Source organism: Acinonyx jubatus, chromosome A1 (assembly GCF_027475565.1).
Source record: "Acinonyx jubatus isolate Ajub_Pintada_27869175 chromosome A1, VMU_Ajub_asm_v1.0, whole genome shotgun sequence".
Lineage (NCBI taxonomy): Eukaryota > Metazoa > Chordata > Mammalia > Carnivora > Felidae > Acinonyx > Acinonyx jubatus.
This window is the reverse complement of record NC_069380.1, coordinates 9,484,475-9,555,314: the sequence shown is the minus strand read 5'-3', so window position 1 is coordinate 9,555,314 and position 70,840 is coordinate 9,484,475. Positions and strand designations below refer to the sequence as shown.

The 70,840-nt window shown below is 47.5% G+C and overlaps 1 protein-coding gene and 1 long non-coding RNA gene across 3 annotated transcripts; both read left to right on the top strand.

Moving 5' to 3' along the window:
- The first annotated feature begins 45,160 nt into the window (after positions 1-45,160).
- LOC113600888 (uncharacterized) lies at positions 45,161-54,879 on the top strand. 2 transcript variants are annotated; one of them, XR_008294566.1, is made up of 2 exons: positions 45,161-46,509; positions 49,509-54,879. It is a non-coding gene; the product is annotated as an uncharacterized LOC113600888 (long non-coding RNA). The 2 variants fall into 2 exon arrangements; XR_008294569.1 differs by lacking the exon at positions 45,161-46,509 and adding an exon at positions 47,558-48,838.
- Positions 54,880-57,941: 3,062 nt separating this feature from the next.
- LOC113601150 (uncharacterized) lies at positions 57,942-65,969 on the top strand. Its single transcript, XM_053201034.1, has 4 exons — positions 57,942-57,983; positions 58,889-58,971; positions 60,424-61,085; positions 65,659-65,969. Exons 1-4 carry the CDS (start codon positions 57,942-57,944, stop codon positions 65,676-65,678), a joined length of 807 nt encoding a protein of 268 aa, XP_053057009.1. The 3' UTR covers positions 65,679-65,969.
- Positions 65,970-70,840: the final 4,871 nt, after the last annotated feature.

The following is a 70,840-nucleotide window of genomic DNA, read 5'->3' as shown; positions in this document are numbered from 1 at the left end:
CCACCCAACTCTGGTCCTCCGTACATTTGTCCTCCGGGGATGGAAAGCTGGGGGAAATATTTCCTAATCTATACATTTGCCTTCTGGGGAGGAAAAGCTGGAGAAAATATTTGCTAATCTAGTTGGCCTCGGACGGAAAGCAGTTTTTGCCCGATGCAAGCCCTCAGAGAGGAAATGCATATTTAGGACCCACAGCGGTCTCCAGGATCTTTTACTGGACCCGATAGAGAGGGAAATTGTCTCCACATCAGGTCTCTCTGTGCAGTCAGCTTTCCCTTCTCCATGGGCCGGGCCGCCAGCCCCAGGGCAAGACACCCCCTTAACAACTACCACATCTACCTCTTCTCTAGGGAAGAGATTCTGGCCCAGGACGGAAAGTGTGAAGGGTCCAGCCTGGGTCAGGTGCACAGCCCGATCGAAGTCAGGGTGGCCACAGGTGGGATCCCCTACCGCGTGACTGGCTGCCACGCGGGTCTTCCAGACAGAAGAAGGAAACGCGATGGGCAGACGTTTATAAAGCATGACTATCCTGGGCTTCAATCAAATTCGTTATTGACATAGAAAACGTGGAATGGTGCAGGTGGGAGTGTTGAGGAACGATTCAGACACTGGAGCCTAATTTCCGGAGTGATAAATTGTCTCTCTTCGAGCTGTGTCTTTTTAGGTAGCAGTTTCCTTATGATGCAACGCCTATCCTCTGGGCACTATTAAGAAAGCCCATCAAACAGACATCTTAATCTTTTTTTGTGTTTTCAATGTTTATTTATTTATTTTTGAGAGAGAGAAAGAGTGAGCACAGAAAGAGAGGGAGACACAGAATCGGGAGCAGGCTCCGGGCTCCCAGCTGTCAGCGCAGAGCCCAACCTGGGGCTTGGACTCACGAACTGTGAGATCATGACCTGAGCCAAGGTCAGATGCTTAACCGACTGGAGCCCCAGACATCTTAATGTTTTATGTGACTGTCGTATATCTTTTCATCCTGTTGATGGTGTGCTAGCTTAGACAGATATGAAAATGAAATAAAAGTGTAATTTGAAACTTATGGGTGCTGAAATACATATACGCACACACACATATGTTTTTAAAAACCCCACCTATTTCCAAAAAGGATTGGAAGCAACTTCTAATAAAAACACAGAAGAAATGTGACCAAAAGCCATTAACACTAAAAAAAAAAAAAAAAAAAAGTAAAAGGCGTGCCTGGGTGGCTCAGTCAGTTGAGCGTCTGACTTCGGCTCAGGTCATGATCTCGTGGTCCGTGAGTTCGAGCCCCATGTTGGGCTCTGTGCTGACAGCTCAGAGCCTGGAACCCGCTTCCGATCCTGTGTCTCCCTCTCTCGCTGCCCTTCCCCCACTCATACTTCGTCTCACTCTCTCTCAAAAATAAATAAATGTAAAAAAAAAATTTAATAAAAAAAAAAGTAAAAGCCATGTAGCAAACAGGTTGCAGATGAGTGGAGTGACAGAGGCTGGACAGGCTCGAGTTCCCGGCCTGAACTGATTCGTAAACCTCGTTCTGAACTTTCTAATATTCAAGGCAAAGAAGAAAATGTTATGAATGACATTGCTCTTATTATTTAAACAGTGTCAACCTCTCAAAATATAGTCCAGGGACTGTTGTCATCCTGAAAACCCCTTCGGGGGGGTCCGCAGATCAAAACTGTTTTCGTAATGATACAAAGGCATCGTTTGCTTCTTTCGCTCCCATTGCGTGGTGCGTGTCCAGTGGAGTTTTTAGGAGCCACGTGTCATGTAATAACACCACAGAATGCAGAAGCAAATACGCGAATCCAGCTCCTACCAAGCCAGACATTCAAGAGATTAGCAAAACTTTAAAACAATGTCACTCTTCTCACTAATTTATTTTTACTTTTTTCAAAATGTTCATTGTATTTTTGAGAGAGGGAGAGAATGCGCTAGCCAGGGAGGAGCAGAGAGAGAGGGGGACAGAAGATCCAAAGCAGGCCCTGCGCTGACCGCAGTGAGCCCACCCCCGACGTGGGGCTCAAACCCAGGAACCGTGAGATCACGACCTGAGCTGAAGTGGGACGCTTAACCAAATGAGCCACCCAGGCACCCCATCGCTAATTTATTCCTGTTTTGGAAATTTATTTTCATAAAACATTAATTACGTTGGTGTATTATGGGTTTATTGCTATTATTTTAAATGAATTAGTAAAGAGTTAATTTTTGTGTTAATTTCTAATATGGCAAATACCTTGGATATAGCCTAGATACATAAAAACTCTTTAGGATTCTTAATAACTTTTTAAGAGCGTAAAGGGATCCTGTGACCAAAAGGTTCGAGAACCGCTGATCAAGACTATTACTATTATTTATGCATCTGGGATGGTCATTTTTGCCCCAAAAGTTCCTTTCTAGAAGGCAGTGGTCACGGCTACATTTGCTCCCCTGCCAAATTAAAATCATTTTATGAACAGATGAAGTATCTTTTTTGTACACATACATTCACATACGTTTATTCCTCATTATATCTGTTCAAGAAATACTTTTTGAGCACCCGGTGCATATATTCCAGGTTTATGCCTGACTCTGTGAAGATAGTGAAAGGTAAGAGAAACATGACCCGTCCTCACGCAGACCTGTGATCTAATTTGCAAAGGAGAAACAATGAGGACTTGAAAATAATTCAGGATCAATATAAAACCAGATGGAAATTGCTTTTGTTTATATTCACATAAAGTACCAATTAAAAATATATATATATATATATATATGCTAGGGGTGACTGGTGGCTTAGTAGGTTGAGTGTCCAACTTCAGGTCAGGTCATGATCTCAAGGTTTGTGAGTTCAAGCCCCACATCCGGCTTGCTGTTGTCAGTGCAGAACCCGCTTCAGATCTTCTGTCTTCCTCACTCTCTGCCCCTCCCCCGCTCATGCTCTTGCGCACTCGCGCGCTCTCTCTCTCCCTCTCTCTATTTCAAAAATGAATAAACATTCTGGGGCACCTGGGTAGCTCAGTCAGTTGGGCGTCCCACTTTGGCTCAGGTCATGATCTCACGGTTCGTGGGTTTGAGCCCCGTGTCTGGCTCTGTGCGGACAGCTCAGAGCCTGGAGCCTGCTTCGGATTCTGTGTCTCCCTCTCTCTCTGCCCCTCCCCTGCTTGTCCTCTGTCTATCTCTATCTCAAAAATAAGTAAAAATTAAAAAAAATTTTTTAATTTTATTTATTTATTTATTTATTTCATTTATTTCATTTATTTATTTTTGAGAAACAGAGTGAGACAAAGTGTGAGCAGGGGAGGGGCAGAGAGAGAAGGAGACACAGAATCTGAAGCAGGCTCCAGGCTCTGAGCAAGTGGTCAGCACAGAGCCTGACGCGGGGCTCGAACCCACGAACTGTGAGATCATGACCTGAGCCGAAGTCGGATGCTCAACCGACTGAGCCACCCGGGCACCCCTAAAAAAATTTTTTTAATGAATAAGCATTCATTTATATATGTGTGTGCGTGTGTGTGTGTGTGTGTGTGTGTATATACACACTATTTATACATTTATATATAAAATATATATATACTATTTATACATATATATAAAATATATATACTATTTATACTGAGTCCGAAAATTTGAGGTTAAAGAGTTTCCTGACAGGAGTACATCTTTGACAGGTATTAGATTTACTGGTGATTCAAGTTATAGCAGCCCTGTTCTGTTATTATTGTGTTTAAAAGTATGATGTGTTTTGAGAAAATTCAGTGTAGGTAAACAGAAACCTACATTAGAAAGTACTGTACTTGCATTACAAAAGGGTTTTTCATTTTGGAAATACTATAGTGGACTTCCACAAAGCATGATCAATAACCTTATTGAACAGTTCATTGTATACTTAAAATACAATTCGCATTATCACAATTGATTCACAACTTTTCAGTTACGTGCATCATACATTTAGGAAGGTAAAATTGTACTGTACGGTTACAGTAAAAAAGCAGGAAGAGAGTTTCTAGTTGTGGCCAGTGACTAATGTCAGTGGGGCCTTAGGACAGGAGGCAAAGTGGAGAATTGGTAAAAGAGAGGGGCCAGAGGAAATATGACCTGTGAGGTGTTCTACTTGAACTTCATTTCTTTGTTTGACAGTATGGTGGGGCTGGAAGGTGAAGGCAGGGCATGTAAATTTCAGTATGGCATCAGACAAAATTCTCTTAGAGTGTCTTTGTTGATTCTTGGAGAGACGTAGGGTAGAGGTAGGGCAAATTAGATTGGTTCGTAGCTGGTTGCACAATCAACTTCCCAAAAGTCTTGAAATGGATCCATTTCAATATTGATGGAGGTCCCTAGTGACTTGCCACGGGACTCTGCCTTCAGCCCCACTCGGTACAATATTGTTATAAGTGATATCCTGAAGACATCTGTGGGTGACCCATATGGGAGGAACAGCTTACACATTAAGATGCTAGAGCCAGGGTCCAAAAATATTTTCAAAGTTGGAACCAAGTGTCACGTCTCATAAGATAGAATTTAATAGGGAAGCATCCCACAGTTCTGTACCTAAAAGCCATCCAGACAAGTTGAGGATGATTGGAAGCTGGCATGTTTAAGTGGAACCAGGATAAGGCACGTACAAAAATGAACCTGTAAAGACTTTGTTAGGAGTCGGCCACCACCTGGCATCTAGGATGTTTCCCGAAGCTCCCTGGTATTGGTAGATGTTATTCCAGGGAACAGGAGGCTGAGGGGAGAGAAGAAACTCAAGTGGGGAGTGTGGTTTAAGAGGGCAATATGCAAATGAAAAAATAAAACCTTTTTTTTTTTTTAAGGCTGAACTCCTCTGTTTTAATGTTTTATTTATTTTTGAGAGAGAGAGAGAGAGAGAGAGAGAGAGAGGCAGAGTATGAGCTGGGCAGGGGCAGAGACAGAGGGAGGCAGAATCCACAAAGCAGACTCCAGGCTCTGAGCTGTCAGCGCAGAGCCCGACGCAGGGCTCGAACCTGTGAACCACGAGATCATGACCTGAGCCGAAGTCAGACTTCCGACTGACTGGGCTACCCAGGCGCCCCCAAAATAAAAGCCTTCTTAAAATGGTCCACGAGAGGCTTTAGATTGTATCATTCGAAATCGTATGTCTAGAATAAAGGAGGGGATTGGCCTGCTCTGCTCCGCAAGTTAGCCCTCTCCCGAAATGTTGGGGGCGATTCTGGCTTACTGCCTCTTACGGACACTTTGACCAGCTAGAATCTCGCAACTAATATGGAAGAAGTCTTGAAATTATGTCATGTCTCTCTGTCGTGCCGCTCTCAACAGGGCAAAGTATGGCCCTAGACCTTCAAGGCCACCTGACTCCTGCTACCTGTCAAACCTCCCTTCTCTCCCTTCTCCATTTCAGCCTGGCTCGCCTCCTGGCTCTTTCTCAAACGTCGAGCATTTATCCTTGTGGGGTCTTTGCTCTTCCCCTCACATAGTCACATGGCTCACCCCTCAGTTCGGTCACATCTTCGCCCCTGTGTTACCTCCTCATTTGGACCTCCCTTAACCTCCCAATCTAAACACTCCCAGTCTCTTCACCTTGCTTTTCCTTCAGTGTATTTATCATTCCCTGACATTATATTATAAGTTTACTTAACTGTTTATTTTCTGTCTTTGTCCATAGAATGCAGGTCCCAGGAGGGCTGGGGCTTCATTTGGTTCCCCTAGCCATTCCCTTGCTGCTGATACACCTTAGGTGCTCCCTGAGCGCTTTTTGACGAACTCGAAGGCCACACTGCAAACCCACAGAAGGGAGGCCTCCGAGAGCTACAGCAAACATTGAAGGAACTACTTTGTGGAAGAGGCCTCTCCCACATGGCCAGGCCACAACGATGAGTGGGCGCTCAAGGCCAAGGAGCTCTGGGACCGACTCTCAAACATTTCTCAGAGTTAGAAAGGCTGGGCGGGCCGCCTGGACCATCCCCGCCACAGGTCATGGTTCCTCAGAGGTGAGAAAGTTACCCGGCAGAGGCATTGTTTGGGACTTGAATTCAATGACACTTAAGACTTTTTTCTGTTCTAAGGGTGCCTGGGTGGCTTAGTCGGTTAAGCATCCAAACTTTGGCTCAGATCGTGATCTCGAGGCCTGGGAGTTCGAGCCCCGCATCAGGCTCTGTGCTGACAGCTTAGAGCCTGGAGCCTGCTTGGCATTCTGTGTCTCCCTCTCTCTTTCTCTGCCCCTCCCCCGATCACATTCTGTCTCTCTCTCTCAAAAATAAATAAACATTAAACAAAAAACCACTTTAAATAATAATTAAAAAAAAAAGACTTTTTTCTATTCCAAATTTTATGAGATTGTCACAGGTCAGACCACCTCTTTCTTGTGAAAACATTTCTGAATTTGGTCTGCTGGAATAGTTTTTCCCAGCCTTGTAAATAATTGCAAATGTTGCCTTCTCAGTATCTTTCTAGATAAGATATGGCATCTGTCCCAAGGAGAATGATTTCAGCACTCAATAGCTGAGAAAGGAAATGAATTCTCCATTGTGGCTCCTAGGGCGACTTAGGTAGTCAGGCATTATCCCGGGATGGACAGACAGACAAAAGGGTAAACCAGATTTTGGTATGCTTTTTGTTTTTTTTTTTAGAAATTCTTTTTTTTTTTTTTTAACGTTTATTTATTTTTGAGACAGAGAGAGACAGAGCATGAATAGGGGAGGGGCAGAGAGAGAGGGAGACACAGAATCTGAAACAGGCTCCAGGCTCTGAGCTGTCCGCACAGAGCCCGATGCGGGGCTCGAACTCACAGACCGCAAGATCACGACCTGAGCCGAAGTCGGCCGCTTAACCGACTGAGCCACCCAGGCGCCCCTTTGGTATGCTTTTTGAACGAGGCAAAGTTTTCTTTCTGAAAATCGCACTAACCATTTAACCCAGAGCTCAGAGAACACCGAACACAGAAGCCTGTGTATTTTTATAAATTAAAACAAACAAGAACTCTTAACAGTGCTTGCAGAGGACTCTGTGTTTCTCACTTGGGGAAAAAGGGACAGAATATCAGTGTGGAGGGACTCCAGGCGCCTTCCAGTTAATATCTCCAGCACTGACTTACTCCCACAGTCCTGAAGCAGGCCAAGAACAGAGATACGCTTGAAAGTGTGCCATGGGAATTTATGACTGCTTCTCTGGCTGTGTGATGAGATTTTAGCTGCCTGTAAATGTCTGAGGTTGGAACCCCATGGCTAGTGTTCCGTTAACCTAAAAAGTAGGAGGGAAAAAAAAAAAGCCCTTCCCGAAATTCTAAATTTATAAAACGTATTTCAAAAAGCAAACAAAAAGCCCAAACATCATGTCAGCACGTTAAAACAACCACTACTGAGCGAGATAAAGGCAGACACTTCTTTCTCTCCCAACAGTCAGATTCTAGAACGTGATTTCAGGAGATGGGGAGGGAATATATGGATGTGTGGTACTAGTTTGTAGGGACGTCCCAGGAAATGAATTTGGACAGAAAGGGAACCAGTGAAGCCAGATCAGACCCAAGACGAGAAATGGGGGTCTTCTATTACACCTAGGACATCCTGGGTGTCCTAGGACATGGGACAACTGATGTACTTCCCTGGACACCAGCACCTCATGGTGACTTTCCTAGGGGACTCTACGTTGTTTGGGTTGGCCTTCGGGTCCTACCCGGTGCTGCTGACTGGGCCTCCCTTTCCTGGGTCCTCTTGTACCCTACAGAGTAAATCAGTGGAATCAAGACAGCTAACCAGGGTGGGCCCCGGGGGTCCGAGATGCATCGCAATTGTTCTTTATGTTTTACTGGCCTACTGCACGCTGGGCAGCCAGTTCCTTAAGGACAGGGACGATATTGTCACCATTGTCTCCCCCGCACCTAGCACAGCCCCAGCCCCAAAGTCAGCCCTCCATACAGGTGTTTTTGTTATTGTTAAATGACAGTGAAAAGGTCCAAAGAAATGCAAGCCCGCCTTAACCTTCTTCTAACCAATGGCACAGATTACATATTTTTTATGAGCGCATGGTTTTCTTCCTCCATGTTGTTTTGGACTCTCAAGTAATGGGCATCACATACATCTTGTCACCTGATGGATTTCTCTGGTGGTCTGGGTAGTGAGCACAGCCTCTGAGTCCTTGCTCACCACTGAATCTCCCATACGGTGGCCGGCACCCCATCGATGATCAAAAAACGTTCGTTAAATAAGTAAAAAAAAAAATTAAATTAAATTAAATTAAGTTTAAAAAAATAAAAGTAATCGCTACCGGCCTCACTTGCACCTACCCAGCTGCTGACATTACCCAATGAAGGGGCCTCTTTCAAAACTCGACGGGTTAGGAAACTGAATTTCCCTAAAGGGAAAAGCTGTGAGGACAGCAGGCCCTTTTTCCTACTGCTTTCTGGGAAGGTGAGGAGAAACAGGGGACAAAGGTTCCCAGGGTCCTGGTCCTGCACTGCCCGATGGCCTTTCAGAGGTGACCGGGAGCCCCGGCCTCGCTCATCAGACCATAAAAGCCCCAGAAAGGAGAGCGGTCAGGTTCGCAGGCCAGGAAGGCATTTCCTCCCCCGCGCGACGAGGTAACTCCTCTCCCGCGCGGCCACCAAGTGTTCCAAAGGCGAGGACGGGGAGAAATGTGGTGGGGGGGACAGAGGGCGACGCGGCTCTCCGCTGCCCCCGCCTCCCGGGGCCTCCATTTGGTGAGTTCACCGTGGGCCCCAGAGCCAGGAGAGAGACACCTGCCGGTGGCTTGCGGCAGTGCGTGTCCCCGCGAGTCCTTGGGACGCGCACGCAGGGCCCTGGGAGGCCGGCGCGGGCGGGGAGGGGGCCGCGCAGCACGGATCCCCCCCCCTTCCTCGGCGCACGACTTCTTGATTTCGCTTCCAAGGACCCGGCATGATCTCTTCTTTGGATGTTCTTCGGATTTTTTATTTTTTTAAACACACACATGTTTACGTATAGGGGAGACCAAGTGTCCCCGTGCCTGGGCCCTTCTGGACATCTTGAGCCAGCGAGACTCCCCACGCCAGCTTCTCTGGCAGTTGCTAGGCTAAGGCAGTACAAGAACAGGCTCAGCGGTCCTTGAAAGAGAGGGCAAAGTCTCACTAGGTTTCTTTTCTCTTTCTCTCTTTCTCTCTTTCTCTCTTTCTTTCTCTCTTTTTCTTTCTTTCTTTCTTTCTTTCTTTCTTTCTTTCTTTCTTTCTTTCTTTCTTTCTTTCTTTCCCTTCCTTCCTTCCTTCCTCTCTCTCTTTCTTTCCTTTCAGTTATTTATTTGTTTGTAAATAGTAATCTCTGCACCCAAGGTGGGGCTCGAACTCAGGATCCCCAGACCAAGACTGAGTCAATCCAGCGCCCCCCACTAGGTTTCTTTAACGTTATCGGTTAGCCGGATTGCTTTCTGGGAAACAGTCACCCTCACCGGTATCCGGCTTCAGGCGGAGTCCCAAACGGGTGCTTGCCCCCGCGCCCTGGGTTTCTGCCCGTGCATGGGAGGATGTGCAAGGCAAAAACTGCGTGTGAAGCCATAATGAAAAACGCGAGTTAAGTGCCCTGAGAACAAATACCTCACTATGAATGAGGCTGGGCCCTTGGGAGTACAGGCTGGTGGGAACCTGGCAATTCTTATTCATCGTTTGCCACGAACCAGAAGAAAGAACCCCATGAAGACTGAAGAAGTAAAAAGTCTTCTTGGGGCTGCTGGTCTGGAGCGAATCCCTGCAGAAAGAGGGGAATTGGAGTCCTTGGAAGGCAAGGGACGAACAGGGCATTCTATTTCAGGAAAACAGTGGCTTAAGGTGAGATGCTACTGGCCAGGCAGGGTCTGTGGACCACGTGACCCACAGGGACCCGCAGCTGGTCCTCCTCAGTCCGGGAAGTGCATGGAACCTCTGGAAATTCCTCTGTGAAAGCAGCCAGTCTCAAAGCTGCTCTGGCCTCCGGGGAACTTCTTAGAAATGCAAATTTGAGGTCCCGCCCTAGACTTACTGAATCATAATCTCTGGGGGTGGGCCTCAGTCTTTAAGAAGCCCTGTGGGTGATTCTGATGTTCTTTAAAGTTTGGGAAGCCCTGGATTAGGAAATGGAGAAGAAAGGAGCTGACTGGATGGCAGTCCAAGTGTGGGGCAGTGAGAGCTGAGCTCCCCGTGTATAAGTACGGGGGACTATAGGTGTACCACCGACGGGTGTAGGATATGCGGAAGGGGATTCAGTTTGGGAGGGGGAGAGCGCCAGATAAAGGTCATTTTGGGCCTGTTGAGTTTAGTGTGAGGGCCGGGCACCCATATCAAAATGCCTCGAGACAGTTGGAAGTCAGGGCCTGACACACATTGGGGAGAGCGGGGATGGGGTCACGTCACCTGCGTGGAGTGGAAATGAAAGAGGGGGTCTGCTCACTGTGATCAGACAGAGACGGGAGGACAGAGAGTCCAAAAGCCTGCAGGGAAAAGCTGGTCAGAGAGGAAGGAAGAAGCACAAACAGTGTGGTGCCACTGAGGCAGAGAAAGGAAAGAGATCTCAGGGTTGGTGAGTTTGAGCTCTGTGCTGACAGTGGGAACCCGCTTGGGATTCTCTCTCTCCCTCTCTCTCTCTGCCTCTCCCCTGCTCACACAGGACTCTCTCTCAAAATAAATAAACTTTAAGAACATAGGTATATATATTTGGGTGTCAACTATACTTTGATTTTTAAAAAGATGTATTTTGGGACCCCTGGGTGGCTCAGTCGGTTGAGTGTCCGACTTTGGCTCAGGTCACGATCTCACGGTTTGTGGGTTCAAGCCCCAGATGGGGTTCTGGGGCTCTGAGCTGACAGTTCAGAGCCTCGAGCGTCCTTTAGATTCTGTATCTTCCTCTCTCTCTGCCCCTCCCCTGCTTGCATTCTGTCTCTGTCTCTCAAAAATGAATAAATGTTTAAAAAATTTTTTTAAAAGATATATTTTGAGTGGGGGGGCTACATCATTTCTGTGGCATTCTTGCCAAAAATGTCTAACTTCGGTACAATCATGAAAAAACATTAGACCAACTGAAAGGGAGGGACATTTGACAAAATAATTGATCAATACTCTTCAGAAGTGTCAAGGTCATAAAATTCAAGGCCGATGAACTCTCATAGATTCAGGAGACCAAGGAGAAATAATGAAATGCCGCGTGAGACACTGAATGGGGTCCTGGAACCAGAAAAGGGACATTAGCAGAAAACGGGAGTCCCTAGTTCAGTTGATAGTACAGCACCAATGTTAATTTCCTGGTTTTGACCATTACACTGGGGGAAGCTGGATGAGGACGAGGGTTCCTGCTGCTGTAACAAAATGGCACAGATTGGGTGGCATTTAAATGGAGATTTATTTCTCAGCCTCTTGGTTGGAAGTACAAGATCGTGGTGCCGGCAGATTCCATGTCTGGTGAGGGCCTGCTTCTCCACTTACAGATGGTGCCTTCTTGCTACGTTCCTCATAAGGTGAAAAGGCCTTGAGAGCTCTACGGAGCCTCCTTTGTAAGAGCACTAATTCCATCCCCGAGGGCTCCCTCCTCATGGCCTCCGCACCTCCCAACGCCCCAGCTCCTAATACCATCACTTTGCTCGTTAGGATTCCCACCTATGAATTTTGAGGGGGCACATGCTTTCGGACCACAGCAGGGGCTGTACGGAAATTCTGTGCCGTCTTCCTGCAACTTTTCGGAAAGTCCAAAATGAGTTCAGAACACAGCTTAAAAACAACACGTATTTTTTGTCTGTGTGAACCGGGCGGGGGAGGGGACACGAAACAAAATGCGGTGAGTGGTGGTGAAAGAAGTTTGGGAGCCACACTTCCCCGGGGTGTGGAGGGCCTGTGCACCGGGCAGTGAGGGTGAACTCCTGCCGCTGAGGTCCTGGGAGACTTTGTGCGTGTTTGTCGGGGAGGGCGAGAAGCTGCAGGTAAAGGTAAGGGGTCATGGTTGGAGGGGGGGCCGGGCTTGTCCCAGCGCGTGCAGGCTAATAGAGGCAAGCCTCCAGTTCTGCTGTTCGACAGATGCTGTGGATTCCAGAAGGAGAGGAATTCTGACCCCAGGAAATCTGCGAGGTGGGCAGGCAATGTGGATGTTAAAGCTGTCACGGTGATATCCTGTTACAACCTACAGCAGCCACTTGGGGAGAAGTTACAGGCCAGAAACGGATCCCCTGCTCCCCAGGGGAGAGTGGCATTTGTTAGCTAGGGGTGTGTCCTTTCTTTGATTTTTGCTTTTTGGGGTGGGAGGAGGAAGAGGACCTAATTTCATAATCTAAGTTTTGCAATCAAAGTTATGATTGAAGACTTATTTTATAATTGAAGCCTCTCTGAAACCCAAAGCCCTAGGCAGATAACTGTCCCTCCTTCATGAGGAATCCTTCAAGCAACCTGGAGGAATGGAAGATTCTGGTAATTCATTAGCTTCTAATTTCGCAAACGTTTTGAGTTAGAGCCTAGAGCCGTGGTTCTCAACTGAGGGCGATTTTGCGCCCTCCCCGCTCCCCGTCCCCCCGCCCCAAGACGTTTGGCATTGTCTGGAGACATTTTCGATTGTCATGACTGGGTGTGCACAAGACAGCGCTTTACCCCTCAACAGAAAATTATCCAGCCCAGAATGTCCATAGTGCCGAAGTTGAGAAACCCTGAATTAGAGGAGATGAAAACCTGAGGTCTGTTTATGGTTAGGAACGTTGCCTGGGTGCCTCTCACAAAAGAAGGGTATTAAACTTCATTTCTTGGCTTCGTTTCAAGTGGATAATTATAACCTGCCTACCTAAAATTTACACTTTAATTTTCAATGGGTATCTTTCTTCAGTTCATGCTTAAACAGGCTTGGTGTGGCTGTATTCTTGACAACAGGGCGATACTCTGTGCCTGAGTCGGTTACAGGTCAATAGCAGGTGAAACCATTGGTCTTGAAGTGATTTGAAATCTTTGGGCGGTAAGCACGAAAACCAGAAAGCTAGGACATTATCATCATTAGTAATTATTAGTAATATTACAGCACTCATTCCGCCACTCTCGGGATCCCCACAGGATTGCCATCAGTACTCAGGTCAAAAGCAGATTCCTGACCTTCGGTCGAATGAGACACCGCCCAGAATTAATAGATCAGCAGTTAAAAGCAGGAGCTGTCGCTCTGCTCGGCAGGGCCGCCGATCTCAGCGTCTGAGAGGCTCCGAATTGGCAACACTGAGCTTCAAAGCAAATCTTCAATCTTCTATTTGTACTGGCTGTTCCCATATTTAGAACAGAGCGGCACATACTTGTCCATTGCTTCAAGGCAAGAGCAAACTCTGAAGGCATTAAATAGAGGCTTACTTCAAGCCAACAAGAGAGCCCCGGAAAAGTTAAGGGCAAGGCTTTACATCTCTCTCTCCTTACATTTTCAAGCTTTGTAATAATTCAGGGTGGCAAAACTTAAAATCACAAGCCAGGCTGCCAATTAATTGACAAATCGAACGATTACCTTTTTACGAGCCACACCGATCAGTTTATGCAACCCGTTTTGGCTTTTTGCAAAAAAAAAAAAAACAAAAAAACCCCACAGTATTTTAATGTGAAACAAGCCTAGACAGCTACATATCAGTATACAAGGAGCAGGCTGGGTTTTCTTTCTTTAGTTTGTAGAGGTTTTTTTTGTTTGTTTTTGTTTTTTTGTTTTTCGGTTTTTTTTTTTTAAGTTTTGTTTACTTTCCCCTAGGATTTCTGTCTTTAAAAGCTTGCGGCAACCTCACCCTTAGAGACGTGAGCTTTGGCAAAGTATGATTTGGGGATTTTAAATAGTGATGTATGGTGCTTCTTTGCTTGACATGTCTTTATTTAAGTAGGTTTGGAATGGAGACTCTCCTGGCACGGTTCTTCCTTAAAAATCCATATTATTTCATAGTACAAGTGCTTTCTTTCATAAATGGGTAACATGCCACTGACTTTAATTTGATTTTTTTTTAAGTTTTTTAAAATGTTTATTTTTAAAAAAAATTTTTTTTATTTTATTTATTTTTTTTTTGAGAGAGAGAGACAGACAGACAGAGCACGAGTGGGAGAGGGGCAGGAGACACAGAATCCAAACCAGGCTCCAGGCTCTGAGCTGTCAGCACAGAGCCTGACGCTGGGCTCGAACTCACGGACTGTGAGATCATGACCTGAGCCGAAGTCGGACGCTTAACCGACTGAGCCACCCAGGCGCCCCAAGAGTTAATATTTACTGGCTATTTAGTATGTGCCAGCCTGAGTCCCAAGATTTTCTGTGCAGTGACTCACTTAAGCCTTGTCACTGGCCCCTTGACGAAGCTGTTACCTGTTGCCACTATTTCACAGCTGAGGAAACTGAGGCTCGCAGAGGTCAGGTACTTTAACCCAAGGTCATGGAGCAGAAAGACTCTCTAGAATTTGTAACAAGCCATCTGTCTCTAGAGCCCTTGCTCTTGACTCTTCCCAGCAAACATATTTAAAACCTGAGTAAGATTAGCATGTGAAGGGCGCCTGGGCAGCTCATTAGGTTAAGCCTCAGACTCTTGATTTCCCCTGAGGTCATGATCTCAGGGTTGGGGAGTTTGAGCCCGCAACCAGCCCCGGGGTTTTAGCAGGGAGCCTGTTTGGGATTCTCTCTCTCTGCCCCTCCCCCACGCTCTCTGTTTCTCTCTCTAAAAGTAAATAAATAAACGTAAAAAAAAAAAAAGATTGGCATGTGATAATTATATAGTTTGCTTTTTAAATGTTCCAAGCTGTTTTGACACTCAGTGCCCCTTTTTTGCCCAGGAGGCATGATGGTAACTAGAATCCTGGAAGGAGTCTTTTCACAAAGATTAGAGTTGAAGATGGCTAGACGCGGGCACACACGCTCCCTTTTCCGATACAACTCGAACGGGAGGCCTGCTCGCACACACTGGGTGTCCCAAGAGAGCACATCAGTTTTATTTTCCTTCTCCCGAAGATGAATTTAGCTGGTTGGGTGTTTTAGGTTGCCTTTCAGCAATACTTTTCTTTTTCCACGCTTTTCCTGAATGGGATGCAATTGATATCCCTTTGAAGTTTAATTACACCTCTGGCCTCGAGTTGCACGGAGCATTCACCCACGGCTGTGTTTTTGGAAGCGAAGCGTATGGCAGGAATGACGTATTTATCTTGGAATTGGGACTTGAGGAGCAAGTTCCTCTCTTGACCGTGGCCTAAGATATATCACCTCCCCACCTGGGATTCCAACCTCAGGTACAGAAGGGAGCCAGCAGTAAATTTGAACAGTAAAGAGAGTAGGAAGACATTTGCCATGAATTTAGCTGAAAGCGGATGCAGGAAAAGTACAGCCATCTAACATTTCTGTGGGCTTTTCGAACTGGCATGTTCAGTGCACCTCCCCACCTTCCCACTCACCATCCTGCAGTGAGAAAGACAAGAATGGCTGGCAAATCACCACTTTCAACAAAGTCTGCCCTGGCTTAAATATGGCCCTGGTGCATCAAGTTGAATACGGAACAGGTTGATAACATACAGACGATTCTATGCTTCCGAGACATGTGGCAACCTGTTGGCATCATCTGGGAGGCCCTTTGAAATTAGTTCCCAACCTGCCCGGCTGGCTCATTCGGTGGAACGCGGCCTCTTGATCTTCAGGGTGGTGAGTTCAAGCCTCACATTGGGCAGAGAACTTTCTTTAAAAAAAAAAAGAAAGAAAGAAGAAAGAAAGAAAGAAAGAAAGAAAGAAAGAAAGAAAGAAAAGATCTTTCTAGATCTAGCACCTGCCACTCCCTATCCTGCAGCTATACCAGATGGCCTGCACCTTTTTAGTCCAGGTGGGGTAAAAGGCCAGTGGGGGCCACATTTCAGAATTCCCAGGATTGTTTTTCTGCCTCCTCTAGGCTGCACCTTTGAGACTGGGTGATGTGGTCCCGAGATGACCAACTCAGGTGGCCCAAACCCACAGAGACAGAGAGTATTCAATATCTTACTTAAAAAAAAATTTTTTTTAATGTTTATTTATTTTTGAGACAGAGACAGAGTGTGAACGGGGGAGGGTCAGAGAGAGAGGGAGACACAGAATCTGAAACAGGCTCCAGGCTCCGAGCCATTCGCCCAGAGCCCGACGCGGGGCTCGAACTCACGGACCGTGAGATCATGACCTGAGCCGAAGTCGGACGCTTAACCGACTGAGCCACCCAGGTGCCCCTCAATGTCTTACTTTAAAGTAAGAGACACCTCATGCCTCCACACATTTCATTCATGTGGATCCCTCATCGTGGGATGCTTTCCTTTATTTTGTGTCTAGAATTATACTTTTCCTTCCATAGCCAATCATTTTCCAGTGACCCAACCCTCTGACTGAGATGCCCCCTCCATGCTGCCATAACACCCTGGGCTCCCGCGTTGTAGCACATGCTCCGGGGAGACCTCTTGGTGGTATTACTTCATCTACGTTCCTACTAAACTATACAAATTCATTCTGGCTGCTCGTAGGGGATCAGTATGGTTGTTGAAGAAACGATGTATCTTTCTTTCTGACAGAGCCTATTTGGGAAACAATTCAAGTCGGAAGATTACTTAGTGAATACAGAAGGCCCGCGGATGGGCTGAGCCAGAAATGTCCCGAATCCACGTCTGAAGCCAGCTATCACATAGCCTTGCCACTCCACCAGGTTGTTCTAGGTTCTTTAAACTCTCCCTTTTTCAGGACACCTGAAGGGTGTGGCTCAGTCGGTTGAGCGTCCGACTTCGGCTCAGGTCATGATCTCACACTCCGTGAGTTCGAGCCCCGCGTCGGGCTCTGTGCTGACAGCTCAGAGCCTGGAGCCTGCTTTGGATTCTGTGTCTCCCTCTCTCTCTGCCCCTCCCCTGCTCATGCTCTGTCTCTCTCTCTCTCAAAAATAAAAAAAACATTAAAAAAACATTAAGCTCCATTTTTCAATGCTATGAGCATCTCTGTCAGCTCCGGTGCTATCAAAAGGACCCCCAAGTGGGTAATAATATCCTTGGTTTTAAGCTTGGCCATGACTGCAGTAAAGAAAAAAACCCAAGGGGCGTGTGGGTGGCTCAGTCGGTTGAGTGTTCGACTTTGGCTCAGATCATGATTTCAGGGTTCATGAGTTCCTGCCTCACATCGGGCTCTGCACTGAATATGGAGCCTCCTTGGAACTATCTCTCTCTCTCTCTCTCTCTCTCTCTCTCTCCCCCCCCACTCACGCACGCATGCTCTCTTTCAAAATAAATAAATAAATTTTGTTTTTAAAAAAGGGAAAGAAGAAAACCCGAGAAGACTCTCTCCTATGTTGAAGAAGTGATGTTCCTTCTCACCTGGGGATCATGAGTGGAGCTGGCCCAGCTTTCTGGGGTGTTCCATCCGCAGAAGTGTCCCATGTCTGTCTGCCTCTGGGCCCCCGCAATGCCATCCACCTGCTTTTTGAAAGGGTGTAAGTGCTTCTGTGCCGGTGGCGATACAGGACACAGAAATGAGGAGGAGAATTTTCCCCTCAGAGACAGCTCTGAGTGAAGGGAAAGGAGGGGGCCTTCAACAGCTGGGAGGAGGGAAGCGGAAATGTTTGCTCAAAACGGTTCCCACACTGCTCGCTGCACTGACATCCCACCATCAGGTCCAAAGATCTCCCGGAGAGGCTTACGGACTTAGGAGTCTATTAACCTCTGCTAACACATTAGCACAAATTTATTGTGCGAGGACAGGGAGGGTCCTGTAGGAGCCTTTTGACCATTTTGACCTTGTAGGAAGGCTTCTGTAAGATCTATAAGTGCAGGGAATATAGAAACTTCTGGGCAGTATGAGAATGCTAGTCTGGACCATTCTCTTGGTCATGTGGGAGGCCTCAGCCAAGCTCTCCGTGTGTCATTGTATCCTACAGTTCTGCATGGAAGTTACTCTGTAGCCACTAGGACCTAATCAAGTGTAAATACCTTAAAATGCCATCAAAAGCCTGAGTGGCACTGGTCAGATGTTATCAGTGACTAATAGTGCATCTGAATTGCAAGATTTCATCCTTTTTTACGGCCAAGTAATATTCCATTGTGCATGTATACCTCATCTTCTTTGTCCACTCATCTATCAAAGTCTTGCTATTCATGACAACACAGATAGAATCAGACGATTATGCTAAGTGGAAGAAGTCAGAGATAGACAAATATCTTGTGACTTCACTTCTATTCGGAATCTCAGAAACAACCCTAATGAACAAATGCACAAACCACAAAACAAAAAACGGAAACAGATTTGTAACTGTAGAGGGCAAACTGGCGGTTGCCAGAAGGGAGGCGTGTGGGAGAGTAGATCAAACAGAGGAAGGGGCTTGAGAGGTACAAATTTCCAATTACAAAATAAATAAGTGATGGAATATAGTCAATATTGTAATAACTTTGTATGGAGATCGATGGTAACTGTATTTATGACGGCGAACATTTCACAATGATGTAATTGTAGAATCATGTGGGTACATCTGAAATGAGTTATCACACGTCAACTACACTTCAATTCAAAATGAAAAAAAAATAATGAATCTGATCTCCCTTGAGTCTCCAGCATTCAGCACAAGGGCGGGCCCGCCCATCCCTTCATCTCCCCGAGCTTCTGAGAAGACTGGGCCATTCCCTTTTTTATTTTTCCATTCTTTGTGGCACTCACCCCAATATTTTACACTTAGGTGCTCAACGAATATTTGCGAATTGAATTGAATGCAACCGCCAAGGATTTGTATTCGGATGAAATACTACCTTTGGAGAGCCCAAAGCTCTAGGAACTTGGGTGACCTTCGTAGCTTAGCTGGAGCAGTCTGTCAATGGTGAGCCCATGAGACCCGCTACGCACAGCCTGGAATTTTCTAGACGGCATTGGATTGAAATACTCTATCTTGCCCTCTGCCTGAGTATACTGTACAGATCTTATTACACCCGAGTTCTTAATTTGGGACTTGAAAAATGTGACTGCTGTACCCGTGGGACATCCAGCATAACAACGATAACATAATGATGCCACCCAGTAAAGTGAACGTTTGTGAAGTGCCCAGCACGGAGCTACGTAAGCGCTCTTCCAAGTGTCATGATCACCAAGGAACCAGGTCGATGAGAGGGTAGGCAGCGAGGATCTTTATTTACAGCTTAGTCTTTCTTCCACTTTCCCTACAGACTCTTCCTCCGTCTTAAGGTTCTTCATCACGGGCTCAGTATGGGTCTGACTGATGAAGGAGGACGCAGGGACCAAGTTGCTGGAAAGGTGCAACAGAAGTCCCCCATAGAGGCCTGTTTTCATGTTTATGGATTACTGATGGCAACTGTTAGCAGTTAATATAGACACCAATCTAAGGCCATCCTAACCACCAGCCTTATTTCTTCCAAGGAGGCCTGGGGTTTTTCCAAATGAGGATTATCCTTCTTTTCTAGAAATTCAACGGACCTTGTTTACTTAGAGTTAGGAAGTACAAGCTTCATATAAGAATAGAATATTCTTTATGGTTTCCGGTCCCACGCACTATCCTATTGTATGCTAAGTCATAAAACGAGGGCAGGGAACATTTAACACTTGGTGTCTCTACTCTCTCTTCTGATGCTTCCTGGGATCGTCTTCTCTCGAAGAAGGAAGGCTTCAAGGGCTTCCCCTGAAGCCCAGCTGTTTTGCTAACACTCCATCAAGTATTTCCTATGACCTGAAAAATCTGTTAATAGGTGAGAGAAATGGGGCGCCTGGGTGGCCCCGTCGGTTAAGCGTCCGACTTCAGCCAGGTCACGATCTCGCGGTCTGTGAGTTCGAGCCCCGCGTCGGGCTCTGGGCGGATGGCTCGGAGCCTGGAGCCTGTTTCCGATTCTGTGTCTCCCTCTCTCTCTGCCCCTCCCCTGTTCATGCTCTGTCTCTCTCTGTCCCCAAAAAATAAATAAACGTTGAAAAAAATTAAAAATTAAAAAAAAAAATAGGCGAGAGAAAATTTACTAGTGCCAGCAAAAAAGTTTATCCCAAATCTCGAACATTTTCCACTGGAGGCAGTGAAATCTAGTCGGGCAGTAGAGTTTGATTCGTTACCTTTCTTCTTCCACGCCACGGATTCTCTTTCTAGTAAATCAGATCAGTGGGCTGAAGGGACTGGGTGAGGAAAAGGGTGGCCTGATGAAGGAGGAGCCCTCACCTCTCTGGGCTGTGGGCTTCACAGAACCGAGGCTAAATGACAAGCAAGATAGCACCACGGCCCACGTGGCCGCATTTTAATTTCATCTTCTTGGGCGTCAGGAGGGTTAGGACCAGTGAGGAAATCCCATGGATCCTGCAGATACACAGGGCACAATACACAAGGCAAAGGTGGTTTGAGACTAACTGAAACTCCAAAAATGTGTAGGTGATACTCTGACACCCTTCACCTTTTTTTTTTTATTTTGGCAAATGGCACGCCATATCAAATTGAACCTCATAACATCTTAAAGCATCCTCTTCAGTGGCATGAAGTACATTTACCTGTTGTAAATTGCCAACATCCATCTCCAGAACTTAGTCATCTTCCCAAACTGAAAACTGTCCCCCTTAACTACTGACTCACCATTTTCCTGTCTACCCAGCCCCTGACAACCACCATTCTGTTTTCTGTTTCTATGAATTTGACTCTAGGTCTCTCACATAATTGGAATTATACAGCATTTGTCTTTTTTGTGATGGGTTTATTCACTTGGCATCTGATCCTCAAGGGTGGTCCATGTTGTAGCACGTGTCAGCATTTCCTTCCTTTTTTTTGAAAGATTTTATTTTTGGGGCGCCTGGGTGGCTCAGTTGGTTAAGCGTCCAACTTCGGCTCAGGTCATGATCTCACAGGTTCCTGAGTGGGAACCCCTTGTCAGGCTTTCTGCTATTAACGCAGAGCTCACTTTGTCTCCCTCTCTCTCTCTGTCTCCCTCTCTCTCTCTCTTTGCCCCTCCCCCACTCGTGTTGTGTGTGTCTCTCTCTCTCTCAAATAAATACACATTAAAAAATTATTTTAAAAGATTTTAATTTATTAAATTAAAAAAAATATTTATTTGTTTTTGTGAGAGAGAGACAGAGAGAGACAGAACACAAGCAGGGGAGGGGCAGAGAGAGAGGGAGACACAGAATCCGAAGCAGGCTCCAGGCTCCGAGCTAGCAACACAGAGCCCGACGTGGGGCTTGAACTCACGAACCGTGAGGTCATGACCTGAGCCAAAGTCAGACACTTAACCAACTGAGCCACCTAGGCGCCCCAGAAGATTTGATTTTTAAGTAATCTCTCCACCCAATGTGAGGCTCGAACACACGACCCCAAGGTCAAGAGTCACACACTCCACCGGCTGAGTCAGCCAGATGCCCTTGGAATTTCCTTCCTTTTTATTTATTTCTTTGTTTCTTTATTTATTTTGAGAGAGAAAGCATGTATGTACATGCATTTGAGCAGAGGGGGGAGAGAGAGAGAAGGAAAGAGAGAGAAAAGCCCAAGCAGGCTCCATACTGTCAGCACAGAGCCTGGGGTAGGGCTCGATCTCAGGAACCAGGAGATCATGACCTCAGTTGAAATTAAGATTCAGATGCTTAACTGACTGAGCCACCTGGGTGCTCCTCCTTCCTTTTTAAAGCTGAAAATATTCTTATTTATTTATTTATTTATTTATTATTTTTTTTAATATATGAAATTCATTGTCAAATTGGTTTCCATACAACACCCAGTGCTCATCCCAAAAGATGCCCTCTTCGATACCCATCACCCACCCTCCCCTCCCTCCCACCCCCCACCAACCCTCAGTTTGTTCTTAAAGCTGAAAATATTCTATTGTATGTGTATCCATCCGTCCATGGACACTTGGGCTGTTTCCACCTTTTGGTTATTGTGAATAATGCCACTATGAACATGAGTGTACAAATATATATTTGAGTCCCTGCTTTCAATTCTTGTGGATATATACCCAGAAGTGGGATTGCTGGATCATATGGCAATTTGACGTTTAATTTTTTTGAGGACCTGCCATATTGTCTTCTTTTTTTTTCTTTTCTTTTTAAAATTTTTTATGTTAGAGAGAGCGAGAGAGCACATGAGCGAGGTGGTGGGGAGAGCGGCAGAGGGAGAGAGAGAATATCAAGAAAGCTCACTCTTTTTTTTTTTTGATTTTTTAATGTTTATTTATTTTTGGGACAGAGAGAGACAGAGCATGAACGGGGGAGGGGCAGAGAGAGAGGGAGACACAGAATCGGAAGCAGGCTCCAGGCTCCGAGCTGTCAGCCCAGAGCCCGACGCGGGGCTCGAACTCCCGGACCGCGAGATCGTGACCTGGCTGAAGTCGGACGCTCAACCGACTGAGCCACCCAGGCGCCCCAAGAAAGCTCACTCTTAACATGGAGTCCAACGTGGGGCTCTCCCACAGCCCTGAGATCATGACCTGGGCTGAAATCAAGAGTCGGACACTCAATGGACCGATCAGGAAAACAAGGGACTATGGGAACTATTATTGAGATCGGCTGGGAGAACAAATTAGGTTCAAAATACCCAGAGTTCCCAGGACCAGAGCCTGTGCCTGTGCCCTTCTTTCCTCCGGTGTGAGCCGCCCCTCCTTCCATGGCACAGGTCAGGGTTGGGGGTGGCTGGAGGCCATGTCTGGGTGACGAGGGTCTGGTATCGGTCCTGCTTATCACACAGATACCGAGGACCTTCTCTGAGGTCCTGGTATAAAGGACCACGCTCAGCCAGCAGACCATCGTGCTGCGTCTCTGACTTTTGTTTGAACTTGCCTCGTTCCCTTTCCTTTGGTGTGCTGTATAATTCCACGGAGAAGAGTGCCCACTCAATGACCATGGAAATCCGATCAAGATTTCATTGAAACCTTGATAGCTACATTCTTTCTCTTTGTCTCCCCCATTCTGTCCCCTGGCCAGTTCTTATTCAGGATGTCAGAAGCCCTGCCAATTTCAGAACACTTTCACTCTCTGATCTGCCTCAGGGCTGCCCCATACCTAGCCCTTGGGCGTCTTGTCCTTGGGAAGGCTGCCCAAGGCCATACCTCACCCCTCCAGCACTGTGGACAGTCTGGCCTTTCGGGTAGCTCCTGCCAGAGTTGCTGGGGTGTCCTCTGAAGGGGGGCTGCGGAGAAGCAGGGGAGCAGGGGAGCAGGTGTTCCGGCTGGAATTCTGGGCGATGCCTCGATCACAGCTCAAGGAGGCATCACTGCCAGCATTTCTGCTGTATCTTTGGCCATGCCGCCGGCTGCAGTGAGACGTCTACACGACGACTCTGGTCCGCGCAGGATCAGGAACGGGGAGCAAGGACTCTTAGGGGCTGAATAGGAGGTGTCTAAGAAACAAGATCACACCTGTATCCGCCAGCCAAGATTTAACCGTTTCCAAAGCACCAGCTGGCCAATTATTTAGTCTTCAGTGGCCCTGTCATCTGAGCAATGGCTGGACCACAGAAGGGAGTCAGACAGGCTGCTCCCCCAGCCTGGACAGGCCTCGTGGGCTCGGCCTCTTGGAGATAACTCTCGCTCCGGGAGTGAGGGCCCCCGGCTGCAGGGAGCAGGCTCCCTGTTCACGCCTGCTTCCTCAGCACCTGGAATAGTGCCAGCCGGAGGACGCACTCAGTCAGTATCGGTAGAATGAATGAATCCACAGCTGAAATCTGGCCTGTGCTGGAGAGTGGGCTGGCCTCGTGTTCTAGAAGGCAGACGCGGCTGGAAAGGGGGCTGCTGGGGAGAAGCGGTTTGCAATTCCATTCAGAGAAGGCCTTGGGCTAAGATAACCAATGTTATTGTTCCTCCCGGGTCCTTCTGTAATTGAGTCATCACTGAAGACTACCCTTAGAGACAGGAGGAAGCAAAACGTTGCACTGGGAGGGAGGAGAAGGGAGGGGAGTATTAAAATGAGCAGAGTAAGGATGTCACCTTCTGAGGGGGCTGGGTCCCTTTGGAGGCAAATCTGCATACGTTTGCATACCTGTGCTCACCACCACCCTAACCTACAAAGGGACACCCAGCTCTTCCCACCTATACACAGACTAATCCCTTCGCTCTCTCCTTTGCAGGACCCGCTGAATCAAAATTTAACTGCCAATGTTCTAGAAATCTCCAGGCGGGGGTGGGGGGGGGGACCCACCGAACGAACATGCCATTTACATTTTAAATTTCAAAATGTCACTTTTAGTTTGTATTTTTTTCTAAGGAGGCAAGAATGTGTGTTGAAGACTTTCCAGGGAGGGAGACAGGAAAATAGTGAAAGGTCAAACCAAATCCTGAATCTTCGGTTGAAAAAGAGACTGCATCTCCTCCTTTCCCCTTTATTTATATGCGTGCACTCGGAATCCTAACCTTATCCTAGTAAGAAGGTTCCGAGGAATTGGGTCTCTTCTTTTTTCAGGATCATCATGCGTCTTCCAAGAGGAAAATGGACTCTCACTTTGGAAACCATAAAACCATGTTTGTTTTATGTCCCTTAGCAAACAGCTCCCTGCACCGGGCGGAGACAGGCTGGGCGCTGGGAGCCGGAGCCCAGGAAGGCAGCGCGTTGTGTAACCCGCCTGGGAATCACGTTGCACGGGCGAGATCCGCAGGCTTTCAGTGCAATAATAAGCTTGATCTTTTTATTCAAATACAAGGAACAACCACAGCCGGCTCCAAGTCACGTGGCCGGGTCACATGGTGCCGAGACACAGAAACCGGCTGGCAGTCATTAACTAATGCTTACTCCCAGGGAGAAAACGCAGGTTTTAAAGACACGAGCTCTGTTTTTGTAAACCACGCAGCACTGCAAGAGAAGGTATACAGGGTGGGTGTGTGTGTGTGTGGGGGGGGTGCCTTAAGCTTGCTAAGTGCTTTCCAAGGAAAGGAAAAGAGCCAACACATACTCCCGGGTGTCGTTCCGCTCCGACTCGACAAACTTGCCCGGGGTCACCCGCTTCCCAAACCTGGAGGAGCCGCGGGCTGCAGCGTCCAGGGCGCTGCGCGGAGGGAGGGGCAGGCGGCTTGGGCGCGGGGCCCAGGCGTTTGCGAACGGGGAGGACGCGGTTCTGAAATTAGCAGAACGCTACATTTTCTCTTCCTTGTGAAACTCGTGCTCCTGGGAGCCGACGGCGTGCGGGGAGGGGTGAGGGGGTGGGAAAAGGCAGGGCGAGCTCGTGGGCACTTCTGCTGGCGTTTTCATGGAAAGAAGACCAGCCTCCAGAGCGTGGTTCCTTTAAGTCTGCACGTGGTGGGAACAGAGACTGGAAGGACGCTGTCTACCTGAATGTTTCCTTGTTCAGGCGGCTGAATTTAGAAAGAAGTTCTTTCACTTTCTCCAGCTTGTGGGGTGTTACTCTGTGCTTTCAAAAACCAGCTGAGTTTGTTTGATTTGGGTGTACAAGCGACAATAGCGAAGGTGAATGGAGTTTAGAATCTCTGCTGGAGGCAAGGGATAGATAAAGGACAGATAAAAGATTTTAGCAGAAACTAAACTAACTTTTTTTTTTTTTTTTTTTTAAGGCTAGGTGTGTTTTATTTCACGTTATGAAAAAGTACTTTCCCCCCAAACGCCGTGCGGTATGTGCTCAGCCTTGCAAGAAAATCCACCAGAATAGTCTGGAGCCTTGTATATTTACTTTATTTAAATCCTTCCCGATAGAACGGATACATAAGGAATTTCCAGTTTTCTAGATTCACTGACTAGGCTGTAATTATTTCAGGAAATTTAGTGAGGGAGTTTTATTGTCTCCATTCTCACTCCCCCCCCCCCCCACTCCCCATTCTACCCTCTTGAAAAAGATAAAAGTAGGTGACTCTAAGGGATGGACCCAGGTTTTGTACAGCCCGAAGCTTATAGGATGTGAGAGCCCCTTTTGAAGGGAATATAAAATTATAAATACAAAATTAGGTATTAAAGTATCCTCAAATTCAGAAACATACTTCTTAGTTGCTTATCATATAAGCATATTTGCATATAAGCATATTTGCTTATATATCAGATATTTACCTCTGATATCCTTTGTATCCTATATTTTGGGGGGCGTGTTTCTTAGGTGGTCTCAAATTCATCTTGACCAATTATCAATTTTAAGTGTGCCTACAGTTAGTTGTGAAGTTTGATGGTTGGAAAAGTTTTCCCCAGGCCAGCTTCTAACTAGTCTGTTTTGGTTGTGTCTATGCCACATCTTGATTTTCCTCCCCCGGGCCACGCTACCCGTGGTGCCAGAAACCACGGGACACATAACTTGTGATGTGACCTCTGGATCTGAGCCTTCATATCTCCATGCCGGGTGGGTCAACCCAGTGGGCCGTAGGAATGGTGCTGGCAACCTTCCCTGCTCCAGAACAATTAGCAGTAACTGAACTGTAAATATATAAAATTTAAAACATAACCTGAACCCAAAGTAGCAGTATCTCTAGCTCCTAATTCCTCTTAGCCAGATCCCCCAAAATACCCATGGCCACTCCAAAGTCACCCAGGGGCACCTGGGTGGCTCAGTCGGTTGAGCATCTGACTTCAGCTCAGGTCGTGATCTCGTGGTTCATGGGTTCGAGCCCCACATCCATCAGGCTCTGTGCTGACAGCTCAGAGCCTGGAGCCTGCTTCGGATTCTGTGTCTCCCTCTCCCTCTGCCCCTCCCCCACTAGTGCTCTGTCAAAAATAAACATTATTTGTTTGCTTCAAACAAAATAAACATTAAAATAAATAAACATCAAAACCAAATAAACATTAAAAAAATTTTTTTTTTACAGAGTCACCCAAAAGGAGGGGAAATGTGGCCCAAGGGAAGTCAGAGTAGAAAGAGGCAGCGATCTTAAGCAGTCAAGGTCAGAGTATCTTACCACCGCCAAGTTTACAAAAGCCAATGGCCGGGAATGCGTTGCTGGGGCTCCTGCCTGGGTGAGAGGCCTGGAGCTTCCTTTTCATCAGCTTCACGGTAAACCTGTTTCTAATGACCCTGGGTGCATACTAAGTGTATCTCAGGGAGTCCTTTTCTGGGTCCTAGAGTCAAAGATCCTTGTTTTGGGCAAGCTTGCTTATCTGGACATCTCGCGGGAATGATTTGTGAAACTAAATTCCATTAATACAAAGCCTCTGTTGGGCTCTGACTCCGCCCCTTGTACTTCGACTTCACCCAACCAGGCTCTTGGGGGAAAATCAACCTCCCTCTCTACACGTGCAAGGGAAGGGAGGAGGGGAGAGGCTGGGTCAGGGCATTTATTCCGTGTATACTTTACCCTGCGGGTTTTCTGTGCCCAGCACCACCAAGTGCCCGTGTCACACACACATCACACCCTGTACTTCCCAGGACGACCCCGAGTGGCTCTTGCGAGTAGTTCCGCTCTGCAGATGAGGCACAAGGTGCAGAGAGATTGTTTTCTGCCGGGAGTTGCGAGGACATTTCAAAGCGGGGACTCGGAACCAGGTCTGTCTGACTCCCCAGGCGGGTGCTTTCGTGACAGAACTCTGACCTTAAACTTCTCACGAAACGAATGCCGCACGCGTCTTGTTTTAGGTTCTGGAGTGAAGCCAACTTTATTTGCAGCGGTGTCTGGTTATAGCTCCCCTTTCTTTGCGTCCGCTCTCGTGGAGGATGATCTCATCGCCTGCTAAAATAATTAGGGAGTGGGGCCAACAGGATTCCCTGACCAGCTTTAAAGTTCCTCTCTTCCCCTCTGCTGGTAATGCTCTTTCCTTGCTTTACCTGTCAAAGCCCCTTTAACCTTGTCAATGTCACACTTCTCTCCCCGCCGCCCCCCCCGCCCCCCCCCACGATTGCCCCTAGAATATGCCACCCGCCTTTATTCCGCGCAGCAACAAGAGTCACCTTGTTGAATCGCTTGCTTAGCTTGTCAGGGCAGTGTTCTGAGTGTGGACTGGCTTGCCAACGTGCTGTTTACAGGGAAAAGGAGGCTGTCCGTTCAGACAATCCGCAAATGCACTAATTAGACGGATGGAGAAAGCCCCACATGCAGGCGGTAGCATCTCCCCGGCAGGTGAGATAACCCGTCTGATACAGCTTCCTGACTACAGTAGCAGTGATTTTTCATCATCCCAGGCCACCAGGCTGGGGACAAGGGTTGAAGAGCAGGACTGACTCCTTTCACTCGGGGTCTCCCAACTTCTACACCATCCTACACCGGGGCCGGACCGGAGGTGGGGGAGTGGAGAGGCTGGCTCGTGCCATGGTTAGTAGCATCCCCGCTGCCGTTTAACACTCCTCCTCCTCCGCACCCCCTGTTGTGGTAATCGAACATACCTTCACACGTTGCCAAATGTCCCCGGGAAGCGACGTTGCCCCTGGTTGAGAGCCACTTCCTGAGCCCTGTCTACAGATGGCCACCCGTAGCTTCCTGTTGCGTTGGTTCTTAAGGGGTCGGGTTGGGAGACAGAGTGGCTTTTGGCTGTCACAGGGAGGTGACTCACAGTGGGAATGTTCTAAGGTAGACACGGGGCTCACGGTGCCAGCCCTGCTCCATGAGAATATTGTGAGGAAGAAGGCATGCTTGGGTATGGAAGCATATTCATTGCACGGTTCAGCTTGGTGGCTAAGATGTCTGTGGTCAGAGACCCCGGTTTGAATCCCAGCTTTGCTCTTAATTAGCTATGTGACTCTGGATAAATTACTTTAACTGGGGCGCCCGGGTGGCTCAGTCGATTAAGCGTCCGACTTTGGCTCAGGTCATGATCTCACGGTCAGTGAGTTTGAGTCCCGCTTTGGGCTCTGTGCTGACACAGCTCAGAGCCTGGAGCCTGCTTCAGATTCCGTGTCTTCTCTCTCTGCTCCTCCCCCACTCATGCTCTGTCTCTGTCATCTCAAAGATGAATAAATGTTAAAAAAAAAAAAGTTAAAATAAAAGTTACTTTACCTATCCGTGTTTTGGTTTCTGTATTTGCAATATGGGAATGAGTGTTTGAAAGAGAGAGAGAGAGAGAGAGAGAGAGAGAGAGAGAGCAGGGGAAAGGCAGAGAGAGAGGGAGACACAGAACCTGAAGCAGTCTCCAGGCTCTAAGCTGTCAGCACATATGGGGCCTCGAACCCACGAACCGTGAGATCATGACCTGAGCCGAAGTCGGACGCTCAACCTACTGAACCACCCAGGCGCCCCTGATGATGATGGTTTTTAATGTAGATAAGTAGATCTCTGCTCAGATTGTCCGGATAATTGTGTCAACCTCCTGCTTGGCTGATTCCGGAAACAGGGTGTCAGGCAGCAATTTAGAGCCTCCTTCTTGCTCTTTTTTTAATTTTATTTTTTATGTTAAGTAGGCTCCACGCACAATGTGGGCTCAAACTCACAACCCCAGGATCATCCTTCTTGAGGTCTTGCACGGTTATCAACGAAGTTCGGCCGTCCTGAAAAAGCTCTGCTCGCTGCCAATGCCCCATCAGGGTTCTTGGCCACGAGCCCGTCGGTCTACAGTGTGCTTGCTCTGCTCAGGCTCAGCCCGAGGTGTTTTGCAAACATTTTTAACCCCATCATGTAGGGGCACATAAGGGCTTACTAATATATTCAATCCCAAACAAGAGATCATTTAAAAAAAAATGGACATCAGTGAAAAAAATAGTGAATGTTGCCCTTGTGTGTGGACTGAGTCCTTCAACATTAGAGGAGGTCCTAAGGGACAAAGGGTAACTGTGTAATATATAGAAGCCGCCTTGCTTCTGCAGTCGGTAATCAGCAAGAAATAGGACAGGCAATAGACAAAAACGAAAGGGTTCGAAGTGCCATGGCTTGCAGGCTCCCGTCCACAAAGAGCCTACCAGCCTCCTTCAGGAGCAGACCAGGATTTTGCAGAAACAGAGGCTGGAGTGATGATTTGCTTGCCCCAGGCCACGGATATTTCCTCCTTACAAGGCCCCTTTGAAGTGCCTGACTTCAGAGTCTGGGGGGGGGGGGGCGGTGGATACAAGTTAAGGAGATTCCCACAATATTTGCAGATCTTCTCTCCCTTAATGTGTTTTTGATGCAGTGAAGAACAGCTTTGTTGGGGAAAATATGCCAGAGGGAACATCTATCGGCCAAGAGGGGGGAACATGTGTTTGATTTTATTTATTAACACAATTTTTTAAATATATACTGTAAAATTTTTATTTTAGAGAGACAGAACGTGAGCGGGGGAGAGGGGCAGAGGGAGAGAGAGGGTCCCAAGCGGGCTCTGCACTCAGTGCCAAGCCCAATGCGGGGCTCCATCCCACAACCCTGGGATCGTGACCTGAGCGGAGATGGAGAGTCAGGGGCTCAACCAACTGAGCCACCCAGGCCTCCCGTGCATGTGCTTGATCTTGAAACACTCCTGTCTGATGGCCCCCAGTCTGAGGGCTGCAAGTGGAAACTCCTCGTCGGCAACCGGGGTGATAAACAGTGCGATTGAGAACCACCTTTCGGGACCTGACCTGCTTCCTCGGGGAGGAGCTTCTGAAGGGGAGAAACCCTGCCACGGCCTGGCAGCTACTTAGTTATTGCCCAACAAACGTGACATGTAAGCTCGGGTTTGTAAACACGGGGGATCGGTTTTAAAATTCCGAGGGCATAAACAGATGGTCTAGTTCCCACCTAGACTATGCCTTCTGTGATCTTTCAGACCCAAGAAGAGTGGCTTCCGGAGGGGTCGAGGTCGGAGCTCTGCAGGGTGGGAGCTGAAAGCCGCTTAGAAGCGCACGGGAAAGTAGGCTCTACCCCCCTGGCCGTTTGCTCCCTTTCCCCTTTTTCTCACCCAGCAAAGTCCAAGGCCTCGGAATTCTGGCCAAACCTGTTGGCCGATGTAGCAAAACGAGCGGGGAGAATCAGCCAGCCAGCTGGTCCAGGCACCAGAATTCGCCATTAGGATTAAGTACTGGTGCCACACGCATCCGTGAGTACACATCGGAGGTACCTCGCTGTGACAGGTCAGCTAAGGATGTAAAGTGACATTTTACCACAGTAGGTACTTTTTCAAAAGTTATTTATTTAAGTAATCTCTGCACCCTATGTGGGGCTCGAACTCACGATCCCGAGATCAAGAGTCGCATGCTCTTTCGAGTGAGCCAGTCAGGTGCCCCATAGTATGTACTTAAAAAAACACACACAACCTTTATTTTGCAATAATTTCAGGCTTACAGAAGAGTGAAAATAGCGCAGAGGGTTTTCGTATATCCCTCACCGAGCTTCCCCTAGTGTTTACATCTTCTAGAATCTTGGTACAATGATAAAAACTAAGAAATTAACTTTGGTACAAATACTATTAACTAAACTATAGGTTTAGAGGGAGTTTGCCAGTTTTTTTTCACTGACGGCCCCTCCCCAGGATCCCACACTGCATTTAATTGCCATTTCTCCTCAATCTCCTCCAGTCTGTCACAGTTCCTCAGTCTTTCCTTGTTGTTCATGATGTTGTCACTACTGAAACAACCACAACAACAAAACTACCAGTCAGTTATTTTGTAGAGTGTCCCTGGATTTGGGTTTGCCTGTAGATTTTTCATGAATTTTTAGCAAGAACACCATAGAAGTGATGTGCACTTCTCAGGGCATCAGACCAAGGGGTTCATGATGTCAATAATTCTTATGTTTTTATGCTGATTTATTTTGAGACAGAGAGCAGGGGAGGGACAGAGAGAGAGGGAGGGAGAGGATCCCAATCAGGCTCCCTGCTCATTGTGAAACCCAGCTTGGGGCTTGATCTCAAGAACTGTAAAAATCGTGACCCCAGCTGAAATCAAAAGTTGGATGGTTAACCGACTGGGCCACCCAGGCGCCCCCCGCCCTCCACCCCCCTGCGATAATTCTTATAGCTAGTGATGTTTACCTTTTTTTTTTTTTTTAACTTTATTTATTTATTTCTTGAGAGAAAGAGAGAGAGCATGAGCAGGGGAGGGGGAGAGAGAATCCCAAGCAGGCTCTGCGCTGTCAGCACGGAGCCTGGCGCGAGGCTCGAACTCATGAACTGTGAGATCGTGACCTGAGCCGAAGTCGGAGGCTTAACTGAATGAGTCACCCAGGCGCCCTATCTTCTACATTTGTTAATTGGAATTCTTCTATAACGAAGAGCTACCCCTTTCTCCATCCATCCATCCATCCATTCATCCGTTCACTCATGTATTTATATTAGTGTGGACCCATGGGTAGGTATTTGTTTTACTCTATGGGCTGTAATCTAATTATATTATCATTTATATTGTACTTCAGATTGTTCCAACTCTGACCATTGGAAGTGCTTTCAGGTTGGTCCCTGTGTTCTTTGCATCCTGGGCCTTCATCCTTGGGGGTAACTTCTTACCTTCTGGCTTCACAAGATACTCCCGGGTCATCTCCTATTTCCACTCTCTGAGCTCGATCAGCCACTTCTGAAAGAGCCCTGGTTCCCTTTAATAGCTCACAGCATTTAGAGACCAACATCGAGGCACTAGGTGGGCTCACTGTTACTGGGGTGTCATTGCTTCGAGGCCTGCTCAGCAGGCAGAGCTAGGAAATATATGTATGTATAATAAGCCAAGTCTATACACATATTTATGTTCATTTCTTTGTCTGTTGAACTGTGTACATATTTAAAAAAAATGAGAGTTCATGTCGATACCCTTGACTCCAGTCACACACCACAGGGATTATTCTAGCTTTTCTCCGTTCCCTATGTGTAACTTCTTTCTCTGACCGTGAGAGGCCTGGTTCTCGTGCTCAATACCGTATTTACCATTCCGTTCGACCCTAGCATCCACATAAGTAATTTGAGAATTGCTAACCCACAGCCCTCTGAGAAACAAGTGTACTGACCAGAATGCATATTTGCATCGAGTTCTTTCTGTCCGAAGCCTTACGGTATCCTGTTAAAACACCGTTGTCGGGGGAGGGGGGGGTTGCTTGAGTGGCTCAGTCGATTAAGCCTCCGACTCTTGGTTTCGGCTCAGGTCATGATCTTGCTGTTGGTGAGTTTGAGCCTGAGTTGGGCTCTGTGCTGACAGTGCGGAGCCTGCTTGGGATTCTCTCTTTCTCCCTTTCTCTCTGCCCCTCCCCTGCTTGAGCTCTCTCTCTCTCTCAAAATAAATAGATACACTTAAAAAAAAACAAAACAAAACACTGTTTTCAAAATTCTTTTCACCCCTTTCATGTGGTTATGTTATTCGTTTGTAATACACTTAGGTGAATTTGTTATGGCTTAGATCCCTCTGGGGTGCCCTCCCATACCCTGATTCATTTGGTTTTTTAAATTTACGTACAGCAAACTTCACACTTGCTGGTGTACGGGTCTGTGGGTTTTGACAAACGCATAGAGTCGTGTGTCCACCACCGCAGTCATGATATAGAATAATTCGATCACAAAATTTCCCTCACGCTGCCCCTTTGCAGTCAACCCCTCCCTGCACCTCATTCCCTCGCAATCACTGATCTGTTTTCTGTTCCTGTAGTGTGGCCTTTTCCAGGAAGTTAAACGAACGGAATTCTATAATAGCCTTTTGATCTGGCTTATTTCACTTAGCAAAATGTGTCTGAGAGTCAGTCATTCCATTACATGAATCGATAATTTGCTCCTTTTATTGCTGAATAATATTCCACTTTTTAGGCACCTCAGGCTACCGTTGCCATTGCTGTCGCACTGCCTTGAGGCACGGCGGGATATTCTAGGAGAAAAAAATGTTACAATTACTGCTCGTTTGGTCGTACTCTGGATTCTGCTCTCCTATCTCAGTCTGCCTGTTCCCGTTGACTTTTTTGATTCCCCAAACAAATGCTGCATCGTTCTGTCCGGGTTTTAGAATGGCAATCCATGGGAGAGTCCAGGCGGAGGGTACATTCACCGTCGTACCCAGAACTGGACCCTCTGTCCTTTGTCTCTTGGCTTTGAAAAGCTGGAAGTCGATGTGTTTCCTGATCCTTGTAATTGACCTATTTTATCTTCACGGAAGCCCGTAGGATCGTGTTTTGTTCCCAGTGGGTCCCCAGTGGTTAGAAGTTGCCCAGTGATGTTCCTTGGGCAATTTTCGTCCGTTGTGTCGGGTCCGCGCTAGACCCTTCCATTCTAGAATAGCGTGTCCTGTCCTTGGTGAACTGCTCAAATGATTTTGTCAACGATTAACCCTCTATTTCTCTTTCCTCTCTTGCTGAGATCTCTTCCATTCTTTGAATGTCAGACTTCTTGGACCCATCCTCTACTTTCTTTTCTCCTTCATTTTCCATGTCTTTGTCTTTTTTGCTGTCGTTTCTGGGATACTTACCATCAACTTCATTTCCCAGTCTCTCTATATTTAATTTGTCATCTGTGCAGTCTTGTTTTTAGTTCCCGAGAGCTCTTTGGCTGTTGTTCGCTCTGTTTCTTCTTCTTCTTCCTCTCCTCCTTCCTCCTCCTCCTCTTCTTCTTTTATAGCATTCTTTGCTTAGATTGTCTTTTGCTTGGATCGTCTGTCGTTGCTCTGAGGATATTATTTATCGTGGGGAAAGTTTTCGTCTCCCTGCATAGACTCCAGGTGGCCTTTTTCTTTGGTTTGTGGTGTATCTATCTCCACGGTAGCGTTGGGAACCAACAAGCCAGAATTGGAAGCTCTGAGCTCAAGGTGGGGGTTTGCTGACTGTCAGCTTCCCTGCAGGGTGAGCTCACTGTGTGGGCTATTTGTTGAGCACTCCCTAACTTCAGTATCTTTGGGAGGTTTCTCTGGGGCTGGTCGGATTCTCCAGAGGAGAATTTTAGTCTCCTGCCTGGAAGCTTAACATCTGGCTGCCAAAGTCCTGGGAGCTGAGCCGGGGGGATGGAGGTCTCTCTCGGCACTTGGCACTCATTGTGTATACACTCGGTTAATCTTCTTTGCCTGGACAAGGCGCTTCCAAGTTCCCAGTCCACAGACTTCTATTTTCCACTCTTAGGAGGATGAAATCCCTAGACTCTGGTTAGATGGGGTAAAAGCAGTCTCCCGGGATACGGGGGGGGGGGGGGGGGGCAGGAATCTAGAGATCTGTCTTTGGGGGTTTTCACCCAGTCCTTCCCATAGCCACCCCATATATATCCACCACTGCCTGGAGCTTTTGGTTCCTGACTTTTTTGGAAGATTCTATAGTGCCAAACGGGTTCATCCTCAGCTTTATGTACTGTCAGCTCAAGGCCTGGTAAGTCCTTTTATCACTCACTCACCTGCTTCCTGGCTTCTATCATCTTGTTGCTGTTCTCTCCTTGCTTGTCCTGCCTGTCTTTGTGGGGGTGTGTCTTTAAAGAGTCTCTTTTTACCCGTAGCGTTAGTGCCTTTGGGGAGGAAGCAAGTTAGATGTATATATTCACTCTTGCATCCTAAAAAAAGAAGTTGAGAATGGTTTTTGTTTCTGTTTTTGTTTTTAATAGCAGAAATCATGACTCTTAACGCCAAAATGGTGGCTGGATACCACTTTTGTTGGGCCTTAGTTGGACAGGACTCGTACAAAGTCACGTAGCTAGTTAGGAAGAACAGTTTTAGAGCCTGGGACCTGACTTCCCTAATTTTGTTTCTACTGTACCAGCGCAGTGCCCCTTATCGTTATCAAATGACATTTAACGAATCCTTTATTTTGAACTAGTTCCAAAAAATAGAAAAGAGGGTTCCCATGTGTCCTTCGCTTAGTTTCCCCCGACAGTCAAGTCTTAGATGACAACAGCACATTGTCAAAAACCAGGAGCTTGACGTTGGTATAATACTCTGACGAAGGTCAGGTACAGACCTTCAGGCAACGTTTTTGGAGTGTCTTAAACTTGCGTATTCTGCTCAGCAAAAGCCAGAAAAAGACTCAATCTTTTCATACGAAGGAGCCTCTGATCTAAATAGGCATACAAAGATAACTCACCAAATAACGACACTCAAGTACAGTCCAAAATATATTTTGGGGCCATCCTCCAGAAAAGCAAGGGGTGGTTAAAAGAGTGCAGGCTTTGAAATCAGACAAACCTGGGTCCGAATTCAGCTTTGCTGCTTAAGATTTGCGTGTCCCTGGTCGAGGAATTTCCCTGAGCCTCATTGTCTGGGTGTAAAATGGTGAAGATTATTATCTACTTCTTAATATGGTGGGAATTAAATCACATATACTATAGTCTGGAACAGTGCTTGGTACATAGTAGATACTCAATAAACGGTCACCATCATTATTAATAAGGTCATAATCCTCAAGGATCATAATCCTCTAGCTGTCCACCTGATCTTGAGTCCAGCTCAAACACCAGGTAGGATTCTACCTCTTAATTCACTCTGTTGGGTTTAGATAGAAATCAGAGAACAATTCCTCCCGAAGAGAGGCCTCACGGGGCCACATGACTTTCCCAAAGAGGTGGCATAGGTGCGTCCTCTGGGCCTCCTGCTTTTACACCAGTGTTTCAGCGAAGTATGGGAAGATGGTCAAACATTCAACTAAATGCAAGTAATTTATGAAAACTTTGGAAAAGGACTGTGATTCTTTTGGGTGGAGTGCAAAGTAGGGGCGCGTATCTGACGGCCGGAAGGATGATGCTTAGCTCTTGCCTACATTATGTTGACAAGCAGTTCATCTTAGGCCCAGGTTAAGACACTTGCTCCTCCCCACCCCCCAACCCCCTACTACTCCATTTGCAAGGCCAAGGGTCTCAGGCCCAAAGAGGAAGTTGCCGTCACAGGCACAGCAAGAATGCTTTGGAACTAGAAACCCATGCAAATTCGAAATCGAGCTTTGCTTGATTATCTAAACAAAAGCACTTACAGGTCCGTGTGCGAACTAGCGACCTGGGGCTCTTCAAAGGCCCACACGTGGGCCCCTCTCAGCAGGGGGTTGTCCCAGGAGCATCCTGCTTTGTATCGCACCTGATCTCCCCGCTTGCCCACCTCCGGCTTGGATTTCCTGCCCTTGGCATCCACAGAGAGGGGGGGCTCAGAAAGGCCTGGGTGCACAGCAAGGGAGGAGCCCTGCGTGCAAACCTGGCCGTTTGTTTAGATGGTAAAGTCGTGACTTTCCTTTGGGGGGGCGGGGTGGTAGTCTGATAGACAGGATCTGAGGATAAAGAAAAAGCTACTTCACGGTCCTGTCTCCCTGTTCTGTTGCCTGCCAGGGCTTCCCTTGTGTCTCCAACCCCCGTTCCTCCCCTACCATCTCACCAAAGCTCACATTTCCTTCTGCCGGTTTCTCTCTTGCCTGTCTGCGGGGTTATTTATTTATTTTTTTTAGGGACCCAGGTACAGCTCTTGGTAGTTTAGTCGAGGAGCTAATTCACGAAATTCTCTCTTCCATTAATCGTCTCGCTCCGCCCACAACCAGAATATCCTAAAGGAAATTAGGCTACATCTAAATGAACTGTGTGGTAAGTGCTGTCATGTTTGTCACAGGCTGCATGGTGTCACTTCCCCCACCCCCTGTTGAAGTCCCAACCCCCAATACCTCTGAACGTGACCGTATTTGGAGACAGGGACTTCAAAGAGGTAATTACGTGAAAGTGAAGCATTTAGGGTGGGACCTAATCCCATAGGAACACGTGTCCTCTCAAGGATATTAAGACACAGACAGGCGCAGGCGTAGAGGGAAGACCATGCGAGGACACAGGGAGAAGGTGGCCATCGACAAGTCAAGGGGAGGGGTCTCAGGAGAGACCAACGCCGTTGACACTTGATCTTGGGCCTCTAGACTCCGGAGCCATAAGGCAGTAGATCTCTGTTGCGTAAGCCATCCAGTGTGTGGTACTTTCTATGGCAGCCGGGGCCGACCAGTACATGGTTTAATCATAACTGCGCTGTGGTTCTAATCAATCAATTCACAAAGGTTAACGGGCACCTATTTTTTGCGATCACCTTGTAAACGGGGTGTACTTGCTGTCTTCTTTTCTTTTTAGCAGCTTAATTGAGGGATAATTAACGTCCGATAAACTGGACGGACTTTAAGTGTACAACCTGATAAATTTTGACCCCTCTCTACACTCAGAACACCATCACCACAATCAAGATACTGAACATACCTGTCATCTTCAGAAGTTTCCCTGAACTCCTTCGTACTCTCTCTGGCCCCCCCCCTCCCCCCCCACCGCTTCCCCATTTTCCAGGCCACCACTGAATCCACATTCTGTCACTAGAGGTGAATTTGTCACGTCTAGAGTTTTACATACATGGAGTCGATCACACAGTATGCATTCTTGTTTGTCTAATTGCTCTCACTTTGTTTAATTATTTGCAGATTCATCCAGGTTGTTGTGTAGAGCAATAGTAGTATTCCACGGTACGCATTCGCCAAGGTCCATCTACTTACGTGTGAAAGGACTCTTCCCGGCTTTAATTTTCTTTCCAACAAAAAATAAGTTTTAACTGATTAATAATATAAGGTGATTAAGTACCACATTGTCTTTATTTACTGTCTTACCCAGGTTGTTTTATTTTAAGGATACGAAAATAATTGTAATAGCTTTTCTGATGGTACCAAGGGTCTCTATTGTTTTCCAAAAAAGGTTTAATGTCTTAATTATTGGGGTGCCCTAGAATAGGGGTTTCAAGACCGTGATCTGGATTTTAGTTGATTCTCAGTTATTATCTTTGATCATAATGGATTTTTTTCCTCCTTTTTCACCCAATTTAAGCAGGTGTTTGTTTATAATCATTTGAGATTCTGAGTAGAGTTGCTATAAACATGCGCAAGTCTTTCCGTGGACATATGCTTTCTTTTCTTTTGGGAAAATACATAGAAGTGAGATGGTTGGATCATATGGAAGGTGTGTTTAATGTGTTTTTTTTTTTTAATTTTTAATGTTTATTTATTGTTGAGAGAGACAGACAGCATGTGAGCGGGGGTGGGGGGGACGGGGGCAGAGAGAGAGGGAGACACAGAATCCGAAGCAGGCTCCAGGCTGTCAGCAAAGAGCCCGACACGGGGCTCGAACCCATGAGCAGTGAGATTGTGACCTGAGCCGAAGTCGGACACTCAACCGACTGAGCCACCCAGGCGCCCCAGTGTGTTTGATTTTTTAAAAATTGCCAAGCTTTTCCCAAAATGGCTGTACCATTTTGTCCCATCCCCAGCAGTAAATGAGAGTTCTGGTTCCTCTGCATCTTTGCCAATATTTGGAATAGTTGATCTTTTTGACTCTAGCCATTCTAAAAGGAATGTCATGGCATATCATTGTGAGGTTAATTTGCATCTGCCCAAAGATGTTGAGTATCACTGCCGTCCATGTATCTTTTTTTGGATGACATGTCTGCTCAGATCTTTTGCCTATTTTTTAATTGGGTTGTTTGTTTTCTTATTATTGAATTTTGAGAGCTCGTTATATGTTCCAGATACAGGTCTTTTATCAGATATATACCTTGCAAATATTTTTTTCTAGTCTGTGATTTGTGTTTTCATTCTCTTTTAGTAGCATCTTTCAAAGAAGAGAATTTTTAAATCTGACGAAATCCAATTTATCAACTTTTTAGAAAATTTTTATTTTTCATTTTACTTTTTTATAGATTGTGCTTTTGGCATCACATGTAAGAAATCTTTGCCTCCTCTTGTCACCAAGATTTTCTCCTATGCTTTCTTCAAAAAGTGTCTCAGTTTTAGGTTTTACATTTGGGTTTATAGCCCTGCTTGAGTTAATATGTGTATATGGTGTGAGGTATGGGTCAAGATTCTTTTACTTATTTATTTTTTCATGTGGGTGTTGAATTGTTTCAGTACCATTTGTTCTTCTCTAGTGAGTTGCCTTTGCATTGTTGTCATAGATCAGTTAGTTGTCTTTATATGTATGGGCTTATCTTTGGACTTTTTAGTCTAGTCTAGTGATAGTTTTATCTGTCTTTATGTCGGTAGCATAAAGGTGTCGGCAGCCATCTTGATTGCTATAACTTTGTAGTAAGTCTTGAAATTAGGAAGCGTTAGCTTCTCAACTTTGTTCTTTTGAATGTCTTTTGTAAACAGCATGATCTTTAATGCCTTCATTGCCACACAGAGATCCTTTTGGGTGGGCTTAATTAATTTCCTCTCTGAATCTCCACAGTGGCTCTTACAGATTTGCGCACTTCTTTTTTTTCTCTTTTATTTATTTTGAGGGAGAGAGAGAGAGAGCACATGCATGGGGAAGGGGCAGAGAGAGAGAGAGGGAGACACAGTATCCGAAGAAGGCTCCAGGCTCCAGCTGGCAGCCCAGAGCCCAACACGGGGCTCGAACCCATGAGCCTTTGAGTGGTGAGATCATGACCTGAGGGGAAGTCAGCCGAGCAAGCTTCTTAAACTTTAGCATGCGTCAGAATCTCCAGGAAAGTTTGTGTGTGTGTTTTGTTTTTTATTTTGGAGAGAGAGAGAGAGAGAGAGCGCACATGTGCATGGGAGAGAGGAGGAAGGGCAGAGAGGGAAAGGGGGGAGACAGAGAATCCCAAGCAGGCTCCTGGCTGCCAGTGTGGAGCCCAAGGCAGGGTTCGAACCCACAAACCATGAGATCATGACCTGAGCCGAAATCAAGGGTTGGACGCCTAACCGAATGAGCCACCCAGATGCCCCTATCCAGGATGGTTTGTTAAAGCCCAGTTTCCTAGGCCCCACCCTGGAGTTTCTGATTCAGTGGGCCTGGCGTGGGGTCTGAGAATTTCCGTTTCTAGCAAGGTCCCAGGTGCTGCTGATACTGCCAGTCTAGGGGCCACCGTCTGGGAGCCAGTGGGTTACAGAATGGTCACAAGGGCTTGAGACAGAGGCTCCACACTGGGCCTCCAGACGCAGCCCCCAGAGTCTCGCTGCAGAACTGGCTTGGCCAGATAGTTGGTGCACCTGCTGCTTGTGCCGCTGACCCCAGAATCACACTGCCTCTGCTGCAGGCGGGGACAGCTGCAGAACTGGGAGGCTGTGCTCGGTCCCCGGGGGGTTAGAGACTGACCCACGTTAGCACCTTTGTCACCCTCGCTGGGGACGGCCCAGAGCATCTCCACCTCCGTGTGAGACAAGGGAGCCTGGGAAAAAACTGCCTGTTTTGCCCCTTTTCCCGTTTCTCTTCCAGCTAGGACCTATACCCCCGCCTCGTAGAACAGATCGCGTGTGTCCCCCTTGTAAAGGTCAAGGAGTTCGCGCTTTCTTTGCAGTCTTCCAGCACAAGAGGTCAGATCAGAGGAGCGACCAGAGGAACGTCTTCCTTCCCTCCTGGTCCGTGTGAAGGTGTTCCAAGACCCACTGACTCACCAAGACCCCTGGCTCTCTCTCCAGCTCCTTCCCTCCCAGCGCTCATCGGCAGAGACTGGAACCCCGGTGTGGTACCTCGAACCGGTTTGAGACCGACTCCATTCCTGGAAGGAAGATCTGATATCCTTCCCCTGATGAGTTGCAAAGCGTTTTGGAGCCAATCCTCTCTCCCCGGAGCTTGCAGACCTTCCAGTGGTTTCCAGTGGACCCTGTGGGCCGTAGATGCAAACAGCCAAGGTGCCTGTTCCCTGCCATTAGCTCAGGTCAAGGTGTCATTTAGATGGCTTCTCAGGCTGGCTGGGTTCTCCCGCCTCCGAGCCCAGAGGTGCGGGTTGGGGACACAGGACGGGTGTGATCAGAGTTCAGGCGATACTTTCTCCCATCTTAAGGTACAGCCTCTTCCTTTAAAGCCACGCTTCAGTGCCACCCACAGCCTTTGCCGACCATGACATAAGCCAACTGTTTTAAAATTTTGGCAATGCCCATGGCGTCGGAAGCCAAGCCTTAAACAGAGAGGCATCATGACACAGCGGAAGGAGTATGGGATTTGGAGACAGAAGGTCTCCAAAATTGACTCTTTTCTCCCTATTGACTCCTTGTGTGACCCTGGACACATTTCTTAACCTTTTCTTGCCTCAGCACCTTCACCTGTGAAAAGAGAAAACTCTGCACCGGAGGCTTGTGAGGATTTAGTATTAAGTGCTTGGTACATAGTGTCGAACGGCAGCCGTTAGTAACATTTATAGTGGGGAGCACGGAGGAGGGTGACAGGCCCATGGCTCATTTGCCTGTACTTCTAAACACGTGTACCGTCTCCGTAAATGTATGGTCTTAGTGGGACAGAGACTGTATTTAGAAATTCTATTCATTCGCCCTTTCACATCCTGTCTAGAATAAGGCAAGGTATAAACATTATTTTTTATGTTGCACACTCACTGAGTAAAGCGAGCTCTTCCCCTGTTCGGTGCTGGAGAGAGATCTGAGCAGATCTGAGAGAGACAGCGGCTGACCTCACGGACCTCACGGTCAAGGCGGCGAGGCCATCGCGCACCTCTGATCACAGGCAGTGAGATGGGTTCAGTCGCAGGGATGCGCCCGAGGTGCTAAGGGCCCTGGGGGAGGGGCAGCAAGCGCCATCTGCAGGCACCTGCAAGCCCGACCAAGGAGGTGGGACTCTTGTAGGCAGTGGCACCGCGCTAGGAGAGAGAGAGAGAGCTGGCTGGGTGTGCATTTGGAGCCCTCACTGCTGCAGCTGGGGCTGGAGGGACAGGGGCACAAATGCCACCGTCCAGGCGAGCAGTGGCAAGGGACTGGAGCCCACGGGCCGCTCCCAGGGCTGGTGAGAGGGCTGCTCAACAAGATGAGGGGGCTGACTGGATGCAAGGATAAAGCCAAGAGGCAAGGACACAATGACTTCAGGGTTCCTGGCTTCTGCAACCGGGTGGATGGTCGTGCTTTGGGCCACATTTTCTCTTCTTTTGTTTTCTTTTTTTTTCTTCTCTTTTCTTTCTCTTCAAATTTATTTATTTATTTTGAGAGAGAGGGGAGCACGGGAGGGGCAGTGAGAGAGGGAGAGAGAGAATCCCAAGCAGGCTTTGCACCATCAGCGCGGAGCCCGATCGGAGGCTCGAACTCACAAACTCAGATCACGACCCAAGCCGAAGTCAGATGCTTAACCGCTTAACTGACTGAGCCACCCCGGGCGCCCTGGGCCACATTTTCTTTGAACGCGACGGCAAAAATCATGGCATGTTCTTAGTAATTCTGATTTCCTATGGGTGACTTTTGTGACCAGAGTTTATTTACTTGTCCCATTTTCTCTAATACAATTCTATCTGGTAACTAGTAGGGACTAGAACAGATAAGAACAGAATAAGGGCATGAGTCTTTGCCTTCTGCTCCCCCACCCCCGCCCCCAAATAGGAAGCAATTCAGGGTAATTTATGGGCTGTTAACTTACACAGCTAGGACAGAGAGCGGAGTAGGAGTGGCAGTCTGGGCACGGATGGGGAGGTTGCCCAGTTGCTGGGCAAGTGCTCAAAACAGCTTCTGGCTTAGCCGCTTTGCCAGGCACCAACCTCCCCCCCCCCTGCCCCCGCCAGGTTATGAAATATTTAATACTGTATTTTTATGGGAGAAATGCAACCAGGAGAAAGAAATGTGCCATAAAGTTGGCCTGACCAGATTTTGCCCAACTGACTGGCTTCAAGAACGGGAACGTTTCTGGCCAGTGCATTCAAGGAAGAGAAATGAGAACAAAAACAATCAAATTATATTTTTCTGAGAGTTGGGTGAACTTGAAAGGAAGGTGTTTTCTCAGTTTGAGAGAAAAAAAATTTTTTTTTCCCTAATGAAGATGAATGTAAAGTTTAGTTACAAAGACCCCAGGTAAACTAAAAATCTACTTTGGTGAATTTTATTTTATTATTATTCTTTAAAGTTTTCTTTATTTATTTTTGGGAGGGAGACAGGGAGAGTGAGTGGGGGAGGGACAGAGAGAGAGGGCGAGAGAGAGAATCTTAAGCAAGCTCTGTGCTGTCAGCGTGGAGCCCGATGTGGGGCTCGAACTCACACACGGTGAGATCGTGACCTGAGCCGAAACTAAGAGTCGGACTCTTAGCCGACTGAGCCACCCAGGTGCCCCTGGTGAATTTTAAAAGGTAGAAGAATTCATGTTGGAAGAAGTGAACTCTAGCCGAGTCTTAGATGGCTCAAGCATCTTTTGGTTTATTGAGTATTGAGATTTTAAGCTGCGGAGTATATATGCTTACCGTTGCTCTCTCTGTGTGTGTGTGTGTGTGTGTGTGTGTGTGTGTGTGTGTGTGTGTGTATTTCACACCAAAGACCGAAATCGCAAAGATGCCTCCGTTAGCAGGTGTCATGATTATCCTACAAACGCAGCGGCACACTGGATTGCTGCCATGGAGTTATTTTCTTCAAACATATCTTTCTGGTATAATGTTCTCTTTCCGGAAGCAAACAACTTCTAATGCGGGGAGTCTTGAGTGTATCATTAAGCCTCCCCAAGCACAAATCCATCCACTGCATTTTAGAAGTAATGGCCTGCATAGCTATGTATCTCTGTGACTGGAGGGACGTGCCGAAATGGGATCTAAGAGGTGTTAATGAAGGAACTATCCCTGAATAGCGAACAGTCAGAACGGAGCCTTCGATCCACACCAAAGAGGGGAAGGAAGGAACGTTCGAATCCTGACCGCGCGTCTCGTTAACCTGCAACCACGCAGAGCAGCGGGGTCAAACGTGTGTCTCAGGGCCCTGTGGCGTCTGCTTGGAGCCCCGCGGCTGGCGGATCGAGAGCTGTTTGCTCGCCTTGTCCAAAACAGGAGGTGCAAAGGGACAGCAACTGAAAGACAAGTCATAATTTGTAGCTGACTGGCTGCGCTTGTCGTGCCCCGTGTGTTTATAATCTTTCAAAGCCCAACGCAAAGGTTCCTGTGCCTCGTTAATCATCCGGCTGCAATAGTCTTGCTTATCATGCTGTTTGTCACCACAAAACCTGAGCTAAAGTAAACTTTTCCTTCCCAAGTTTTCCCTCCTAGCCGAAGAGCTATAGCTTCAGCCTTTCTCAGTTATAGCAACCAATGTCTGTTTCAGGCGGGTCCCTGGGGGCTATAATTGCAGAAGTCTAACCTGGCAGTTAGATCACGTGGCCCCAGAAACCGCCAGGGCACCAACGTGCTTCCTGCCAGGCGACCTTTGGCAGCTGAAGATACCCGTGCCCCATCTGCAGCCACCGTCCTTGAGCGCACGGCTCTCCGATACTCCCAGGGCGGAGTGGAGGTGCCCGTTGAAAACACCCAGTCAAAACTTGGAACCAGAGCTGTTGTTCATCCACCGTATCAGTTTCCTGTTCAGGGATTGGCTTGCTCAGGTGTTAGTTGGCAAGGATGTTTGTTTGCTTTTGTTTTGTTTTGTTTTGTTTTCATAAAAAGGACTGCATTTCGGTATGAGACATTTCCTACTTTTTTTGAATCAGCTTAGGGCATGTTTCCTACTAAAAAGATAAGCAGGGGCGCCTGGGTGGCGCAGTCGGTTGAGCGTCCGACTTCAGCCAGGTCACGATCTCGCGGTCCGTGAGTTCGAGCCCCGCGTCGGGCTCTGGGCTGACGGCTCGGAGCCTGGAGCCTGTTTCCGATTCTGTGTCTCCCTCTCTCTCTGCCCCTCCCCCGTTCATGCTCTGTCTCTCTCTGTCCCCAAAATAAATAAACATTGAAAAAAAAAAAGATAAGCATTATCTACACAAGGATGCAGAATATCTTGTTCAGTGTAACCCTTGGGAATGGAGAGCTGGCTCCACAGCTGAGGGGATTCAGGCAGCGCACACACAGCCTTCGTGGTTGAGAAGGTGGGTGCCGGGGAGGGGGGGCGCCTGGGTGGCTCAGTCTGTTAAGCCTCTGACTCCTGGTTTCAGCTTAGGTCATGATCTCGCGGTTTCGTGGGTTTGAGCCCCGCATCGGGCTCTATGCTGGCAGCGTGGAGCCTGCTTGGGATTCTCTCTTTCCCTCTTTTTCTGCCCCTCTCTGCTCTGTCTCTCTCAAAATAAATAAACTTAAAAAAAAAAAGGTCTAGTAGTACTGTTTATTTCTCAAAGGGTAAGTCCCTTCTCTGTGGCCTCAGGAAGGTGGAGAAACCAGAGGTGTGGCCAGGTGTCAAGCCAGCGTCAGTGGGGGGTTGGTGAGATGCCACCGTGTTGCTGCCCAATAGGACCACGCCAGTGGTGGGACACTGGAGGCCACAGGGTGATCTTGATGGGGGTTACGTGGGAGCAGAGCTGTGTCGGGGAGGAGACACTTGACCTGTGTGCATGTGTCTAGGGAGGTGATGGAGAACCTTATAGTAGAGATGCCTATAGGATGAGACGGCATGCACAGGTTTGGGGTAGCCGGGACTCTGGCATTTCCTCCCAGAAGGCTAGCGATCCCAACCGTCCTGTGCTGAAGCTTGCTTTAGAGTTTTACCCGTTGTGTAATTCTGCTCCATGACTGGCCAATCGCTATTGTAGGGTCTGGCCATTCAGAGACAGTAGAAAACACAGCCTTTGCCCTCAAGCAGCAAATGTTCATGGGAAGAGACAGACCCATAAACAGAAAGTATAAATCAATAGGGGTAATCCAGAGGTAAGCATGGGGGATCATGGAACCTTCGAGAAAGACATCTAACCCTGGGAAGGAAGCGGTGGGGTCAGAGGTGGCTGGTAATATCTGCCAAATGTCCGCCTCCAAGGCAGAGGGCAGTGGAAGCATAATTCCAGGTGTAGGCAGGTGTAGGTAACAGGGAGGCGAGAGTTGAGCGGTTTTGTCTTGATGGGGCTTCAAGTCTTAGGTAAGGCAAGGTTGGGGAAAAAGATGGGGAGATAGGGCCATGTGTACCAAAGGAAGGATCTCTGGCTTCGTTGACTCTCCAGCAACGATGGTGTCATCAGATACAGGAGTTGCTCTGTAAATGGATCCCTCTGACAGCAGTAAGGAGGGTGGAATTCATGAGAGACGAGGCTGAGCCAGAAAGGTCTGTTGCAGTGCATACAGACGAGATGATAAGGGCTGGAGCCACGACTGAGATCATAGGAAGGCCAGGTAAATAAACTGAGCAGGACTTGATGTTTGACCGGTTACGGGTGGAGGGTTGGAGAAGAAAGAATTCAGTGTCGACTCCCAGGTCTAGCTTGGGTGGCTGGGAAGGTGGTGGTACAACCACTAAGTTTGAAACAATAGAAGAAGAGCTGGGCTACAGCAGGAGATGATGAGGTCAGTCTTGAACACATTGAGTCGGGGGTGCCTGATGGATATTTACACAGAGGGTCCAGGGGTGCCTGGGTGGCTTAGTCGGTTAAGGTTAAGCGTCTCTTTTTTTTTTTTTTTTAATTGTTTTTTAATGTTTATTTATTTTTGAGAGACAAAGAGAGAGCACGAGTAGGGAAGGAGCAGAGAAAGAGAGGGAGACACAGACTCCGAAGCAGGCTCCAGGCTCAGAGCTGTCAGCACAGAGCCCGACGCGGGGCTTGGACCCACTAACCGTGGGATCATGACCTGAGCCGAAGTCGGCACTTAAGCGACGGAGCCACCCAGGCGCCCCGAGCATCTGGTGGATTGTTGAAATCTTGGAGGAGAGGTGGGCTCAGCTGGGAGCTGACCGGTACTCTGAGTAAGGACTGTGGCGCTGCTGGCGGCCGGAGCCCTACAGGGGCGCCGGCTCAGGGCATCCATTGCTCTGAGGTTCAAGGGCTCCGGAATAGAGCAAACTCCGGTGGGCAGAGATGCTGCAGCCTCGGCTGGCTTTACGGGAGAACTGGGGATGGTAGGCCTGTTTCAGGGCTTGGGACGTTGTGTCCCAGGGCTGGTTCTGGTTCAGGACCCGGGAGAAGGGTAGGCTTCGGGAGGGGATGTGAGTCACAGTTCCCTGCTGGCTAAGTGGGCTCTTTAAAATGGGAACAGTGTGGGGTGCCTGGGTGGCTCAGTTGGTTAAGCGGCCAACTTCAACTCAGGTCACCATCTCGCGGTCCGTGAGTTCGAGCCCCGCGTCGGGCTCTGGGCTGACGGCTCAGAAGCAGCCTGGAGCCTGCTTCCGATTCTGTGCCTCCCTCTCTCTCTGCCCCTCCCCCGTTCATGCTCTGTCTCTCTCTGTCTCAAAACTAAATAAACGTTAAAAAATTTTTTTTTCTAAATGGGAACATTGAAACTACGGGTGAAACACCGTGAAATGGTCTGGTCGGTGGGGCCTCGGCAGAGGTTCTTCGGCAGGTGAAGGGGAGGAAATCACCTCCCAGGCCTCTTCAACTTGTGCAAGCCCCCCTCTTCCCTGCAGATTCTCACGGTCATAGGCTTGTGGCAGGCCTGGGAGCTGTCCTCTGGGGAGGGGGTGGTGTGGGGCCGGTTTGAAAAAGCTCCTGGGGGTGATTTCCCCCGGGTGGGCGGAGATCCCCTGCTGTGGGCGACCCGGGGCTAACTGGGGAGAAGTCTTGGGACCCTTCTTATACTTCGTAGCCCTTAAGTTGAACTGTATTCCTTCCAGGACTTCAAAACGTCCTCCAGCCTAACAGCGGTACAATCCCAGCACTTAGAATTTCTACGCTTTTACTCCCGTTGCAGTCATCGTAGAATCGTCACCCAGTCACCCAGGATTGTCAGGAAGGCCAGGGGAGCATTGGAATCCACGATGCTCTTTGCAGAATACCATGAAATAGTGACCTATTTATTTCTATTAAATAACTTAAGACAGTTTTATGGGCAGAAAGTTTGACTCTATAATATATGTATGCAATCTAAAATTACCACCAACTGTCCATGAAAAAAAAAACACACAACACCAAGCTGTCACACCAAGCCTAATTGGTGATTTCTGCATTTTTCAGCTAATTTTTGTTAGCTATGCTCATTTATTTGTTTTATCATAGAAGTCTTCCCTGGCAGACGAATGTTAGCAGTTGCCAAAGTCTTCAGAAAAGATGTAGGAGACAAACTTCAGTCGAGTACGCTAAGGCTGTGGGGCCTTGGGACAGTAGTACAACTCCATCACCCCTGAAAACTGATACTAACTGCCATCGACAGGTTTTACTTGTAGAACCCCGGAGCCCAGCTTATGGAGTAAGTCCCCGGGAACCACTGACTTAAATGATGACACTTCTTTCTGCGCTGTCGAACAGCAACTGTGTCGATACATATATTCTTGCCCAAGTGACGGGTGAGCTTTACGGCATGGGAGAACCAGACTCAAAATGAAAAGCAGCCCCCGTGTGTGTTCTAGCTCCAGGGATTCGGCCCCTGGGTTCTTTCTGCCCTTCTCCCCTGGATGCTTTCTTTCTAGGCTCAGCTGACAGGCCATTCGCTGAAATCATCATACCAAGAGATGAAGGTCTCCCAGAGAGAGGCCTCACCCAGATGCAGGCACTAGCCCACAGCACTGAAGGTAGCTCTGATTTCGGCTTGGGTACCTTCAGGGCCGGGGAGCTCACTACTTCACAAAGAAAAGGCTTTCCTGAAGCAGCTTTGGTCCCCATCTCCAACTTCTAAAATCACCCAACCCATGAATTCTGCTTCATTTTTGCCATCAGCCCTTTCTCCCTTATGTATTTTTTTTAATTGTTTTTTTAAAATGTTTTATTTTATTTTTGAGGCGGGGGGGGGGGTGGAGGGGCCAAGAGAGAGAGAGAGAGGGAGACACAGAATCCAAAGCAGGCTCCAGGCTCCGAGCTGTCAGCATAGAGCCCGACGCGGGGCTCGAACCTATGAACCGTGAGATCATGACCTGAGCCGAGTTGGGGCTTGACCGACTGAGCCACCCAGGCGCCCACCTTATTTTTATATGGGTACTTACTTGTCGCTATCTGGTAAGGGGCTCAGGTTTGGGAATCATTTAGGCTAGAACCTTAAGTCACAATTACCTTCACCATTTTACCAGCTGTTGTGGCCTTGGCAAGTTACTTAACCTCTCTGAGCCCCAGTTATCACATATGTAAAATGAGTGTCACATTAGTGTCTATTTCAAGGATTATTATGAGGCCTAAGGTAATGGAAGGAAACTGTCTGACAGAAAGCCGTCAATGCAGCTTAGATATTATTATTATCCCCTCTCCTAGATTATAGAGTCACCGAGGGCTGGGACCCCTTCTTGGATGTCTTTGAATCTCTGCATACCAGTCAGCAAAGTGCCAGCAAGAGGAATCTAATGAACGTGGGACATGAAAGAGACTGGGCTGACCAAGACCGACAGGAAGCTCGGATAATTATTTGAAATGTCTAAAGTCATCAGAAGGCTTAGAAAACGTAACGCCAATCCTTCCTGCAAAAGAAATGTGCACAGCAGAAAACAAAACCCAGAGCAGAAAGCAGAGAGCAAGGGCAAGTTGGGACAGGAAATGGAGAAGAAATTGGGAAAGGTCATGCAGAATGAGGTCAAGTTCCGGGGGACGGAGGAGCAAAGCACGCATGATGTGTGAGCGCTAATTAACGTGGTTAAAGAGAACAGCGTGGAACAGTAAATGCCAGCAGAGCAAGGAGCCCAGCTGCAAGGCGGACCCAACGTGAAAAAGAAAAGCAATCCTTGCGCCACACAACTCCTTTTATAACGCAGCAAATTCCCGTAAATCTGTTCGCCTCCCGTTGTGGCTGTATAGGTGAGGAGTAGGATGGCCGAGTGGTTGGACCTCCCAGCATGTATTACCCCTAGAAGGAGCTCCGGGCGCCCGCTTAGGCCGCAGCCTCTTCTGACATCCTTTTCCTCCGCGCGTGGCGGTAGATGCTCATCCGGGAGCAGGAAACGATTGCATGCTTGGGCTTTTCTGCAGTTCGTCTTCTAAAGAGAGAAACGAAACAAAGCAAAAAAGAAAGCTGGATGTTTAGAGATATTCTAAAACCTTTTAAAGGCGTGCCGTTCACCGAAGCAAGGAAAAGAAGGTGGAGGCCGGCCGTTCAGATTCCCTGGAGCGGGGATATGGAAGAATTCATCGCGGGCTAGTTTCTGTGTATTCTGCACTTCAAAGTGACTTTACAGGTTTATTTGGGGATTCCACTCCAGCAGAGAAAGGAACGCCTTGCCAACTCTCGACTGTACGTTCCATTTTTTGAAGAGAGAACACCACTCTGGGAGCGCTTAAGAGAGCAGGCACGGGGGCCAAGGCCACGCACACTCACTGTCCAGATCAAATCGTGGCCTTTTTCCCCCCCTCTCCTGGAGAATCAGCTGTTAAATATTTACCAGCACGCCGCCGTGTACAAACAAGATCCAAGAGGAACCACTTGACCCGCTAGAGTGAACAAAGAGTTTAGCCCAAAACTGTGGGCAAGTAAGCAGATAAGGTTAATTGTATTACGGATCCCTTCATGAATGACCGCCTGATGGGAATGCTGCCTTAACATTACTCAGCAATTCATGCCATTTGCCGTACATTCTTGGAAGCAATAGAATTGCCTTTTATTATTATTTTTTTATTATTTTTGAGAGAGAGAGAGACAGAGACAGGGTGCAAGCAGGGGAGGGGCAGAGAGAGGGGGAGACACAGAATCCCAAGCAGGCTCCAGCCTCCGAGGCTTGAACGTGGGGCTTGAACCCACGACCTGTGAGTGAGATCGCAACCTGAGCCGAAGTCGGACGCTTAACCGACTGAGCCACGCAGGCGCCCCGCCTTTCAGTATTTCTTTTCGTTTGTTTTTTTTTTTGCCCCCTACAGTGGAGGCCCCCAGTTCCAAAACTTCCAGTTTACAGATTACACGTGTGTGATGGGTATGGAAGAGTCCGGTATGAGAAGTCAGGGTGTTGCCGGCAGCTGGTGGCCGCAGATAGAGCAGTGGAGTTCAGGGTTAGGGGGAGGTCGCAGAGGTGCGGGCTGGACTCTGGTGTGTTTATCTCAAAGCTGGATTTCTATCCCTCTCTTTTAAACCTTATAACAACCTTCCTTCAGTAATCCTGGGTACCAGGAGTGCCGTTGAGGCCCGAGGGCGGGGCCTGTATGTTGTTTGGGGATCGATCTCCGTACTCCAGAAGCTGCAAGCCTCAAGATCCACCCTACCAGTCGACCAGCTTTTTCAGCCGAGAGACTATGGCCCATCTTCCCCAAGTCCTGTGTCTGTAGAGTCCGGCGAGGTACCGCCTGTGGTGGCCATTCGATTAATTTCAAAGATACAACATGGTGTAACGGGACAACAGGGGACGTGGAGTTCGGAGTCAGAAGACTGAGGTTCGACGCAGACTAATCGCTGGGGTAGAAACCAGATAGTGGTCGAGGGTTGAGCGTTGAGTGGTTCTGGGAAAGGGCCGGAGGGGATTTTCTAGGGGTTAGAAATGTTCTATACCCTTTGCGGGAGGTAGTTACATAAGCATATCCATCGGCCCAAATCCAGCAAAGACGCCGATGATCCGTGCATTTTATCGAATGCAAATTGTATAGCAATTGTCTCTCCTACTGTCCAGACAACTCCTTCGTCTCTATGAGCCTTTGTTTCCTGTCTGAAAAATGGAAGGACGACTTCTACCCGTGCCGTGGGTGATCACACATATTATTAAATGGGACCACGTGAGTCCAACGTGCTTTGTACACGATAAAAAGCCCTGTGCACGGTGGCTACCATTGTTCTGCTTTTCATCTAGCTGCCTTCTAGAGCAGATTGAGTTGGTACAAATCTGTGGGCTCTGCCCTGCAACTTTCCCTTGGAGATTAGTGTTTATCTGTCTATTTTAAGGAGACTCTGGAGGTATCAAAATGCTGCAGAAAAGCAAATGGAATATGGATTTGCTGGGGAGGGGAGGGCGGGCCGGAAAGGGAACAGCTGGGGAGCAAGCCATCAATCCAGCCGGGCAGCAGGGCCAGCCGGGTGCCGAGAGGGAGCCGCTTAATGCCTGTGAGAGAGTCGTGACCAGGAAAAGCAACGTGAGTAAAAAAAAAAAAAAAAAATCACGTCTTGCCAAACAAACTGGGTCACATTCGTGATGGAGTTAGTCACCGAGCAGAGACGGGAAAGCATTTTCAGAGGAAAAAGCAGAAGGTTGGGGGACCACGGTGACTCAGCTGAAGTGGCCAGGGCCACTTTGGCCTCCTGGCCCCGCTCGGTAGTTAAGCGAGAGTCCTTCTGTGGGTCCTGCAGTGCGTCTTGCGGTCTTTTGGGTTTGAACTTGATCTTTACGCCTAGAGGCAATCGCAAACAACCTTTACATTGGAATCAAGAGCACAGCACACATTTTAAAATAGAAAAAAAAAAAAAAAATCTTAGCGAGAAGCCAAGTTAAACTAAGACCGGAAGAGCGGGGAGGCCGTGGCGGAGTTCACCCCCCGGAGCTCGAGTGGGAGGTAACAACTGGCCGAATGCAGCCGAGCTCCTGAGTGATTACACTGGCAAAATCTTTGAATTTAGCAACTTTGAAGTCAGAGCAAAGAGCAACTGTCCTTTGGCAGCAAAAACCTATAAGATGATTGAACAACGCTGAATTCAAATTTAAAATTGTTGGCCACTAAAATAAAGCTAAAACAGGGAACGATGTAGCAGGAAGAAATAATCTACAAGACAAATCTGATGTGTGAAATTTTGATTTTATCCTCATTATAAAAATTTTGGTGCTTTCTGCTAGATGGTTTTGCCAAGAAATGTGATATGTTGAAAAAGCAGAGGAAATGTACCCTAGACGCCGAGGCTATAAAAGGCTGTTTAAAGTGATAGGAATCAGTCGAGGCTCTCCCCATGACCGAGGTTATAAAATTAGGATCTTAAAACCACCAAATCTGGGTGAGAGCAAAAGCTCCAGTTAAGAGCCATGTCTCAATTTATTTTAATATAACTTCCATTTTCCCACAGTGTTTGTCTTTTCTCTGGGCATGTCGGATTCCTTATGCTGTTAATTCCTTCCCGAAGTGCGGTCTCTGTTGGAGCGAGGTGGGGAGCTGGGGTGAGGAGGCACAGTGAGAAAGCGGGGGTGTCCTTCCTGCAACCTCTGAATCAGAAGGAGGGTGACGTCTGGCACAGGCACTTGCATGTGGGGGACATCACTGTGTTGATCCCAGCTGAAGCAAGCCTGGCTGGGAGCACCCTTCCCCACCTGGATCTTTGTCTCACTGGTAATCGGCCACCTCAGACCTCCACCTGGACCCTCGGTGATACGGTCTCTAGCTGTGTCACTCTGTTCGGTAGCACGTGGAGTCCGGGACCTCCTGCAGCCCGGTGCTAGCTCCAAGTGCTTCTTAACCCCGCTTCTCCGAGGTCTTCAGGAACAGTTGGACACACGCCTTACACCCCCCCCCCCCCCCCCCAGATCACCAGTGGGCTGTGAATCATGATGGAATCTCTTATTTCTCCCCGGCTGCAGAGGGAGATTTGGGTGTGACAGATTTGGGTTTGAAGCTCAGGTCCATGACTTACTGGCCATCCGGGAAACCTCCGTGAATGCCGAGTTTCTTGCCTGGAGAGGTGGCACAGAGTAAGGAACCAAAACACAGGGGCTGTAATTAGCTGGCTCAACATTTTTGCCAAAGACTGCGATGGACCTTCACGGCAGGATAACCAAATCGACGTGCGGTCAGTTATCTTCCGATAGAAAGGGACAAAGAAGAGAGATCATAGGCTCCTCAAAGGCTGTGTTTTGGTCCCAAAGCAACTTTCCAAGGGCAGAACTGGCAGCACTAATGTCATAGTGTGATCTGATGAGAAATATGCATTTCGTCTTCTTGCCTGGTTCTTGGCACAAGATCGTCTAAACCCCTTTGCCTAAATTTCCCAAATGATAGGAGTGAGCTGAGCTTGTTTTGTTAGTCACAACAAGCCCCTCTCAACCACACCTGAGTTTATGCTCAGGAAGTGACGTCATCCCTTCAGGATGGGAGCTGGGTGTCAGAGGAACCAACTCTGTGATGAGATGATTGGAGCGAGGGGGCTGGAGACGGAAGTAATCACCAACGGCCAGTGATTTAATCAACCGCACTTCTGTAACGCAGCCTCCATGAACCTCCATAAACAGTGGAGTTCAGAGAGCTTCCAGGCTGGTGAACACAGCAAGGTGAGGGCAGGGGGTGCACCCAGAGAGGGTGGGGAAGCTCTCTGAACTCCACTGGGGCAGCTTATGGGACTGAACCCTTCAGTTGTGGGGTCTGTACTATGGAGACAGAGTGTCAGAATTAAATTGTAGAACACCTAGTTGGTGTCCAGAGAGCTGGGGAACTGTTCGGTGGGGGGAAAAACCCACACTCATTTGGTGCCAGAGTGTCGTGAACAGGCTATGAAACAGATTTAGGAGTCTGGCCCACAACGAGCCCCCTGCTGGGACTGTGGCCAAACAAGGTAACCTGATGGTGTCAGAGTTTTTTGGTGGCAAGCACTTGAAAGAGATTCTGATGAACTTAATTGGAAAAGGACTTTGCTAGGAAGGGATGGAAGTGTTGGCTGTTGGATACTGAAGAGCCAGGCCTCAGGAAGAAGGAAGGCTGTTAGCAGGAATAAATGGACAGACTCTATGTTCCTCCATGAGAACTTCTAAGCTCCAGTGTTTTCTGTTATTTTCTCAAAGGCTCCAAACCCTAGGAGCCAGCTTGAATGGCCTAGATTGGGTTTTATGCACCAATATCCTTCCAGTAGGAGAGGTCATGGAAAATCTTTGACTGACAGGCCCTCAGGACTTCTCAGAATGGGGGAAGAGCTAATTCCCTACTGGGAAACCAGGGTACTTTTACCCCAAAAGGTGGAAAGGCATGGCTGGCCAAAGCAAGAGATCCCTGGCATGCTGATTTTAGGCTCCACTGTTAAAAGAGTGTAGAAAAACAAGGAAATGATTCCATCTTGCTCTTCCCTGGCCAGGATCAGGCCCAGTTCTGGGAAGCACACCGTCAGGGGCCTTTGACTACTTGGGAGGTGTTCAAAAAGAGCAATTAAGACAGGAAAACATGACACATAAGAAATGGGTGGAAGACGAGAAGGAACCCAAAGAAGAGACGACGGAGTGCGCCTCTACTGGCTGATCTCGGACATCTGAGGGCCTGGAAGGCAGAAGAAGAAAAATTTTGTATTTGGTGGCTCTGAGAGGAGAAACTAAAACCAATAATGGGAATAGATTTCAGTTCTGGGTATTCAGGAAAGATCTTTCAAAAAAAAACCCAACTCCCGGAACCGAAATGAGCTGACGTAAGGTAGGGAACTTTCCATCCCTGAGAAACCTTGGTTCTTTAGCAAGAGCAATAAATACACCCTTCACGTTGCATTCCAACACACCGGTGTGTTATGTTCCTGCTTTTGAGGACCCCTACCTAATGGCTGTCGATGACACAGCACTTCCTGTTTGGCCACGTCTGCTACAGAGCACTTTTCCACATGTGGAGTTCTGGATGTGTGGCGTGAGTAATAATGGATGGAAAGGACAGGAGCTCCTCCAAATATCCTTTCTAACCACTTGCCCGGGGCCACATGGGACAGACATACCACAGGGAGGCCTTAATTTAGAGCCTTGCTTCATTCAAGGACCTTTCTTGCCATAGTTAACATGAACGTGCATCCTTCATGGACCTCCCAGTGCAAATCGAGCCAACATCTTGCTTTACCACTGAACAATCTTCAACAAAACTATATCAAGTCTCTTGGGCTATTCCTATTACTAGGAAGCTACCATATCAGTGTTGGAAGGAATTTTGCGGTCAATGAGCTTACAACGCTTGAGTACATCCAATGGCATTCTAGACAAGTTGGTTCATAGCCTGTTCTTGTTTTTTTTCAGACACTCACAACCTCATAGAGTAATGCACAGCACTTCGGGCAGGGTTGGTTGGTAAAATCCTTTATTATTTTGGGGTCAGATCTACCCTCTCTGTGACTATATCAACCAAATTTAAAATACACAAAGCCTCTGACCCGCAATTCCACTTTTAACCTGTATCCCGTATCCTGTAGATACAGTCCCCATGGGTTCAAAGACATGTGTGCAAAGATATTCATTAGAGCGAAGGGCTGGAAATTATTTAACTGTTTGACTGGGGGACTGATTAAACAAATTATGGAGCAGGATCTGTTTTGTGGAAAATCAGGCAGCTGTTAAAAAATGAAACTATTGGGGCGCCTGGGTGGCTCAGTCGGTTGAGCGGCCGACTTTGGCTCAGGTCACAATCTCGCGGTCTGTGAGTTCGAGCCCCACGTCAGGCTCTGTGCTGACAGCTCAGAGCCTGGAGCCTGTTTCGGATTCTGTGTCTCCCTCTCTCTGACCCTCCACCGTTCATGCTCTGTCTCTCTCTGTCTCAAAAATAAATAAACGTTAAAAAAAAAATTAAAAAAAAAATGAAACTATTTTCGGGGCGCCTGGGTGGCTCAGTCGGTTAGGCGTCCGACTTCGGCTCAGGTCCTGATCTCACCGTTTGTGGGTTCAGGCCCCGCGTCCGGCTCTGTGCTGACAGCTCGGAGCCTGGAGCCTGCTTCAGATTCTGTGTCTCCCTCTCTCTCTGCCCCTCCCCCACTTGCACTCTGTCTCTCTCTCTCTTACAAATAAATAAACATTAACAAAAAATTTTTAAAATTAAACTGTTTTCAAATGCTGACAGGGAAGGCTTTATATTGGTTCTTCTGGCCCTGGCCATGCTGATTCGTGAGGAAAAGGAAGGGGCTCAATAACACATATCACATTTATACAATCAAAAAGGAGGGTAGACACAAATATATGTTTAGGTTTTATCTGAAAAGATACTGGCAACTGTGGTTGCCTTTGAGAGAGAAAATTGTGAGGCTGGGTGTTGGATGGGTGGGAGAATTTTATGTGCATATGTATATGAATATATCTAGGTATGTTTATATGTGTATGTACAGGTCTCTCATCTCTACCTGCCTCCCTTTCTCTTTTGAAATGTTGTACCTTGTAAATATATCACTTAAAAAACTTCTTTAAGGGGTGCCTGGGCGACTCAGTCAGTTAACCCTCCTCCTCTTGATTTTTGGCTCAGGTCATCATCTCACAGTTCATGAGATCGAGCCCTGAATTGGGCTCTGTGCTGACAGCACGGAGCCTGCTTCGGATTCTCTCTCTCTCCCCACCTCTCATGACTCCTCCCCGACTCGTGTGCACGTGTGCACGTGTGCTCCCTCTCTCTCTCAAAATCAATCAATATTTATACACAAAAACTTCTTTAAAAATAGGTCTTCTTACAGAGAACAAACTGAGGGTTGATGGAGGGAGGTGCGTGGGGGATGGGAGGGGGGGATGGGCATTAAGGAGGGCACTTGTTGTGATGAGCACGGAGTATTGTATGTAAGTGATGATCACTGGATTCTACTCCTGAAATCAATACTGCATCGTATGTTAACTAACTAGAATTTAAATAAAAATTTGAAAAGAAAAAAATATTTCTTCTTAGGCAACAAAAACAAAAATAGGCAAATGAGACGATATCAAGCTTAAAAACCTCTGTGCATCAAAGGAAACAAGAGTGAAAAGCAACCCACAGAATGGGAGAAAATATTGGCAAATCATGTATGTGATAAGGGATTAAAAACAAAAATGTATAAGGAACTTCCGTACATTAACAACAAAAACCCCAAATAACCTGATTAAAAAATGGGCAATGGACCCGAATAGGCTATTCTCTGAAGAAGATATTCAGATGGTAACAAGTATATAAAAACATGCTCAATATCCTTAATCATCAGAAATATGTAAATCAAAATTACAATGAGATATCACCGCAGGCCCATTAGGAGGACCATTATCAAAAGAAAAGAAAATAACAATTGTTGGCAAGGAGGCAGAGAAATTGGAACCCTGTGCACTGTGGGTAGGAATGTAAAATGGTGCAGCCATATGGAAAACAGTATGGAAGTTCCTAAAAAAATTAAAAATAAAATTACCATATGATCTAGCAATCCCACTTCTGGGTATATATCCAAAAGAATTCAAAGCAGGATTTCAAAGAGATAGTTGTACGTTTATGTTCCTTAGACCATTATTCAAGATGACCAACAGGAAATGACCCACACGCCGATGAACAAACAAAACAAAGGACATGTGGTATATACACACAGTGAAATATTACGCAGCCTTAAAAAAGAAGGAAATCCTCACACACATGCTACCGCATGGATGAACCTTACGCACGTTATGCTAAGAGAAATAAGTCGGTCACAAAAAGATGGGGACAGCGTGACTCCGCTCAGGTGAAGTGTCTAAAGCAGTCAAAATGATAAAAACAGAAAAGAGAAAGATGGTTGCCAAGGGCTGGGGGATGGGCAGGGGGAATTCACGTTTAGCGGGGATAGGGTCAGTTTGGCAAGATGAAAAAGTTCTAGAGATCTGTTGTGCAACAATGTGAATATACTTAACGGTACTGAATTGTACATTTCAAAATGGTTAAGATGGCTTAAAAAAAAAAAAATCTGACCTCTTAAATCCTAGGACAGGGCCCACCCGGTTCTACCTCTAGAACTGTACAAAATACTTTCATCTTTTTTTCTGCTGCAGCAGGCCTTTCAAGACCTCTCGCAAGGCCCCTTAAACTGGTTGCCTCTTCTCCAGGTGAAACAAGCTCTTATTTCCATCGGTTCTGCCCCTGTCACCTTAGCACCCTTCTCCCATCAGACCCAGAACCGCCCGCTGAGGTGCAGCAGGAGGGTGGGGCTTGGGAGAGAGGGCTCCCAGACACGCACCCCTGCCCGGGGAGACCCTGTCCTGAGCACTCAGTGGGAGCTTAGTGGCTACCCGGTGAGGGTATCTCACAGTGGGTATCTAGGGGAGAGAAGGACCTTGAGTGGGATATGGACCAAGAGGGACTGAGCCTGCGTATGAAAAGGCAAGCTTTGCTAAGCGTGTGGTGGCCTGACTTTACTGCGTGAATGTTCCCTACACACAGTCACGAATTTGCTGGAACAAGACAGAAAACCAGTATCGCTTACGTTCACATGGCTCCTTTATACTTTTTAAGGCATTTTGCAACTGGATTGAAGGTGCCACTCACGACAATTCTTTGAGGAAGGCGGTCAGCAACCATTTTTCTCATTTCAGGAAGAGGTGGCCTCAGCCAGAAGGATTAAGGACTTACTCTGTCTTCTGTGTCATCCTTACCGGGCTGACCCTTTCCACTCTGCAGGCTGCCTTTGATTGCACATAAAAACAAGCAAAACGAAAAGCAAAAGCAAAAATGACCATTTTGCTCAATTGTCCCAAGCCTTGTCATTTTGAAAGATGAGAATGTTTTCTATAGAGATAGATGCAAAAGACCGAACTATTTCCAGCTCATAATGCACACCCGTAAGTGCCAAAGACTATTTGTGGGGTACCCTTGGACTAGTGCCCTCACTGAACCTGGGGACCTGGGGCTTCTTCTTTGACTGATAACACCTGAACCTGCCTCCACCAGCGGGTAAGAGACCAGTTAAACGTCCCGCTCTGGGGAAAGGGAAGTCCTCTCCCCTTGGCTATGTAAGAGGATCCAGAACATCCTTAGGGCCAGGAGTCTCCTAGCCTGGGCCCTACACAGGGCCCAGGGGATCCCTCTCCCGCAGGGGCTGGAAACCAGAATGGCAGCTGACAGAGGTGGGAAGGCAGAGGCAAAGGGGGCCTCGGGCAGCCAGGATTAAAGAACGTGGGTATTCAGAGGCCTCCAGCAAAGCAGCGCTGTGCATGTCACCCTGGCCCTGGCTGTTTCTCCCCGTCAGTACATGGCCCTGACGCTGCCCTTCTGCCTATGGTAACTTTATTTTCCCCTTTTAGGCTGCTCTCCCCGACCGTGTTAACCTAATTTCATCGGGGTAAACAAGTTAGGGAAGTAAAAGGAAGCGGCACATAGGAAAATTTCCTTGCAGTCGGAGCATCAAGGTCCCCAGGGGAATGAGTTAAGGGGCTTCTCTGCTGGCACAGAGGAAAAGCCATTTTGCTGCAAAAGACACTCCCAGGCGTCCTAAGCTGGCAGATTCCGGGCTAGGGAGAAACGGAGGCAGGGAGGGGAAGGTGGAGGGCTTTCTGCAGGAAGCCGGCTTTCTGGCCTCTGGCTGGGCGATCTGGTGGCAGGGAGTGCTATTTAAAATAGTTAACCGGTGGGCCTGACCAATCAGAGCCCGGCTTCCAGCGCCGGCTCCGGGAGGCCCTCTGCTGGTCCATACGTTCCAATTCGGCTGCAGCGGGGGTGGGGGTGGGGCAGCCAGGGGAGGGGCCGGGGCCGTGGCCGTGGCTGTTTACCACCCGGTGCGGAATCGTTCCCACGTGAACACGTGGTGTGGCTGCCGCAGTTCACAGCGGCTGGACGCCGTCCCGGTGGGGGTGGGGAAAGAGCCGGTGGTCCCGGGCGCCTCCCCCGCCGCCTGGCGCTACCCCAACGTGCTTGTGCCGAATCACGGCTGGCACCGGTGGCCTCTTGCAGCCTGGCAGAATCGCGCACGTTCGTTCTCCCTCCTGCCGAGGCAGGCGGTGCCCGAGCGTCCCGCGGGCGCGGCCAGGCGCCCCCTCTGCCCGAAGGAGCTCCCGTCTGACCTCGGAAGCGGAGGCACGTCTTGCTTCACCAGCAGGAACCCCTCTCCGGCTTTCTCCCCCTCGCCTTCCCGGGTGACAAGCAGCTGCAACGTGCCGGCGGACCGGATGCCTCAGCCCGGGAATCCGGGGCTCTTCCTGCGTAAAGAGGAGGGGCCTGGGCTTCCAGAACCACTGACAGATGTCTGTGGGAAAGGGCTTCCACACCTGCCAAACCGCCAGCTTCCTTTCTCATTCTCGAGGGCTCGAGGTAACACGAGCTTGTGAAAAATGTGTCGTGTGCGCCGCGGTTTCCACTTTCACCCAAGGCCAGCCAGCTCATCTCCCGAGCGTGAAAAATCAGGTGGCTGAGTTTCCTAAGGCGGGAGGCGAGCGGGGGCCTGTGAAACCAGGTGCGCGTCCCCCTCCCCCCCATCCCCCCCATCCCCCCAGGCGCCTGGCAAACCAGACCAGCCTGGACCACGCACGAGAGGGGGGCCGGATTAGACCCTTAGACCCTTCATCCTGAGAGGGAGACCTTAAAGATCCCTTTTGGTTTTCCCAGTCTGAAAACTTGTGCCGGGGGAAGGCTTGAAATGGAGAGCTTCAGCTCATTCCTTTGATTTCTACACATAGTACTTTCACTTTCAGTCCATGTATAAAGAGTTTTAAAATTCGTATGTTTACGAGGCGCATAAAGAAATCACAACACAGTAGTCTCCCCCGCCTTACCCATTCTTCTCTCCATTTATTGATTCCCGGAGCCAACAGCTGTCTATGATTTTAGTTGTACTCCCGGTATGCGCAGCGATCATTGCTGGATAATATGCTTATAAAGCTGTATCTTTGTTAATTTTAGAGATCACCCGCCGCCTGGGGCACCTGGGTGGCTCAGCCAGTTAAGCGTCAGACGTCGCTCAGGTCAGGATCTTACATTCGTGAGTTCAGGCCCTGCGTTGGGCTCGCTGCGGTCAGCACTAGAGCCCGCTGCGGATCCTCTGCCCCTCTCTCTCTGTCCGCCTCTCTCTGTGCCCCTCCCCCTCTTGTGCATTTTCTCGCTCTCAAAATGAACAGATTAACTAAAAAACAAAACAAAACACAAAACCAGAAAGAAATCATCCGCTGACTTATTTCTGTGCAAGATGAGGTTTTAGCCCTTTCGTCCTCCCCCCAGACACAGGTACCCCAACTTCTCCGTCACTTCCCAACAGAGGTCCTGTATTTCTTCTCATCCTAGATGCCATCCATTATACGATGGAGCATTATTTATGAGTCACTACAAAAGAACAAAAGTGCTTTCAATGACACTATGATCCAATACTTCAAAACCAAATTAATGTCTGTTTATTTATTTTGAGAGAGAGAGTGCAAGCCTGTGCATGGGGGAGGGGCAGAGAGAGAAGGGGGAGAGGGAATCCCAAGGGGGCTCCATGCTGTCATCATAGACCCCTACCTGGGGCTCCATTTCACAAACCATGAGATCGCGAGTGAGCCGAAACCAAGAGTCAGACGCTTCACCCACTGAACCACCCAGGAGCCCCTGATCCAATACTTTATCACGTTGGCTACAAGATTCAGTTTGCTTTTCAGGATGTTCAAATGTGAAAAATATGTGCATTGTAGAATCTCGTGAATTAGGGGACATCACAATGTCTGGCTAAATCACCGATCAGTATATACGTTATTTTAACTGTGTTAATATTGTTCACAGTGTACTATAATTACATTTCTGCTCTTGTATTACGTCTTTTCCCCTTTGGAGCTAACAACTGCCTGGTCTATTTAACTGTGTAGTTTTGGGGGGGTATTTATGAGTAATTCATCCCCAGGCTCTCCCCAGTGTGGTGAACGCATTGGCAATCTCTCAGTTGCAATTCCTTCCCCGTGGGGACCCCCCCCACCCCCCCGAGCTGTCTTCCTGCTCCAAACTCAGCGCCGGGTTCTCCTGGGCCTACCCCACTTGCCATCTCAGAGTGTCCCTTCCACATCGTCCTGGGATTTCTCTTTTCTTCTTTTCTGTATTGGATCTCCTGTTTCCCCGGAGCTCCTGTCTTCTTTCTTGGTCTGTTCTTTGTTTTGTTGGAGCACATCTTCCTGAGAAAGGCCTGTGGCAGGTAAATGTTTGGAGACCTTGTAAATGTCTTTAGTCTACTGTGGCGCTCGATAGCTTGTCTGAATGTATTACTAGACCTTGGAAAGAATTTTTCTTCATGTGAGAGGCTTCCCTCCAATGTCTGGCGATATACTGCTGGCACTAAAGGGACGTGTGCGTGGGCGAAGCTTGTGGACCAGAGGGCTCCCTGTCCGTGACTCTGCAGTGATCTGGATGCTTCACTGGGGGAATCCTGCTGGATTGGTCTCCGTAAGTCTTCTCCCTTGGACTGGTTGGCTTCCCCAGAACCGGATCATCTGTTCTTTTGCCTGTGGAGTATAAGCCTCATTGCCAGTGTCGTGGGAGCCAAGAGGGTGAAGGGGACTGTGGAATCTTACAATCTAAAATGCAGCCTGTCATTTAGTCTCGTTTCGGTAGTGTGTCAGTCACATGCCAGCCCTCCGTTGTGCCCACGGTGCAGATGATCTCTGATTCAACCTTTTCTCCCAGGGCTGGGCAGGGGCAGTGGTCCGGCTGCACAGGTGCAGGAAAAACCGTGGGGAGCCTCAGTGCTCCTTCCACAAATTTCCGCACACCTGCGCCCATGTTCGGCAACAGAGGGAACCAATTTCTGTTTCTTTGTGAGGTTCTGTGGTGTAGCTAGTTTGCTTCTTACAGGCTTCCTTTTCTGTGGCCTTGGTGTTGGCTTTGTCTTCTCTGCTAAATTAATTACTTCTTATTCGTCTGCTTTTTTCGTTTCCAGAAGATTGTTGCCATGTTTTGTTTGTTGTCGTTTTTGTGCCTGTCTTCTCCTTGTCCTTATGGGTCTAGACAGGGTGTGCTTCTAAGTGTTTGGCAACTGGCTTTTGGGGGGAGGGGGAGCCCTGATTTGTAGCAGTCCAGTTTCTGTGGTATAAATACTCCTACTGTGGCTAATTTCAAGCTCCCGAAAGGACATCGCTGAACATGCAGATGGGAAGAAATGCAAAGTTGCATATCATTATATAATACAGATCTGCCTTGACTTTACAGTGGGGTTACAGCCTGGTAAACCCATTGTAAGTTGAAAATGCATTTAATACACCTCACCTACTGGTCCTCACGGCATAGCTTAGCCTGCCTTAAATGTGCTCAGAACTCTTACATTAGCCTACAGTGGGCAAAATCGTTGAACACAAAGCCTGTTTTATTTATTTATTAAAAAAAATTTTTTTTTTAATGTTTATTTATTTTTGAGACAGAGAGAGACAGAGCATGAACAGGGGAGGGTCAGAGAGAGAGGGAGACACAGAATCTGAAACAGGCTCCGGGCTCCGAGCTGTGAGCACAGAGCCCGACGCGGGGCTCAAACTCACGGAACGCGAGATCATGACCTGGGCTGAAGTTGGACGCTCAACCGACTGAGCCACCCAGGCGCCCCAAAAGCCTGTTTTATAATAAACATTGAATATATAATGGAACTTACTGAATACTGTACAGAAAGTGAAAATCAGAACAGTTGTCTGGGGACCGAATGGTTGCCAGCGTATGGGTTGTTGGCTCTCGTGATCGCGGGGTTGACTGGAAGCTTCTTCTGCCCAACATCAGGAGAGAGGATTGTACTGCGTATCGCTAAGCCAGGAAAAGATCAAAATTCAAAATCTGAAGCCTGGCTTCTATCAAATGAGAATTGCGTTTACACCGTCATAACATCAAGAAATCTTACATCGAAACGTTGTCAGTTGGGGACTATCTGTATTTCCGCCGTGTGGGCACAATAGCTGTGAACAGTAGACCTAAGTGACCTCAACAGAGTAGATAATTATAAAATTACTATGAATAGTAAGTGCGGAGAGTTTGTTAGGTTTGTTTTTAATATAATTTAAAATATTTTAGGCATATGTAATTTAGTTTTTAAACTGGCTGTATTTCACAACCGGCTCAAAAAATTCCTACAAATTTCACCATCAGTTTTCACGAGCCACTAGCTGCTCTCCTGCACATGATTACCTTTCCTCATATATTGGGGTTTTCCCCAAGTTTTATTGACATATGACTCGTATATTATTAACACAATGGTAATCCATGCAGGATTCACATGCAGAAGAAAGGATGACACTTCATTCGAAGGAAATGATGCTTGATTTGAGGAGCAAAAAGAAAAGTTAAGCTCAAATAAGGTGTGGGGAGGTCATCAGTCCCCATGGGTAGTACTCCGAGGGAAGTCATGTCAACACGATTAGGCATGAGGTCTTACTAGGACAGGGTAGTGAGTTGGCCAACCTTTCTGTTCTGATTTAGTTTCAGTCTTGAAGACCATTTAGTATATCTACATTTCTTTCTTCTTTTTTTTTTAGTGTTTATTTATTTCAGAGAGAGAGAGAGAGAGAGAATGACTGGGAGAGGGGCAGAGAGAGAGGGAGACACAGAATCGGAAGCAGGCTCCAGGCTCTGAGCTATCAGCACAGAGCCTGATGCGGGGCTCGAACCCGTGAACCGCAAGATCATGACCTGAGCCAAAGTCGGACGCTTAACCGACCGAGCCACCCAGCCGCCCCAGTATATCTACATTTCTTAGCAGTCCTCTGAAGTGGTGCCAACCAACTTCTTATTCCAAACACGCATGACCACCAAGGGTCCGTGTGATAATGTGAGTGCTGGCACAGCACTTTCTTTAGCCCAGCCCAAAGCATTTTACCAACAGTGCCTCATTAAGTCCCACCACACCCTAGTGTGGGAGTAGAAGGGGAATAACACTATCCCGATTTTACAGATGGAAGAAACAGGCCTTGAAGCAAATCCACAGCTGCTGAAACTAGCTTTCCAGCCTGCGGATTCCGTGGGCTAGCTCTCCATGACAGGATTTAGGCACCAATTTGCGTCTGCTGCCTATACCTAGCCAGGTAAGGGTACGGTTTTATTATCTGCAATATCAAGGAGTTCCTTTAAGTCCTAAACTATGCGATTCTGGTTTTGGCCTTTGTTGACCCTCCCACACCTTCCAGAATGCATGGTTTTGTGCATGTGATTCAACAGAATTCCAGTCTGGCTGTAGGAATGCGGGAGTGTCGGCAAGAATGGAAGACCAGATCATTGTGGTTTGGTTTCCAATTTGAGCAGATCACAGAGCATTAACGATTGCCGAAATAGGCAATGGACTTTGTGAACCGTCACTATGTGCCCGGTACAGCTTCAGGACTTGATATACACTCTCATTTAGTTTATTTCAACCTTCACAGCAACACTTTGTGGCCGGTGTTGACATTTTCCCTGTCTTACAGATGAGGGAAGTGAGGCTTAGGGAGACTACATAAGCACAGCTGGCCTCTTGGTTATAATGACTGGTGTAGACATGGATGTCACCCAACAGAATCCCAACGCTGGACGTTCCTCGCAGGGCCTCGCCGAAGAACCGTCTCTTCTCTGGTCGCGGAGTCGTTCGACTGCGAACCCAGTGAGGTGGACTCCCATGTTGTGTGAAGAAGAGCTCTCTGTAGGAGGAGAGAATGCAGTCCTCTCACAGAGAAAAGCGGAGACAAGGAGGGGGAGAAAGAATTCGGAGGGCATTCAAATCCTTGCCTCCCAGTCCCCGCCTTCCTTATCTAAGCCAATTTGGTTGAGTTCAGCTTTTGTCACTTGACCAGTGGGTGAGTTCTGGACAATATAGTGCTTACACATCTTGCTATCCATTTTTAATTTTTAAAAACATTTAAATCCAAGGTCGTTATCATGTTGTAATAATGGTGTCAGGAATAGAATTTAGTGATTCGTCACCCCAGTGCTCATCCCAACGAGTGCCCTCCTTAATGCCCCTCACCCATTTAGCCCATGCCCCACCCACCTCCCCTCCAGCGACCCTCAGTTTGTTCTCTGTATTTAAGGGTCTCTTATGGCTTGCCTCCCGCTCTCTTTTTTTCTTATTTTTCCTTCCCTTTCCCTATGTTCTTCTGTTTTGTTTTTTAAATTCCACGTGTGAGTGAAATCATATGATATTTATCTTCCTCTGACTGGCTTATTTTGCTTAGCCTAATACATTCTAGTTCCATCCACGTTGTTGCAAATGGCAAGATTTTGTTCTTTTTGATTGCCGAGTAATATTCCACGTACATCTTGCTATCCTGATGCTAGACATTACCATATTTACCAGGATAGGAGGGCCCACCACCGGGTCCCTTGGACTTACCCAGGTCTGTAAGCAGGTAAATTCTCCCCATGGTACAACTTTTCTTCCACTTCTTTTTGCCTTTTATTTACTTATTTATTTTTAAACTTACATCCAAGTTAGTTAGCATGTAGTGCTATAATTATTTCAGGAGTAGATTCCAGTGATTCATCCCCTATAACACCCAGTGGTCACCCCAACAAGTGTCCCCCCTAATGCCCTTTACCCCTTTAGCCCATCTCCCCACCAACAACCCCTCCAGCAACCCTCAGTTTGTTCTCTGTATTTAAGAGTCTCTTCTGTTTTGTCCCCTGCCTTGTTTTAATATGATTTTTGCTTCCCTTCCCTTATGTTCATCTGTTTCGTATCTTAAATTCCTCATAGGAGTGAAGTCATGATATTTGTCTTTCTCTGGCTAATTTCACTTAGCATGATGCCCTCTTGTTCCATCCATTACTTGCAAATGGCAAGATTTCATTCTTTCTGATTGCCGAGTACTACTCCATTTTATAAGCCACACCTTCTTTATCCATTCATCAGTTGATGGACGTTTGGGCTCTTTCCATACTTTGGCTGTTGTTGATAGTGCTGCTCTAAACATGGGGGTGCATGTGCCCCTTTGAAACAGCACACCTGTATCTCTTGGATAAATACCTAGTAGTGCAGTTGCTGGGTCGTAGGGTAGTTCTACACCATACTGTTTTTTTTTTTAATTTTTTTTTTAATGCATATTTATTTTTGAGAGAGACAGAATGCAAGTGGGTTAGAGGCAGAGAGAGAGGGAGACACAGAATCCGAAGCAGGCTCCAGGCTCCAAGCCATCAGCACAGAGCCCCATGTGGGGCTCGAACTCACAGAGCTGTGAGATCATGACCTGAGCCAAAGTCAGAAGCTCAACCGACTGAGCCACCCAGGCGCCCCAACGCCATACTGTTTTTTTTTTTTTTTTTGGAGGAACCGCCATACTGTTTTCCAGAGTGGCTGCACCAGCTTGCATTCCCATCTACTTCCCCTTCTAAGCACGTTCTGTATCTCATCCATAAGATTCTTCTCTGTTTCTTCTTACTTGGCTCAAGCCTCCTAATGTGGACCTCTTAGAGTTGATATGCATTACTTAGTCTTCTGACCTCAAGAGGCAGAACAGTCCTGGTATTAACAGTACAAATGACATGATGGCAGTACCGGGCCCCGTAAGGGTCCCCAGACTGCACAATTTCACGGGTAGAATTCCTTTTTTTCTTATGGGGTAGGGGTAGGGAAAAACAGGGTTGCTGACTTTTATTTTGCCAAACTGGGGCCAGTAAGCTTACGTGAATCCTCCCAACGTTAATTCATTTATTTGTTAACTAAGGCTAGTAAAGACTCTGCTTTAAGCCCTGAGGGTATACAACAAGCTTACATTCAAGTCACTAGAAGACTTTAAAGGGCCACACTAATTCTTGTACAAATTTTACTCTTCGCTTTCCTTGATACCTTTGATTAGGGTCTAGAATTTAGGGGATGGTGTAGGGAGATTGTCAGTCTTGTTGGCAACAATCTAAACGATGAGTCGGAAGCAAGAAATGGAAAAGGAGGTGAAGAGGAAGCCAAGGCGGTAAGTGGAAGGTAATGTAGGGCATTGACCAGAGCAAGACTCAGAGGAAATCAGCGGGAGTGGCCCTCATACGTGGGACCAGATGCAGGGGAAAAAACCTTCTTGATGTGTATAGTGTTTGCATCTGAGCAAAATAGGTTTATGAAAATCTCCTTGAAACTCCTGGCAAGGAAACCTGAAAAAGGTTCTGGTAAAGCAAAGCATTAACAAAATGGAAATTAATTGTATGGTACCGGGTACCTCTAATCTAATGGCATTGGTAAGCTCTTTATTTACTGTATTGTCTGTTATTTCGTGTTAATAAAATTAAAAATTTACCTAGTAGAAATGTTGTAGATACATTTGCAAGCCTGGTCCTCCAACCTCATTTCGTTTTGGCGGCTTTAGGTTCTGGGGCCCCCGCTTCTCTTGCTGAGGGGTTTCAGCATTGCGGCACCTTGACTGGGGGATGCAGTAGGCCGCCTCCAAGATGGCGCCTCATGGTGCCTGCCTCCTGCTGATCTCAGCTGTCTATAGGTCTCTGGTAGAGGAGTTGAATCACCTTCGCTTCCTTTGCTGAACTGGGGGTACTGGTGTTTTGAATGAGATCTAGAATGATATTTCCCTTACACTCATCATCATACACTTCTTTTTTTTAAAGTTTATTTATTTATTTTGGCGGGGGGAGGGGCAGAGAGAGAGAGAATCCCCAGCAAACTCCACACCGTCAGTGCGGAGCCTGACATGGGGCTCGAGCCCACGAACTGTGAGATCATGACCTGAGCTGAGAGCAAGAGCTGGACACTCAACTGACTGAGCCATCCAGGCACCCCAGTCATCGTACACTTCTAATCCCTTGTCTGTTCCTTTGATATTTGCATGGATGGATGATAAAGCACACATAGAATCCAGAGGATGACGCAGACAGTTCTTTCTGTCCCTGTTCCAGCTGGGTGGAGTATGGGAAACATTTTTTGTGCACATGCAGGCTTTAGAAACTGGTCTAAATGAGAACCTCTCTCTCGCTTTTTTAATTACAAAAGCAGTAATGTCTGTGGTGTAAAAAATAAAAAGGCAAAACCATTAAATACCCATAATTTCACTATCTGGATATGAACACTATTAGCAACTGTAGCATTTCTACAACTATTTCTATCTGTGTTACACAAACAGGTAATATAATGAGTGCCGTTTTGCAAATTGTTTCTTAATTAAGTATAGTATGAGCCTGTGTTTATGCCATTAGTGTATTATATCATCTACAATTATAATTTTATTTATTTATTAAATATATTTTTTTAAGATTTTATTTCTAAGCGATCCCTACACCCAGCGTGGGGCTCGAACTTACAACCCCGAGATCAGGAGTTGCAGGCTCCACTGACTGAGCTGGCCAGGCATCTCTCACCTACAATTATAGTTTTAAATGGTTGCACAGTACCCCATTATGTGTCGTGCATTTTTAAGCCATTTCCTTGTTCTTGGATATGTTTATTTCCATTTTTGCTAATGAAAGAGATGCTATAAAGAAATGCTGTAGATTCAGCGCGTAGCTAAATATTTGTACCTATCGTTGACTTTTCCCCTTTAAGATAAATTATTAAGGTGGAACGGTTAGATTGAGGCATCTATACATTTTTAGAGCTTTTTCGACATATTGCCAAACTGCCTTCCAGAGAGGCTATACCGGTTGATACTCAGTGAAATTTATTAGTGTGTCTATTTCTTCCTGCCCTTGCCGGCACGAGAAATTTTTTTTGTTTTTTAATCTTTCTGGCCTGTATTTGAACGGGAAACAGAAGAATTCTTGAAGTGCAGCTTACAGTCACCAACTGGCCACAGCTGTGAGTGTCAGCAACCTCCACTTTAACCCAGCGCCCACCAGGCGTGAGGGAAACGAAACGCTGAATCGAATCTGGCTCTGGCACGTTGTGTTCCTAAGAGGAGAAGAAGGTCGAAGCTCACGTGTTCAAGATGGAGGAACAAGGGTCAAACGTACAACAGGCAACCCCTGAGGTTTTGTAGTTATAGTTTTGGGAATTTAGCCTAAAGAAAATTCCCAGGAAGAGGAAAAAGCACATGTATGTGGAAAAAAGTTGATTGTAGGGGCGCCTGGCTGGCTCAGTTGGTGGAGCGTGCGACTCTTGATCTTGGGGTTGTGGGTCCGAGCCCCACACTGGGTGTAAATATTACTTAAAAAATAAAATTTAGGGGCGCCTG

Excerpts from the sequence above, each read along its gene's own strand:
- LOC113601150 (XM_053201034.1), top strand. The coding sequence starts at position 57,942 with ATGGACCCGAATAGGCTATTCTCTGAAGAAGATATTCAGATG. Across the intron at positions 58,972-60,423 it reads ACCCAGAACCGCCCGCTGAG|AGCCCGGCTTCCAGCGCCGG; the intron begins GTGCAGCAGGAG and ends CTGACCAATCAG. Across the intron at positions 61,086-65,658 it reads CTCATTCTCGAGGGCTCGAG|ATGGAAGAAACAGGCCTTGA; the intron begins GTAACACGAGCT and ends CCGATTTTACAG.